The 68649-nt window shown below is 40.9% G+C and overlaps 2 protein-coding genes across 4 annotated transcripts; one reads left to right on the top strand and one right to left on the bottom strand.

Annotated features, from left to right (window-relative positions):
• The first annotated feature begins 1190 nt into the window (after positions 1-1190).
• On the top strand, positions 1191-30432 carry SCG3 (secretogranin III). 3 transcript variants are annotated; one of them, XM_074837924.1, is made up of 12 exons: positions 1191-1579; positions 2264-2316; positions 2864-2909; positions 3004-3219; positions 4286-4428; positions 5618-5779; positions 6106-6283; positions 8198-8314; positions 19877-19960; positions 20577-20705; positions 22812-22892; positions 27128-30432. In XM_074837924.1, exons 1-12 carry the CDS (start codon positions 1495-1497, stop codon positions 27244-27246), a joined length of 1413 nt encoding a protein of 470 aa, XP_074694025.1. In that variant the 5' UTR covers positions 1191-1494; the 3' UTR covers positions 27247-30432. The 3 variants fall into 3 exon arrangements, with proteins under 3 accessions (XP_074694025.1, XP_074694026.1, XP_074694027.1); XM_074837925.1 differs by having other exon boundaries at positions 22812-22880; XM_074837926.1 differs by lacking the exon at positions 5618-5779.
• A 2801-nt stretch (positions 30433-33233) lies between these two features.
• On the bottom strand, positions 33234-46499 carry LYSMD2 (LysM domain containing 2). Its single transcript, XM_074837927.1, has 3 exons — positions 46157-46499; positions 40629-40966; positions 33234-34008 (listed from the first exon to the last, which is right to left on the bottom strand). Exons 1-3 carry the CDS (start codon positions 46352-46354, stop codon positions 33957-33959), a joined length of 588 nt encoding a protein of 195 aa, XP_074694028.1. The 5' UTR covers positions 46355-46499; the 3' UTR covers positions 33234-33956.
• Between the last annotated feature and the right edge of the window lie 22150 nt (positions 46500-68649).

Consider the following 68649-nt stretch of genomic DNA (forward strand, 5'->3'; position numbering starts at 1 on the left):
ATTTTGGAAAGTTATTTTCATTGCTCTGCATCTGTGGATCACAGGCAGATTAATTTATAGAAGTGAGTCTGATGGAAACTAGAGCATCAGATTTTATCACTATTTCATCTAAATTACATGCAAAGGCTTGATTATTAAATACAGTGGTTGCTAAGAGGGAAAAGAAGATATTGCAATTTTTTAGTGCTTGTGGTCCAATTAATTATCCTTTTCCTACTCTTTTTGTATTCTTTTTAGCTTATACTATATCACACATTGATAAGGGATTGAGCAGTTCCCCTGCGTTCCTGTTTTCAGTTGTAAAAGCACTGATCCTTTTCATCTCTTCAAGCAGTTTTTAGCCCTTTTGTTTAGCAGTTAGCAAGTATTGAGATTTCTGATGTTAAAAGTGTTTTCAGCTGACCCCTGCATGTGCACATTTATGACTACAAAATGATGAGGTCTTTCTAAAGAAAAACCACTGTGATTTATCTCCCATTTTGGAAGCAGATCCTATAGTTCTGCAAAGAGCTACCGCTGCAATCCTTTGTTCTGCCATAAACCGGTGAAAATGTCTTCCTCCGATCCCTAGGGATTTGTTGATGTTCTGTGTCTGCGAGGACGAAATTTTAATTCATGAAAATGTTCGGAATTAGCTGACATGCCTATTTGTGCTGCTGCTTTTTCAAATTCTAAGTCGCAAGCTCTGCTATAATCAAACTTCTGATGTCCTCTCTTTGTAGTGAAGGGATCCCTGATGGCTGGGCCTTGCCGGTGTGATTCCGCCCCTGGAAGGGGCTCGGTGGAGGCACGGGGCTCTCCGGCCTCTGCAGGGCGCCATCTCCCCCCCGTGGCCAGCCCGCCTTTCCGCGCTGGCCTGGAGCCGAGGGTGGCCGCGCCGGGCGGGTTCCGCGGCGGCCTGTGCCCAGAGCTTGCCGGGCTGCCGCTGAGCCGCCGGTGTTGGGCTCCGGGCCGGGTCAGGCGGCCCCCGGCGGCTGCCGCAAAGCCCCTCGCCGCCCGCGGCCCCCCCCCGCCCCGGCGGCGGAGCAGCCGCGCCGCGGAGGCGGCCGCCCCTTTCCCGCGGGAGCAGGAGGGAAGGGGCTGCGGCTGCCGGGGCCGCGGGAGCGGAGCGGGGCGCGCATGCTCCGCCGGCCGCGGCCCTCCCCCCGTCTCCTCCCCTCCCGCCCCCCGCCCGGGGCCGCCCGGGGCCGGCCGCGGGGACGGGCTCGACCATTTCTGCGGGCGCGGGGACGAGGGGCCGAGCCCGCGCGGCAGCGGCTTTCCCGAGCGCGGCGGCCGGCTCTGCGCGGCGGCTTCAGCACCGCGCCGCTGGACAGCGCCCGCCGGGGCCGGGACCCCGCGGACAGGCACCCCCCGGGCAGGCACCCCCCGGGCAGGGACCCCCCGAGCAGGGACCCCCGGTCAGGCACCCCCCGAGCAGGCACCCCGCGGGCAGCCGCGCCGTCCCCGGGCCCGGCTCGCCCTCCGCGGGGGCTGGGCGGCAGCGGCGGCAGGATGTTTCTCAAGCTGGCGGTCGTGGTGCAGGTGCTGTCGCTGCTGGCAAGCCGGGTGCCTGGTTTCCCCAACCCCGGGGGCAAAGGTAAGCGCCTTCGTCAGCTCCGAGATGGGGAAAGTTTCGCGGGGCATAGATAGAGGAAAAGTAAAAACTTTCCTTCCACTTGGCTAAGAGCTATTAGATCCTAAAGAGACAATGTTCCTGGTGCAAGACGCTGGGTCACTGAAGTTGCAATCTGGTATTAAAGTGAGGAGATAGGCGCTGGTGGAGGGAAAAGCTCTGAATCTTGTTTCAGTCTTTTCCAAGCAGTGTTTCCATCCATTCCACAGCAGTTTCTGCACAAGGCGCTCTCCCTCGCTCCCCGTCTCCCCTGGTATGCTGGATGTAAGAGATTTTTAATCTCCTCGTTGTGCCAATCCGATTATTGCTATTTTAGTCAATCTCTTACAGCATTTTTCCCCCCAATTTGTTTAGGAGTTTTCTCATCAGTAAGGGGCTACTGGGTCTATGTCTGTATTTCTATTACATTTTTTGCAGAATCTCTCCCTCTGCCCCAAACAATCATGCTTTGTTTAAATGTTTGACTTTTTAATTGCATTCTTATTCTTCCAGGAACACTGATTTTTTTTACAAGAACTAGCAGTTGGCATCATACTTAAGACACCATGTTTTATGGGAGAAAACTATAAATTAAGAAAAAACTGCTGTCTCTTTGTAGTCGCATGCATCATATAACTGAGTATATATGTGTGTGTTTTTTTATTGTAGATAAAGCTATACACAACAGACAATTAAGTGTAGAAAGGCCTTTGGAGGAACAGGTAAATGAAATAAAAAATATTTACAATGTTTTCTGGCTTTTGTATTCCTATAAGATATTGAGCCTTCAGGTACCAGATCCATGAATATTCTAATGGCTTAACAAATGAGTTAAAAATAGATTTGTCAGTAAAGTAAATATTGATGGGGTTGGGTACAAAATAGAGTTTCAATAATTTTTAAGGACTGGCATATAGAGTTTTTCTGTCCAGCATTCCAAAAGCAGGTCGTTAGCAGCAACAGCTCACAGGTGTGCCACCCCTTTGTATTGACATCCTATGGGAATATAGTGGGGGCTTGGATTGAAGAAGGAAAATGTAACTGGTGTTTATCTTAAATGGAAAGTCTATCACAGCTTCTCATAATGTCCAGTTCTGATCAGAGGATGCCAAGCGCTTAATGATGTTCTATTTATTAAGGCAAACTTCTTACTAAGAGTGAAGATCAGGCATTAATGCTTCTGCTGATATTGATAAATTAAGAGATCACACATTTTAGTGTATTCCTTCTGCCTGTTTATTGTTTGTTTGTTTTATTTTTGTATATCAGATTGCTGAAGCTGAAGCAGACAAGAATAGGAAAATAGCTCCCACAGGTAAAACATCTTTCCTGGTTTCATAGCAATATTCATAATGGTATTCATAGAGGTATGAGATTTTATGTCATGTGTGCATTGATATATTTTCCAGAAAATAAGCCAGAGTTCCGGAATTATTCCTTTGCTGATGACCTGAATTTGCTAAGATCAGTAGCAGAAAGAGAGAGGAATGAAAAGGAGAGGGAGTCAATTAGAAGCTCTTTGTATGAACAGCAACTGGCCATTGATGATGCAGACTCCACCAAGAACCGCAGGCTGGTGGATGACTATGATTCCACTAAAAGTGGGCTGGATTATAAATTCCAAGGTATTCTTTAATCATCTTTTAGTGCCTTTTAGGTTAGACTTCTCTTGCAAAGTGATTGCAATCGTGAATGTTGTACTCACCACTAAACATGAGCTCTCTTTTTTACTGAAGTGCAATTTCAACTATTTCCTGTTGTGGAAGCTTGTCATATTACAAGTAGGTTTTGAAACACAATACAAAAGAATTGCTGTTGATTTTCACAGTCTTCTTCTGTGGAGGAAAATCCAACTGTGTTATTTGCATCATGTTTTTTAGCAATTTAGATTTGATGGAAGGAAAATGGGGCATTTTAAAATGAAATATAGTTATTCTGGTTTGAAAGGAAGAAGCACTTCTATATAGAGTTAAATTACATATTTTTGTTCCGAATGTTACATGCAATGTTAGATAATTCTCCTCATCACAAAGCTAAAAGAAGTTACTGAAGGCCAAAGAAAACTTGCCTTTACTACAGGAGTAGTTAATTGACTTGTAGTTTAAGTGAGTCCTCTGAGAGTTGTGAGAGGCATTTAGCTCAGGATATTTTTAATTATAGCAAAGTATGCTGATCACAGACCAAAGCTTACTCATCATATTCACTCTCCCACTGGCCACAATGATATTTGCCATAAGTAATGATTACATAATTAAAACTTCATTTGCTGAAATCCAAACGAGAAGTTAGTATGCTGTTTGTCATGATGTGTTTTGATCTAAGTGGCCATACAATGAAAGTAGATACCAGGAAGATGCATATAAGCGGATACGTGGGCAGTGTTCTCTCTTTCTTACAATTTTTCCTATGAACAGGAGAGTATGCTCCTCGCATTCATCTCTGCTCTTTCAAAGGAGCCAGTCAGAAAGACAGTTTTCAGATGTGGAAAATGGACACAAAGAACTTTTCACTGGGACTGATGTAATGGATTCCAAATCCATTCCAAATCTAAATCAAAGTATATTCCTAATGTGTCTAAAAAAGTGCAGCTTTGTTCTGAAGAGAAAAAGATGTGGACAGATGTTTTTTACAAGATGTCTAATCCATATGAGTTAGGACAGTCAGCACACAGTTAAACTGTAATCCTTTTAGATGATCCAGATGGCCTCCACCAATTAGATGGCACTCCTTTGACTGCTGAAGACATTGTTCAAAAAATTGCTGCAAGAATTTATGAGGAAAATGATAGAGGAGTGTTTGACAAGATCGTTTCAAAACTTCTAAATCTGGGGCTAGTAAGTATCTTGTTAATACTTCATTTAGCTGTTTTGTGGATTGGTTTAATGCTCTTTGAAAAAACAATTTGGATGAACACTGTGTCCAGCTAATAATGCTGAGCTGAGTAAAAATGAATGGGATTCAGGCTCTATGCAAGCTTCTTGACTCATTTGGGCACATTGGTTTGGTTCTGCAATAACACTGTTGTTCCTGTGGTGGCTTTGCAACAGAATAGGCAAAACCGCAGAATGTTTCTGATGTTGAGAAAACATTCACTGATTGTACTCCTCCCGTGTCTGCCCTCATTCTTCCTTTAATTTCTCTTCTGGTTCTCATTGAGTTCTTTTGTATCATCAATTTCTTTTGGATGTTTATGTGGAAAGGTCTGAGCTCATTCCTATCCACCTACTAATTACTGTCATCAGCAGACATCTAATGATGCTGGTTAGTTGAGGATACATTTCTCATTGTTACTGATTTTTAGTAAGACTGAGTTTGTCTTTGACCTCTGGATATCTCAATGGTTTTAGCCATTGCAGTATGAGACCCTTATATTTTAAAATACCTATCTTATCTTTTCTGCACTAGATTTTGCAATTAGCTATTGCATGCTGAATCCCACTGATTACAAAGGGAGCTATGGGACAGCTGCACAGGAGAGTTCTCGTTCAAGTGACAGCTGTTACGAAGCAAAGAGAAAACATTTCTATGATGCTGTAGAAAGCTATTTGCTTTTTTCCCTTTCTGTATTACTGTATTCTGTTGTAGTTATTCAATTGTACATAGGTATGTTGCAGAACATATATATTTATATATACACACACATATATACACATACAGGTATACCACACTTGCAGCTCCATCTTTCAAGGTGGACTCCACTGGGTTAAGCCCTATATGGGTTTGTTTTCCTATCGGAGGCTATCTGGGTGGGTGAGTGCTTTTTATGTGCACGCACATATCTGATGTGTGTTTGTTTGTGTGTATATATACATTTATATAAATATAGACATGTATATACGTCTATATGTGTACATGTATACGCACACACACACACCAGTGAAGGTATTACACCTAATTTGGCTGTGGTCAGCTTTGAAGCAAACATATTTAAAAACCTATTTACAAAGCTTGGGCTTCATATTGATGTTTAATCTAGGAAAACCACAACATTCTATAAGTACTCTGCACACATATTTTTAACAGATCACAGAGAGCCAGGCCTATACCCTGGAAGATGAAGTGGCAGAGGTTTTACAACAGCTAATTGCAAATGAAGCAAAGGATCGTGAAAAGGAGTCTGAAGATTTTGATTATCCTCCAAGCAGAGCAGACAGTGATACAAAAGAAAAGCAACAGGAAAGAATGGTAATTTCTTAGCTAATCATTTTGACTCACTTGCCAAATGGTACAAGTAGATCAATACACTGCTTTGCTTTAGGGAATAATTAGTTCAATCTGGAAACTAAAGGTGTTCTTAAAGAAATTCCATCAAATAGGAAAATGAATCGTGAGTTACTTTGAGGTTTAAGCGAGATGCCAAATTGAAATAACTTTGAGAAAAAAGTATAGGCTTCACCTCATAATTAGGAAAATGTTGGCATGAGATTATGATGTTATTTGTTGCTCTGCTAACTCTATCACCAAAAGCAATGTGCTTATAGGTTGGTTTTTTTTTTATGTCTTTTGTGGAGACACCAAGCAAAGCTGATCAAGATAGTTTCATTAATGGAGAAATTGATGATACACTGGATAACACATGGTCATCATCTAATATCTTGGAAAGAAGAAATGAGCTGCCTTCTGAAGATAATTTTGAAGACCTCCAATATTTTCCGAACTTTTATGCACTGTTAAAAAGTCTTAACTCAGGTGAGCTCATCATGTGTTTACAGGAATATTTAGGAAAAAAAATAGAAAATTAAGATTCACTCTGTTTTCTCCTACTCCTTTCCCTTCCCTTTCCCACAGCTTCCCTAGTTGCAAGGGACCATGTGCTTTAAAAATGTCCCTAAGAGGCTTAGGAGAAACTCATTTGATTAGTGAATATGGCAAAACTTTGGGAGAAACAGCACTCAGAGCTGCAAACTCTGTGACCTGGGTAGCCCTTTCCATCTTGTGCTGTATGATTCAGGAGTCCTGAATTCTCTTCATTCCCATAAGGACATGATGAAAAACTGGCAAATTGTTTTCTCCAGAGATCTTTCCAGTAACATCCGTGTCTTCTAAGCCAACAGAGATACGAGTAAGCCACAGTAGAATCCTTGCAGTGATGGTACCAGTAAATCAGTCTGAGCCTCCCAGCCTTTTCACAAACCACAGGTTTGCTGTTTATTGCAATGAAAGCTCTGCACGTCTCTTCCTATTCCGGTGCTAGACATCATTGCCTTCCAGTTATTGCAGGCAAGACTGTGGCACCTCGCCACAGCCCCTTTGTCAGCATGCTCTACCACACACCCACTCTCACTCTCTGCAGCCAGCATATCTTCTGCTCTCTCCAGCACAGTCAGCAATGACTTATTCTGTAGATTCCTTGTCCTGCAGGAGCCTTAATCTTGCTTCAGACTGTCCCCATAAAAACCTGAGCGGAGAGCTAGAATGAGGGCATATTTCGCTCAAGTCCAGTCTACAAACTTCATATTCTTCTTCCTCTTCTTTTCATTTTCCCATGGTAGTTTTGCATGCTAGCTCTTCTCCTTTTTCTACTCACAAAGCAGAAAGGCATGTTGGGTTTAACAGGTTATCAGGAAATAGAACCGGGTCACCCTGGCTGCATATCTCTGCTTTGTCTCCTGCTTTATGCTGTTCACCTGCCGGCTTGCATCAAGCTGGAGGAGAGTGGATTTGGTTGCACCCTACAGATGTGTGTTAAATTACGGGCAGCAGTCAAAACCGTGCTCAGCAGTTCTGCAAAGGGGCTGGCCCTCTGCCAAGGCTGGGAGTATGTTTCTGACTGTCCCTGTCTGACAGTGCCCCTGGCTCTGTTGGGTCCCTCAGTGACAACCTGGGGTGCAGGAAGAGCTTGTGTAACTGTGTGATGGGGGAGTTTCATGCTGCTAATGCAGAAATAGCAGTTATATTGTTCAGCAGATAAGCACGGTGGAAAAAGAAAGCTAAGAAGCAGTGATCATGAAGATAGTCAGACATACTTATGGTCAAGAAAAATGGATTTTTATAATGAAAAATCATTGTATCGTATTCTGGAGTCATGATTCTCCCAACCAAGTAATACTGTTTTCCCAGTACCTGGATCATGGCCTCATGCAGAGTAACAATCTCATTTGAGACACTTCATATTTTTGTCATTGAACCCATGGATCTTGTAGGAGAAAGGATCTCTGAGCTACCTTCCTCATACAGAGCCAGACTGGTCTGTTAAGTACTTCACAGAAAAATAAAAGAAAAAGACAGAGACTGTAGAAAATTCTGCCTGTATCTGCCTTCTGACCAGCAATTTGAACTCTGTCAAGTCACTTCATTTCAGTGTGTTTAGTGTTCTTATCTGTAAAATGGAATTACTACCATTTGCCTTCCATAACGTAGACCTTCAAGACAAAAAGCTATAAAGAACCAAACCCTGAAATTTTAAAGGATATTCAGCTGTACTTTACAGGAGCAGTTTAAAGGGAAACACATATAGGAGTTCTCTTTGCTAATCCAGCACAGCATTTTCTTTTTAGTGAGTAGGTCATTTTTTATGCATGTAGTTTGTGCAGAGTTTTCAGAACTGAGTTTTTCTGAGTTGCCTGAAGTCTTTGACTAGTTTTGCTTTATCTCCTCACACAGAGACGGAGGCAAAAGAGAAGGAGACCTTGATAACTATCATGAAAACCCTGATTGATTTTGTGAAGATGATGGTTAAATATGGAACAATCACACCAGAAGAAGGAGTTTCCTATCTGGGTGAGAGTACATACTTGATGCAACAGTGTTATGCTATGCTATGTTCTTACTCTGCCAGCAGTGATAATTATATTCTCATCTTCCTCGCTCTTATGAGTCCTGTTTCAGACTTGTTCATTCAAAATGTTAAAGCGCTACTTCTAAATGATTGATCATTCATTACAGCAATGTTGAATTCCATACTGCTTTAATATTTCCATCTAATGAAGGAAAGGTTATTTATCAGAAACGTGTTTAGAGGATTAATCCACTTCCACACCTGTGAAGCGCACTTGATTTCAATGGCTTTATGTCACGGGAAGATTAGTGTTTTGCTCAGTTATATTGTGGTAGATCAGGTATCTGCATTTTCCAGAAAGAATCCAGCACTTCAGCACCTTTAATCTGTCATCTGTAAGTAGCTAGAGTAGACGGGACCTAATGCTGTGGTCTTCTACCAAGTAAAACGCCTTCCGCCTATGGGAGGTGTTACATCTTGGCACAGGAGTAGATTTGCAGCACTCTTTCCTGGATCCATTTTAAAGTCTGTGGCTGTGCAGATTTTGTGAAATTGTTATAATTTCCTGAAGGAGGATTTTGGAACAGCCTGGTTTGGGTTCTTTGTTTTGTTTTGTTTTGTTTTCTTACACACCTCTCCTGGCTTTTACAAACTCTTTTATATTAGCTGTTGGTAGTTTTTCTAGTTAAAACAAGTAGAGCTACAGAAGAAAGGCTTATCTGCATAAACTCTGCACAACCCTTTTATTTTTCTGAAGTATTCCTGGTCTGGGTTAGGCTGAAAAGTTTTTGTTTAGATCAGGGCAATTTCTCAGCTTAATAAATCAGCCTGTCGCACAGATAGGACTGTCAATGATCTTTCATGACTTCTGCTGGCTTGTTTGGTATGGGCTGTTGCAGATACATGATTGATTGATGCAACTGTAACTGTATGGATTGATTATCAATTACTTGGCTACAAAAAATCTAGTGGATCGTGATTCACATTCAGTGCATGATTGCACCTCCTCGCTAAAGAATTAATTATATCTCTGACCGAGATTATCCCTTTATTTTCTATGAGAAGTCCTCAAATTCTGGAATATTTGGACAACTTCTGCTACAGTTCAGCTCTTTATTTCTCTGGCTGCCTGTACATTTAGAGAAAGATGCACGTAAAGAAATGGTTGATTACAAGCGCAGTGGTTTCAGTGTCATTCTACAAATGAAGATAATATGGCTTGAGCAGATATTGCCCTCACTGATAGTGTTGTGCCAAAACTTAATAAGCTAAATTCATCCCTGACGCAAGACCACTCAGATAATGGAATTACACTAGGGATGCGTTTTTCCTGCTAAAATTCAGGGCAGTTGTTCACATTGGCTTTACTTTGAGTAAATAAATACTGTAACCCTGGAAACAAATTGCCATGATGACATAGTACAGAGGGCAGGGATTAGGTTAAGAGTTTCAGAGGTCTGATTTAGTCTGGATTTAAAGTAAGACTATCAACTGATGCATCCAGACTCTGCCTTGCAGATGAGTGATTTATGCAGAGATGGATTTTGTACTCCACCAAAGCAACTTACTGTAGTGGAAAAAGCTTTCTCATAGGTCTCAAGTTGGTTCTGTGGTATTCTTTTTTTAGATTTGCTGTTGAGATGTGACTTTAAAGCTGACCTTCATTTATTGAGCTAATATTCTCAAATATTCAAGAGCAAGCACAGGAGAATCTTAGCTTCTTGCAGTATCCATAAGCATGGCAGCAATTTTATTGCCACCCTTACTCCACTAAAAGTTAGAACATAATATGCCCAGTAATACTTGAATTAATACTGTGTTTCTTGGTGCAGTTTGGGTTAGGGGATAGATGCCCAGCTGTGTTTGTTTATAGCAGATAAAGGAATCAGTATGAATGTTGGTCAGAGAGAAGAAACAGTTTTTTAAAATGGCAGCTTTTAATTGTTCCCTCAGTCCAAAATCAGTGAGCAGATCCCATGCTAGTTGGTGGAAAATATCTACTGGGTCCGTGCAGATGGATTATATCCTTTCTCTGTTTTACTACAGTAGGAAACTGCCTAAATTACTTTTCTCCGCTCTATGGCTGAAGCCATGCGTAAACTATGTCCCTCAATTATACATTCAAAATAATAAATCATTTACTGAATCAAGTCACAAGCTTTTGTGCCTCTTGCACAGATGCAGAGACTGTGAATTTGAATGCATATACCAGTAACAGCTGGTTTGGGATTTGAAAACCACAGCATTATGTCATCATCATTGTATCCTACTCTAGGGGAAAGTATCTTGCTGCTGCGGTGAATGATGTTATTAGGTTTAGCTTTAAGTTACAAAGGATCTAGCTGCAGTGTGGTGCAAGAAACACACATGCACGCACATACAAATGCAAGGAAGAGGAAGTTCATGTTTTATACACATATTCAATATTATGTAATACATATTTAAAAGCTTTCCATATGCTAAATATAATCTGTGACACAGAACCCGGAAAGCCAAAAGCAATGTATTCATATAAATCAAAGAGGAGAAAAAGTACTGCCTATCTTTTATGGTATGTATTCAGAAAGTATATCTCTGAAAGCATCAAAGAAAGGCTGTAACTGATATAAAATGTGCATTCAGCTGAAACGCATCATATTGATAATTGCCCTGCTGTGGCAAAATGCCACGATTTTCTATCACTCTTTCTTAACTCTGAATGCTGTATTTTGGTGTACTGGGAGCAAATTCTTCTGTGGAGTGAAAGCCTCGTGATATGTTTCTAGCCTGTTCAATGGCTTTCAGAAATCTTTCTAGAAAGCCTATCTGCCCTCTGAAGATTGAAAGCTGCTTTAAAATAATTTTTGTAATTAAAAGAGTAGACAAACGTTGTTGGTACAGAAAGCATAAAGTAATTAATCATATGACACAGGATCACAGTTACAGAGGTGGATCTGGATCCAACTGTGGTATCAACCTATCCACCTATGGGTGGGTCGTCAGCACCCAGCAAATGCTGCCCAAACAGCTGAACGATTCTTGCTTGCCTCAGCCTGCTAGAGGAACAGGCTGTTCTTCCTGAACAGGTTGAGTATTGGGAAGGACTTAGGACAGTTACTGAAACAACGATTGCTGTTGGCAAAGGTGCAGTGACAGAGTGGAATGAAAGAGTTGGAATCTCTCCACATAATGACCAGTGGAAAGCAGCAAGAAGCTTTCAGAGAAGTTATGACTGATTCAGCATAAAATGTTTCATTATTCATGGCATTCATACTGTTTCTGTTGCATAAATAGCTGATACTGAATTTTCCGTGCAGAACTGAAGGGACTATATCCTTATGGTGCTGAGTGCTTCAAGAGTAAAAGTGCTGTTCGAGCCAATAGCAAAACTGACTTTGATTTCAGCAGAGCAGAATAAGGAATTCATTGCATAGATACTTACACTGTTTGAATACTAGTTTGTGAATAATGTCATATTTTCCTTCATTTTCCTTCTGCCTGTTGAGTCGTTTCATGGTGGAGATTCAGTCTGATAGCTTTTCTGTCAGAGCCATCTATCACAGACCAGATAAATATTAAGGAAAAGCTTCATCTACACCACACAAAGAAGAATTTTCTGTGTGCTCAGTGACTTTTCCTGTGTATGCCAGGCTATCTAGCTAATTTTAAAATGAAAGCATATCAGTCCACAACCATCCTGGTAAAAGCTCTACTTATAGTAATTATGTAAAGTTAACTATGGTTTTGTAATACATTTATTTTAATAATATTGTTGTCAGCTTAGAAGCAGGAACAAATGGTTTCTGCCAGTTTGTTCGGATACATTTGTAAGTCATCTCCCACTAATAAGACCAAAATAATGAGTGATTTTTAGGACTGTTCTAGGAAATATTTGTAATTGGAGCCTAGTGGACCATAACAAAAATAGAGCTTTCAAAGATGATCGCCAGACTCTTAAGAGGCACCACTGTGTATGTATGAATACTTTTTACACAGTACATTGATTATATTCTCCTGCTGTATGCTGCTTACAAGATAGATCTGTAGCAAATTTATCCACTGCCACCCCAGCCAAATGAAAGTTGCGTTATCCAATGAAGTGTTACCCTAGAAATGTAATGTAGTTATGTGCACATTGTATTCTTGTGTGGAGTTCTCTTTTACTAGTACCGAGAGCACAAACTTTTGCCATCAGTACTTCTCTATCTCACAGATATATAGAAGCTTCACTCTGATACTGTACATATGATACGTATTTTATCACATCTTATGGTTGAGGTTAGTCGTTTTGTTTTCAGCTTCTAAACCAGCACTTCTGTATCTTCCACAACCAAACAATGTTGAAGAAGAGAAAGGGGCAAAGGAGTGGGAGGAAAACTAAGTTTAAGCACTCTGTAGCTTTGTTCTTTCTGAGGGGGATCCCACTTTTTACCTCCTTGTAGTAGAGCGTTTAGCTTACTGGAGCCACAGTGCACAACACACAGCCCGTAGCAGACTGGTTGGGGAGCAAACCCCCCTTTAATAAGGAGGGAAATAGAGAAATTGCTCCAGCTCATCAGTATGCAGTGTTTGAGTCACAGCTGCCTCCCTCCATAGACCAAACCAAAGCCACCTCTCACACCGCCTCCCCTTAGCTCTGACTCACTGTCAGAATCCACACTCTCCCCCGTGACTGAGTAGGAGATTGTGTTGGTTAGAAATGGACATGAACAGATGTCTCTATGTTTACCTCTTCTACCCCCTCATCATTTGTTCTCCATGGACAATTGGAAAGTAGAGCAAACTGCAGGGCGCACTAGCAATAGGGGGATGGATGGCTTATTGGTGAACTATTGCCAAGGTATACGTACGCTCATTAGTTCGGTCCTTTTCTAAAGTTACTGTTGGGATATTGTTTTACTATAATACCTCTTTTAGACAGACTGAGGCTGCATGAAAAAAAAATCCAGAGGAAATAGAAGAGGCAGAAAGTCCCCAGTGTTGATTTTTAACATGTCCCCGCCTCTCCCTGCAAAGAAATATGGAATACCTGTTCTGTCTCTCGCGTTCACGCCTGGTACCCTCCACAGCTCCACTTCTGATGAAGGCAAAGCTTTGCAATTTCCCCGACGTGGGCCAGTGCATCGTAGACACAATCTGGCCTTTTCTTGGGAGAAGAGGACTCGTTTGAATACTGTGACTAATCCCTGAAGTTCTCATCAGCACAGATGCTGCAGGCCAAAGGTCTGATCCTGGTATTTGTTTAGTTAGGCTAGAACAGGCATAGGGCCAAGAGTGAGAGGCAAAGAGCAGATCACAGCACAGCCTGGCATCATCCTTCCCCTACTCACTGTCTCCAGAAGCAGATGCTCCCTGATGCAGACTGTGTGATTTCAAAGGCGTGAGGGAAAGTGTGGATAAACCAGTGCCGGAGGCTGCAAGTGATATATGGACAGTGTCATGTGGACCTTTTGTTCTTTCCTTCATTTTGGCCTGGGAGATGAAGGGCACTGACAGTATTTCATACAGGAATTATTCATGCATAATACCTTCTTTTTCTTTTTTAATGTCCTTTTTTTCCAAGAGCTCTTTGTTGCTACTGTGGGTTTTCATCATAAACATTAAAATCTTTAATCGATTTTCCCTATCTGAATTTCCTTTGGTGATTTTCCTTGCCCAGTATTACTTTATCATATGACTGAGGCATACAGCTGCCAGTGGGAGTTATTTAATTTCAGGCAGCTCTTTTCTCTGCTATTTATTTTGTATCTGATGAACTAAGGTGACACAGATGCCAGTATACTGTACTGCTCTTAGGAAGATTAAGGACTCTCACATATCTGAAAAGTACAAATCAGGGACACCTCAGATGGGGGCAGTGGGCCAAATACAGAGGAGCAGCTGTGATGGTGTAAAGTACAAGTGAATAGTTAAAACCAAGATGAATTTGCATGGAGGTAAGATAGAAGGACGTGGGGACAGAGAGTGTGCAAAGGTCCCAGACAAGACTGGAATCTAGGAAGTATGTCAGTCGCAGACCCCACTGCAACTTCATAGCTTTTCTTTCTGTAGCCTCATCCCATATCTCATCCATGTCTGTCCCATGCTACTTCTGCATTAGCACAAACACATGAATGTTTTTTTGTCCCACCTGCTTAGATCTTATCTCCTATTTTACCCCATTCAGACTCTTGCTGCATAGAAAAAAAAATGGGTAGTTACAGTGTGAAAAGTTCTTTAAAACCAGGACCATTACACATTACAGTAAAATGGGTGACAATATATGTGAGAGCATAGTATTTCCAGTATTGATAGGATCTAAATTTTCTCAGATTTTCTGGGGGGAGAGATCCAGTAGTTTTAGTATTACTTTTTCCTACCATATTACATGACTATCAAATCATGTGTACAAGAACCAAAATATATTGCAGTTCATTCCTTTGCTTATCACTACATACCCTTTAAATCTGCAGCTATTTCTTGCAAATATATTGCCTCTTCTTCCATTTCCCTTCACTGGCTCCTCTATGCTTTCCCAGCCGGATACTTTGTAAGAAATCTCCATCTCCTTGTAACATCTCTTTTGACAAGTATATTGCTTAGTTCCTGAAGATCTAGGTGTTGCATCCTACCAAGTGGTTTGTGTTTCTAAAGAAAGGAGGGCAATGCTTTTATTTTTTCTCACTGTATTTAATAGCTACATAAAAAACCCCTTACTTTCTGCATTCAGTATCTCTCTGTTGACAGCTGAGCACTGAGACCGTAAGTTATGATTTGAGATGAAGGTGTGGGTGCAGGGTAAAGAGGGTGTCACTGAACTTTCAAAACTAAGCTCCATCCCACTCCTGCAGTAGAGGCGGCTGTGTGCTGCTTCAGTCCCAAACCGTCATGCTTGTAAAGTGCATGCTATCAAAATACTTAAAATGTGTGCACAGGCCACATAGCAACTTCAAGATGGGAAAGGATTAGGAAAGGACTGCACTACACAGCTCTAGGAGACCTAGAGTAATGCAAAGGAAATGCCTGTAGAATACTGAAAGGATAAATCTGAGAAATAGTCTGTGAGGTAGGGAATTTAATAAGGACAATAAAGGAGGCTTGGTCAGAGCTTTGTTCACCTCAAAACACATATATTTAATTGTGTTTTACTTTTTTATTTGCTTTTAATCTGAATGCCAAGTAATACTGGTGCTGGTTTTATTTCAAATCACTGACCATCTTGCCTGTAATCCATTTACAAGTGATGCCACTACCTGGGGCTTGTCAACTGACATGTCATTCCTCATGGCAGCATTAGGCCTCAGACACACCATCATGATGAATCAGTCAAACAGGAAGATTCAGAAAGAAAATGCCATATCTTGACATGTAAGGCAGGGTGGATTTGCAAGGCTGAGACCCATCTGTAATTCCATAATGGAGGGATTTCTCTTGTTCGTCTCAGTTTAAGAGTTTATAGGACATATGCACAATACATATATGAGCTGACTAAAAGTCAAGCTCTGCTTTTGGCTACATTGGTGAAAATACGGTGGGTGTTGACAGTTCTTGGACCTGCACTCATGCAAACTAAAAGGAGGATTTGGCCAAAGAATTAATCAGGTACACTATTCCCCACAGAATAGTCACAAGCAAATGCTGAGATGTCCTGAGTTTTGTCACAGATGGAAAAAGACCTTAGAAACTCTTAAGGATCATCTGCTGCTGGAGACAGAAGAGCCCTGGGAGAACTGTGCTTTTTTAATGCCTGAAATATGTGCATCTTGTACAAGCAGTCATCAGCACAAAGCTTTCCGGCTGAAGCTACTGTAGCGTATGAACTCATTAAGTAAACCGATTTTTTAGCTATCATTAAGACTGATTTCAGGTACCAAGATCATCCCTTTTCCTCCTTTAATAAACATGGCCTTTCTATGCTGTATGAAAACAGAACAGCAAAGCAGGTCTTTCTGTGGAAGTTTAATGATGTAAAATCTCAGCTTCAGTCAATTTGATGAGGATAGAATGTGAAACTGCCTCCCAGGTGCAAGCCAATTATGCAGATGGAAAAAACCCTTTGCAGGAAAATTTGCAAGAGTCCAGAAAACACCATGAATCTGTCTGTAGAGAAGGGTCCATTCCAGGCTCCCATTACTAATTCCATTAAATATTCAGATGGGTACATTAGTTTCCGCCTCTCTAATAAGAACAAAGTAACTTAATTTGTGTTATTTTTTCACATAGAATCTTTTTCCATGGGTTTAAAGGGTGTTACCGCAGTGCATTCTCCCAGAGTAAAGATAAGCATTCTGCTTTTATGCGATTCAGATTTTTGGATGCCCAATTCGAAGGACTTCAGAGTTTCAAAAGTGCTGGGAATTTGCATTTTCAGATGCAATTAATAGTATCTATCGGTGCCTGCAGAAACTAGGCCTAGGACATCTCAGAATGCCTACTCAAAATAGGAGCCCTCCTGCAGCATGAATGCCTCAGTGAGTCATCCCAGATCAAAGAGCAAGTTAGAAAGCGAGGCAAGGCAGAAACCAGATCTTCTGACTCCTGATGTCTGGTTCGAGTGATGAGATTATATTGCTCCGCGGAAAGCTGGCTGCCAGAGGAGTGACCTATTTTACCAACGTAGGTCACTTCCATTAGCCCAGTAGTTATTGTTCTGTTGTTTTAATTAGTGCCATTTCAAATAAGTGGCCAGCTCTGCAGAAAGGTCAGTACCTTTCTAAACTCTTCCTCTGTAAAAATTACGTTGCTAGGGAAACGATACCAGAAAAGTAATCAATTCTTGTTAGACCTCCAAATACGACATGCAGTTGCTTAGCTGCTGGCCAGGCACATCTCACTTGAGAAGATGACTCACTCCATCAGTGTAACTCAGAGCAAACATTGTTCAGCCCTGGCCTAGCCACATATGACAAGTACAAACATGTTTTGAAACAATACCAGCTGTTAAAGACATTAATTCTGAAGGGGGAAAAGGGCAATAATATTCTCTCAATGATATATATGTAGGTACACCAGATGATCCCCATAAACATGAGCAGGCTTACATATTAACTCCTCTCTGTCGTGCAGAAAATAACGGCTGCTTATGAAATCTTGAGATTCATGTTGATGTGCCATCCAGCTAGCAAGATAGCTTCAGTATCTCTCCTGTAAAATGCAGTCCTTATTAAAAGGCCTGTCATATAAATTTGTCCATATCTTTACTGACAAAATAAAGCTCCGAAAATGGAATATCATATTCAGTCTGGCTTCAGTCGCAAAGCTTGGATCATTAGTGGTCAGCATTGCCATATTATGCTTCATATACAGATGTAGCTGTTCAATGCATATGGCTGGAAAATAATGCATATTACCATGTTACTGTACTTGACAAAGTAGTAATAAATATTGTTTATTACTCGTATACTGAACTCAAATGACATTGTTAGCCAAATCAAAAGACTCAGACAAACTGTAGAATTCCTGATAGGATTTATAGAAGTAACTGAATAATGGAGGAGTATAAATCCTATTGCCTTCAGTAGCATATGCTGTATGTGGATATGTGAACAACTTTTAAACACTACAGTCTATCAACATAACAAAACCATTTGGAAATATTATCAGTATGCAGACATTTAAATCTAAAAATGTCTAAGCAGGTTATAAATCCATCTTGTGGTGGAGTCTTTGTTCTCCGCTAATGCAAGCTTACTGCAGCAGTGCCTAAATGCAGACACTTTTAAGACAGAACATGAAAGGCACTTATGAATCAATGCACTTACATATGTGTGGCATTTTAAACATTTAAATGCTCCTATTTATTTTAAAATAACATGTTTACACTTAAAATTAAGACTAATTTAATAGATTTTGCTGCATTAAGGTCTCAAATCAGCAACATTTTTGCATTTGCATGAATTAGTGAAGGAGAATAATCTATTCACTTGAATTTACAAAGGGTTTTTAAGTTCTTAGCTGTAAAATCTTATCCTAAAAACTGTGCCTCTTGCAACAGAGAAATCCTTATATTCCTGCTGGAATACTAGTATGGTACTGTTTCAGGATAAAAAATAGTATCTTAAGCTCGGCTGAAAGGAATGTTTACAGTCCTTTCAATAAGCTTTGGATCAAGTGATTAGTGAGGCATCAGTACCACCACTGTAATTTCAACTGGTTTCTTTCTTCATCAGTATGTCTGATCCAGCTTGTAACCCAGCCCAGACCTGTTTAGTTTAGGGCATATGGCAAGGTCAGAAATCACATTAAAAGGACATGTACAAAATGAAAATAGTTTTCACAAAAAAACCTTAATGTAATGTAGAATTGACAGGGTGCAATCAGGCAGGGTGCCAACAAAAGCTGCTTATATTTTAATTCTATGTAAATAACAAAATATAGAGGACTTGGGCAGACAGGATTATGTGATTTCTCATCAGATGGTAGGCAGAATTGCTTATGGTGATCTGCCACGAAGAGAAATGTGCTTGCTAAAAAGTTAATCCTTAGCTTTCAGTGCTGAGTATCTTTCTGATGGAAAAAGATGCTCCTGGCTGATGGAAAAAATGTTGGCCTTACACAGAAGATATGATCTAAAACATTGACTAGCCCTATAATATCTATTCTGCCACAGTTACTACATCTCATACTGAATATTTTAGCTGTTTATGTAAAGGGAATATTGACAATTCAAAACCAAGTCTCTCAAAAATACCCCACCAACTAGCTGGCGTCTATCAAATTTTGGATCCATGTTTAACTGATCCTTTAAAGAGAGCTGATAAAGGGAAACAAAATTCAACACCATGTCCATAATACGACTGAGGGAAAACAGCAGGCTGTATGATGTATTTGTGAATGTCTATTAAGTATTGTATCAAAAGGACTTTTTTTTTCCCCACATAAGCATACAATGTTTATATCTGAAACATCCATCTTGATGAAAAAATGCTTTTACTTTCAAATCAGATGAGTTCAGCCCTGAAGTTTGCATAGAAAAACATTTTCTAGACTTCTAAAGCTGTATACATGGCCATGGCTGTCTACTGGGTTTTCAGGTAAATGCTTGACTTCAGCAACTTTAAAAAAAATTTGTTCTAATCAGTTCAATTTACATATTTAAATATTACATATTTATTTCATCTAAATACGATTTATAACCTTTTATTAGACTTCTTTTCCAGTGAAACCATATAAAATCCAGACAGATAAGCAGTTTCGCATAATATTTTCCCACCAGGATGAAGCACGTATTTCACAGTCTTGTATATATTCATCAGAATAAATTGCTACAGATACTGTTATCTATATTTTGTGACTAATGTGGCTTAAATAATCAGAATATATATGCACACATTTACTGTCTTTATGAATATTGGCTCTATTAGGTACACCTATTGTCATGGTTTAGTTGGGGTTTTTTAATAAGATTGATCAAAGTTCCATAGAACTATTTGTTTGTTCTTTTAATGTTGGCTCTGCATCAATTCTTCAGGGGCATGAGGTGAAGACTGTTCTTTTAGATTTGTACTTACCATTCAAACTGGTGTTGCAGAGAGTATAGTATAGATTTGGCATCATAACTGTTGAAGAATAACTGGGGTTTGGTTTTGTTTTGCCTTGATTTCTAGAAAACTTAGATACAATGATAGCTGAGCAGACAAAGAAGAAACTTGAGAACCCTTCCACTCAAACCAGAACAAAGCTACCAGCAGGTATTTATTCTACAATTTTCTCTCCTGGAATAACACATTTTTTTAATCTATTCAGCTAGTGTGCTAATGGCTTTAGAAGCCAGAGTGCTAGTTGACTATACAGTCCCTCAAGGACCCGTAGCCACAGTTCGGATGTCTAAACACACAACAGGAGAGGAATTTTTATTTAGTTGTCCAGTCTTTGTCTTTGAGAAGTATATATTCACTGTCCTTTTCTTCAGTCAGTCTAGAAATTACACATATACAAAAGCAAGCTGTATCAATGCTTTTTAAGACTCAAATAATAAAAAAATCATTCTATGATGACTTTGGATCTAGTGAATGGAAATTTCCTGTCATTTTTCTCTGCACAGAGGGATGTGCCTTTATGAACTATCTATTACTGCATTTTAGTCACCTGTATTCAGCTACTGTTTATAAGAGCAGAAACAGGCATTCCTGTTTCCAGAGGTCTGGGGTAGAGATGACCTTTAGAAACCACTTTGAGCCAAACACCAATAAGGTTTTTCCTCAATCATCAGTCAAAATGTTTTACTTCCTAAAGATTGTATTGATGTGATTTAGAAGAGCTTTTGGTACATTTGATACAAAATTGCTCTTACTGTTATTTCTTTAGACAAGAGTAGTGAAGAAGCAGACAGTACAAAGGAAGAAGCAGCTAAAATGGAAAAGGAATATGAAATTTCAAAGGATTCTACAAAAATTGAAGAACAAAATGCAGCAGGAAACAGTGAAGAGCCCAGAGGTACAAAATAGACATTGCTTTTGCTACATATGTACACTCCAAGTGATTGGAATCTTTTCCTGTCTTTGGTATTTTTTTCCATTGTGTTAGCATAAATATCTTCAGTTTATAGTTACTGGGAGTCAGCACACAACAGCTTGATTCGGAAGTGTACTTATTTGCTTACTTTTAAATACATGAAACTATATTTCTTGCTGAGTAAAGCCATAATCTTTCACCGAATTCATAGCCCCTTTTGAGGGGCAAAATGCATTTTGACACAGTAGCGCAGAGAGATTTTGCTTCTTGGCATCTGTGGCTTTTCAGTGAAATCAGATCATCAGGATATTCAATATTCTGAGTGAGCCCACTGATTTCTCTAGTTTGTGTTAGAAGGAGCTGGTACCGAAAGGTACTTAAAAGTTCTGCAAAGCGAAGCAATTTGCATTACTCACTGCCAGAGGTTAAGGGTCATCAGCAATTAACCTGTTTTACATAACTTGAAAATTTATTACAGTAAGTTAGTGTCTCAATAAGCAAACTTAGCTCAGTAGTACTTTTATTATCCTAGTTGCCTCAGCATGACACATAATGCCACATGCTACTTTAGACTGTACTAGCTGAAATTGCTCCGTTCATGGGGTGCAAATCAGCTGCTATATCTCAAAACAAATCTGCAGGGGACAGAGTACCTCCTTACAGTGCCGAACTTTTGAAGGAGGATGTTTGTTGGTGCAGAAACCTTTCAGTGGGTCCTTATTGATAAGGATCCAGCGTGAGCATCTATGTTTTGTAGACAGTTGGCTAAAAGAATTGCTTATAATCTGTTTTGCCCTGGTGCTGTTTTATGCTCGTACTTTTTTGGATGCATGTGTTTTCACTGCAACATGCTCAGTTATGAATTGCAATAATCAAGGCTACAGCAGGTTGTAGATCGTTGGTCACCTGGTTCAGTCCTGTGGGCAATGCAGACATAGAAACTATTAGCCACTCACAGATAGGAGGTGGCATTTTTTCCAGCAGTGGTTATTTGAGCATAGAAGAGGAAAATAGCTCAAGATGGCTGTCTAATTTCACAGTAAAGAAAAACTCTCTCAATAGCTGAGCGACGTGGTAAATAATGTGTTTTGCTTGTCTACTGAAGGTTTATCTGCTCAGTTTGGTTCAGGTCATTTTCCTTTACCTTCAGAAAAATGTTCAGCCCAATAGCTTTTTAGAAATTTAGATTGGATCAGTATTTAATTCTTTATCTCATCATGCAATTCCCTTTGCTCTTTCACAGAGTAACTTACTATAAAGCAAACTCTGCACTCCCAGCTCGAAAATGATGGTATATCTAATACTGTATCCACTTACTAATGGGACTAGACATGCACAGTTGGCAGTAGTAGCCTTCTACATGCTAATCAGACTAGGGGTTTTTTGTGACAAATGTAAGAACATTACATCAATAAAGCTCCAGCCAAGCTAAGAATTCAAGATCCATTAGCTGAAATATTTCCTTAGGGACCTTATTAGGTAATCCTTGAACTAATTCTGTCCTGTGTGCTTTCTGGTCCAAAATTATCCATCACTTTAAAATTTCAGCTATAACAAGGGGTATTATGGTAATGTTAATACATCCTTCTCCTCAGTAAATATAAGTAGCCATATTTCAACTTGCCTTTCCAAAATATCACAATCTTAGATTTGCCGTATGCTGTTAGTACTACTGTATGGAGGAGTTTTCTGACACTTTGTGTATGAGCAGATGCACAAAGCTTTTGGTCTAATTTAAGTCATTTCTTGCTGTCTTAACAGCTTCATCTTCGCTGAACAATTGTTATGATCAAAAAGCTACAAATTGTCTTTAATCTATGCATGCAGTATCTGCAGATACCACCAAAAGTTATGTATACAGATCAAAAAAGCCATGATCCTCAGTTTGTGGATGACTAATCTTGCACAGGCAAAACCTGCTAGCCATCTGTGGGAATTTTGCCTGACTAAGGTTGACAGGACTCAGCTTTTAAACAGAAACTAAGAATAGTTTTAATCTGCCTTCGCTGTGACCAACTTCACCCAGTTAAGCAAACTGCATCAATCATTGATGTAAGTGCCTGATTTCTCTCTCATCCTTTCCTCTAGGGAAAGCTGAGGCATATCTGGAAGCAATCAGGAAGAACATAGAATGGCTAAAAAACCACAACAAACAAGGTAACCAAGAAGGTATGAAGTAAAAAAGCCTTAACATTGGGGTGGGCACCATATGCATTACAAAGCATGTAATTTATATTGTATTGTATAACTTCGCATTATGTTGTAAGTTAAATAATAGTAATGTGAAATTGTGCTTGTCTAGATTATAGTGATAATTAGTGGTGTTAGATTTAACTAATACAGATTATGTAAAAGTTAAATCAATGAATGAAAATAGTAAACGATGGCAAATTCCTGTAAACTGACTTGAACATCCATTGGGCACAAAACACACAGTGACTAACCAGCTCGACGTTAGCCCTGTGCTGTCCAGATAGTCATGGTGGGCAACAGTACATCAGTTTTGTCTAGTACTTCATTTCTTGGTTCAACATATCTTTTAATTATGATTTTATACATGAGGTAAGTGCATTTTAAATGACTGGATGTGTCTAGAAAAGCTCAGTGCATCTGGCTAGCACTGTGCATGCCAGCACAAACAGCAGTGAGTTTTGTTTCATAACCATAAATAGTTAAGACACAAACTTATGTCACTAGCACTGTAATATATTGGATTACAGCCCAAATCAACTCTAATGACTTGTAGCTCTCACACACAAAGCTGTGTAGAGGGGGAGCAGTGACTGAAGCAGCTGCGCAGGGTATGCTTGCCAGCTGCCCCACTACTTGACTGTTCCTTGAAGGCGGGGCTGTGTGAGAGCTGTAGCAAGGGAGCTAACAGCAGCAGGACTTCTAGCTTATTTTTCACAGATCTTTATTTATCCATATCATTTTTGCCCTCAAGGTCTTACATAAAACCAGTCTCCTATCCCTTGTCTCTGCCATCAGCTGCTCTGTAGGTGAAGGTCCCTAGCTGAGGGGTCCATCCATGGGGTACGGCTGGCACCTGCTGAGAACGATCCTTCTTGCACCAGCCAAGCAGAGGGGGATCTGAGATGAGATTAGCCCTGGGTAATCTAGCCACCCTCTCTGTGAGCTGAAGTGCATATGAATTACATTTCAGAGATGAGTGCATGCCTACAGCCCAACACATTCATTTTCCTATGCAGAAACTCTGTAATAGAAAAGACTTTTTAAAAAATTTTTCCATCTCTAAAATCATTTCCACACAATGGCAGCGATGGCAATTAGCAGCAGGCATACATATTTGCTCAAGAGTTTTCCTGCCAATTCTAATAAATGTTTCTGATTATCAATGTACTCATTATAGTAATTAGATCTCAGTCATGCATGATTACTTCTTTGTATCACAATACTGACTGGGCAGCCCCTCACTCCTCTTCATAGTAACATTTCCTCTGCACTGCTACAGTCTGAAAATGGCTGTGACTGCAGATCAATAGTATTTTATATGCCTGTGAATGCATTAAGATGCACACTTTCTGCGTAGATGGATTTTCATTTGCACTAAAATATCTTTATTGTCCTCTGGCAATGGAAATGGGCCTTAAAGTGAGTGTAAGTTACAACAGAATTAGCATAGCGTTCTTACTCTTCAGATACATTATCTTTATTGTGCCTTTCCATACTTTTTATTTTTGTAAAATGCTAATTCAGTTCTCCTGGGATGATGTTAAAGGAAGTGCAGGCAGGGTAAGCTTATCTAACCATGAATGCATTGCACTGAGTTTCTTCAGTACAAGATTAGGGGTTATTGATGTGCTCATCAATCATTTCTCCACTTCCAGCTAGCACCTGAGAGACAGCAGAAAAGTGATTCACAAATTTGTGAATGGCCAGTCTCTTCCACCCCTATTCATGGATTGTTTTACTCACTGAATATACTTGAAGAGGTTTAGGTTTTCTTCAGGCAAATGTTTGTAGATCCTTAACTTTGTATGAATTTCAGTAGAAATTATTATCGATTCAATGACTAATGACCCTGGAAATGTAAATTTGCATTTTTCCAGTTTAAAAATATCGATTGCCTGTTAAGGAGGTGAGTAAACTTGAGTGGACTGGATGATTTAAAGGGAACCATGTCAAAAGCCTAGATTTTGGCCTGATTGGCTTTTGTGTCCAAAGTTTGTTTTGCAGATATTCAATCTATAGGCTCTGTGGGCCTCTCCTTAGTAATCTCCCAGACCTGGCTTGATCTTTGAAACCAATGCCCTTTAAGACCAGCTGCTCTCCTGTGTAAATTAACATCACTCCCACCAATAGACGTCAGCTGCTGGGTGTTCTATTGCATTTAGTCTCCAAAGAACATAACTGTGAGTCATTTCACTAATACATGCAAATAGCATGTTCGGATTTTTCAGAAAATACTTAGGTAGTTTATAGTTTCATAACACTAACAGTAGCCATTTAGGAATGAAGGTAAATTCTATGATTAATTGCAATGGCAAATAGCTTGATTTGAGTATGCAAATATGACCTCACTTAATTTACTGTAGCAGTTTCATTGCTCAGTGTAATGCTGCAGCTGTTGTGGTGAATATAAACCAAAGCTGATTTTTCTAATTACTTGTCCAATTTAATAGGTTGCAAATAAGTATTAGAAATTAACAGTTATCAATTTCTAGGAAAAAAAAACCAAATTAAATTGCCATGAGATATACAAATTAGCCAGAATTGAACAATATCTTAATGGTTGTAATCCCATACGCAGTGTTTAATACTTAAACCTTCACATCTCCACGTAATGATCTTAGAGTTGTATTATTCTAGAAGAAAAATAAGCTCAGGAATTTTAATGTGAATAATATGGATATTATATTAATTTAGTATTTGTTCTTCCATTCATTTCCATTCCATGGTACCTTTCACTGGAGACTCTCATTCTGTCAACATGAACGAAATCTCCCAACCTTATTTTTAAACTGCTGGGTACTATTTGTCCCTCTTACTCAGACAGGATGGAGAGACAAACAAGTTACATTCTCTCAAGTAATGTCAGTAACAGCCCAGACGTGAAATCCTGGCCTCAGTACAGCAAATGGCAAAGTGCCTGTTAACTCAGATATGGAGAGGACACCTCTGCAGAAGTGGGAGTTTTGAATATCAATTTTCTGTATTACTTGCTTGAAATTGCCTTATACTGTTATAAAAATGATCGCAAGCATTAATTTGCTTCTTAATGTCTTTCTATTTTTATGCAATTTTGGTCACTCAGCCATAAAAAGACAGAAAGTCATTATTGTCGGTTTTGTTGAGAATGTACAGTTTGAAAGAAGGTCCTTCCATTTATTGTTGTATGATGATATACATTGGACTACATTACAAAATTGGTATTAATATATTCTGAAGGTTCTCTCTCTGGAATAAGTAATTTATACTGGAATATTCAGGATGTATCTGCTTTTGTGAAAGATACTAATTCATTTAACTTCTATGAACCCTTAAGACACTGTTTTCCAGACTACTAACTTGTCATTCTAACAAATTAAGCTTTACATTCTATGCAGTAGACTATGTAACTGAAACTTGTATTGTGTTTATGTCTGAATATACTGGATCTGTTGCCAGAGTTATGACTACACAATAGGTTGGTTACCTTTTTATGTTACTTGAAAGATTGCTCTACAACGGAATTATTTTCATGGAAGATAGTGCTATTTTCCAGCATAGGAAATGTCTGTTTAATGCATGTGGTGTGAATCATGCTGCATAGATGCAGCCATCTATCAGAAAAGGAGAGAGGGTCTTTCAGCACTGTATTGCAGATTGACATGCAAAGGTTGTCAAAGACTACTTTGACACTATCACTGTCATAAAGACGACTCACTGCAGTATTGTTCATGTCAGGATATTATGTTCTGTATCAAGGTAAAGAGTTGTATTATTTCGATTTATTTTCAGGAAGTTGTTTTCTTGAATTTTCCCTACAGGTGTTTGTAGTAAGTGGGAATTTTACTGGGATTTCAATAGGAAACAGTCCATTTAATGCTATCTTTTGAATCCATGACAGTTGTGAAAATAGGGTTTTAACAACAGCTTTTGCCATGCAGACTAGAACACCAAATCTCTTGACCCGAAAATATTCTTACTTCAGCATTTGCCAGCAATCAATCAAGAGCAAGAGATGATTATTCCTCTTGAATACTAAAAGCACCATGAAATGTAAAAAGACTTCGTGAAGGTGTTGGTTTTTTTTAAATTCATTTTGCAAGTTGCACTTGTAGTGAATTCTCTTCGTGTTGGATAAAATGCATTTGTTGGATAAACTTTACAATGACATTCTTTCTTAGGTGAAGCAGTATAATGGCAATGACTCATTGTGCGAATGAATTCTTATTTTTCAGACTATGATCTTTCAAAGCTGAGAGATTTCATTGATCAGCAAGCTGATGCTTATGTGGACAAGGGCATCCTGGACAAGGAAGAGGCTGATGTAATTAAACGCATATATAGCAGCCTGTAAAAAGCTAGTGGCTGCCAAACATGTAGAAAACTAGTATAGCTTCCCTCACTCCTGGCTCAACGACTTATGATCTGTTAATTTGAGGATATCACTAGAAATGCTCTGTTTACATTGTACTGACAACTTTCTAGGCAGAAATGAAGAGCTGTAGTGCTCTACACTGACTGCATACTCACAAATCCACCCTAAACGCCAAATTCTGACACTGAATTTCTATTTGATAGGGTAAATATTTATGTAATGTTCTCTTTGATTTATTATTTGTGTTTGGTTTACTTTTGTAGATAAGCCAATCATTCTGTTGGAAAGTTCCTTTAATGCTACATCTTTTTGCTCTCACTCCACTAGCTTTCTATAGATGCAACTATGTAAAGGGCATTATTAGAAAATAGTTCATAGTTCTCTAAATAAAATATTTGAAAATAATTTACCTATTAAAGTTTTCCTTAATATGATTTCATATAGAGAAATCTTGTTTTTAAATCCTAATGCCTTTTTTCCCTTGACCCTTTTTTATTTCTTTATGTAGTATCCTATAACTTGAACTATAGTGTCTTTAGCTAACTGATAAATCTTTGACACTACAACTGCCTTCCATATTACAGAGCTGTATTCTTCCCATTGTTGCTTCATTCAGCATGTATAAACATTCTCTCTGGTGCACCATTTGATGATTGTGCATGCATAATTAGTTGAATTCCTGATGTGAGTAGCCTGATAAGTGTAAATAGCCATTACTTTCTTTAAAGGGGGAAAAAAAAAAGGAAAGTGATTCAACTCATTTTGCATGGGAAGGGGAGTTTGCAACTAGAGGTGTTTTTAGGAACATGGACCCTGCTTTTCAGAAAGACTTAACCTATCATATCTCCAGCATCTCTGAATATCAAGGCTGTGGTGTGTTTACTGACTTCTGATCTGTGTTGAGCAGTATTATTTGGAAAACTATTTTTTGGGCATATATATGCTATCACTAGCCAAGAATTTGGTACCTCCTAAAGAATGAAAAACGAAACCGAAAATGTTGACCTCATTCTTCAACTTACAGAGTTTCTGAAGAATGGTTTATAAGATCTTTTATATTTAAGTGAATGGATAAGTTTATGCATGAAGAACTCATAAAGCAAGATCAAAGGTAAAAAAGTTTTTAGAAAAGCAAATTTTAAACTGAGTTCCAGAAGATGTAAATCCTGAGACTTATCCCCTGCAGCAGTCATTTGTCTAAATGAACTCCAGGAAAGCCCTGTTCTCTTTAGTTACAGGTTCTTCATTGATAATGGGGGTTATCCCTGCTCTGATTTTTTTAAAAAGCTCATGACATTTCTGAGATTGATACAGTCAAAAAATGTTAGCTGATGCAGAGGTCAGCATCTGCCTGCCAATGAAGGAAGATGCTGACTTGCAGCACTGCCTGCACAGCACAAAGTTCTGTAAATGTTAAATTGGCAGGTCGTTTCCTTCCTCACTTTCTCAGCACAGTTGGAGATTAAGGGGGAGGTTTGAGCAATGTTTCTTAGCCAGCTGAGGTATAAACTTTGGAATTCCTGCAAAACATAAATTATCAACTGAACATTATCAACAGAACCTTATTGGTAACAAATATTAAATGAATGTGATAGCAGTGAGGTGTAACAGCATATCTATTTGAAAACTGATGATACATAAGCCAATGAATGCTTTCTAGCATACAAAAAGTACTGCTCATACACATCCTGATACGGATCATTGAACTGCAGTATCAGTCACTAATGGTGGTATTTATTTTAAGATTAAAAACTGTATCCAGAAATGTAGTCAATGTAACCTTCCTGTTTGAAAAATAGTCCCTTAGAAACACTGCAGGTAATTAGGAAAAATGAATTCCTGTTATTTTGAATCAGTGTATTTGTTCTCATATAAACCCTCTAATCTTTTTTTTTATTATTATTATTATTATTTGCCAATATTCCCAAAGAACAGAATTTCTTCTCGTCCCTATAGATCTCAGTTATTTTCTGCAACAGCTTGTGACTTACTTTCTTATGTGACTATCACACTGGAAAAGTGGATTTTTGGATTTATGAAAGAAATCAGGAGAAAGGTAAGCATAGAGCTTTACAGTTGGGGAAGTGATAGTGATCTAAGATCTGCACTTAAAAAACAAAAAGGACAAGCTTTCCTTCCCCAACGGTTACTTTAAAAAAAAGCAAACTTTCTTCTGCCAATATAATGGGTAATACAATATTTTTAATTTTCATTGGAAGTTAGGTTCTTACTTTGGCCTCTCAGGAGTCTCTGCGGGAGTCTGGTACTACTGGAAAGATGTCATCAACTAGCCACCTGTGACTACGAACAGTCTGTGTCCACAGAAAGGCTAGTACAGTATTTTTTAACCTCTCAGTTTTGCAAATTTTGTAACATCAACAAAGCATAGATGACATCATTTAGGAAAAAAAAGTCCAAACAAGGGGTATGACCTGATTCTAGTTCGGAGTATGCATGTCCTTGGACCTGTCCTGTGCTTACCCTGCTGCTGTGCATCACTTGGGGTACATACACAGACCAATCAGACCAGCCTGATGACTAGCTGAGAACAGAGCAAGCCCTCTGAGGGGCAGCTGAGCAACCTCACCTACGTTCTTCACACTAGAGTCACTCCCCATCCTGACCAAGCCTATTAAACTTGGTATTTGAATGCTTCAAATACTGGTTTCATTGCTGGTACATCAAATGAACATCTATCGGTAAATCACACCTTTCAGAACTAGACAGTAAAAACACAGCCAGCCTGATGAATCACGCGGCATTTCTGAAAGGCTATGACTTATGCTAAATAAAAGCAAACTGAGTGACGCAAGTTTCAACCTGCGCTACAGATCAGTCCTTAGTTTGAAGGGAACACTTGGAGCACGTTAGCACTGGACATCTGCTGCTAGTGTGTTTAGTACATAATTAGTAAATCATATTCTGCCAGTGCTTTCCTTTTTCCTGGTGAGAAACACCGGTTTTTTCAACACTTGCACATCTCTGGTTCTAAATTGACAAAAATCAGTTTCTATGTTGTTTGTATTTCTGCTGGATCCTTCAGAAATCCTTCACTCCCTAAATTATCACTGAAAATGTAACAACATATATGGTATTCACCTTTGGAGCTTTTTTATTAGATTCTTGTTTCTGATACTGTACTTTATTAAACACTTTACTACAAGCTACAGTAGTACAAGGCTGCTTTTGTGTGTCAAAGAGAATGCATCTTTTCTATCCACTGCCCAGCTTTTTGAGGATGTCCGGCACCACGGAGCAATAGGAGTTCATCACGTCTGCGGGAAGGAGGATGCCCCGCTCTGGGAATGTTCCATGCAACTACAGCACCTGATGGCTGAGTTAACTGGGCTTACAGGGGTTTAGTAGCCTCCAGCCACGTTACAAATGAGTCCCAAAGGAAGACTTTTTAGTAGTTATGTCCCACATTTCATTTAAAAAAGATCCTAGTTCAAGCCTGCTCGGGTTTTGACTTTTCAAGCTTTGACGGAAGAAATATGTAAAAACAAAACCACAAATATGCAGGTTTTCCACCACAGAACAGGTGCAAACCATGGAATTTTATCCGCACTCTGTGCTTCACTTCAGCCCAAAATTGCCCTATTCCAGCCCTGAACCACACCTTGTAGGACTGGTATAAATATATAAACAAAGAATGAAGTTACAAGTGTAGGAAGAATAAAGGTAGAGTGAGAAGCAAAATATACAGGATAATATATAAACAATATATAAAATGTACAGGGAAAACTGTCATTTTATTGAGTAATAATATGACAATGTAAAACATTAGTTATTTCGGAGTCTTAAGAACCCCTTTTTTCCAGAGTAGGAAAACTCCATCTTGAATGATGCTGAATCTATTACAGATCCTATTCCCAGGCACCATTTTCGGTCACCTGCTCGGTTTCCCTCGGGGTTGAGCCGACGCAGGGCACAGCGGGTGCCTGCCAGAGGTGTGTGCGACCGGCCACCCCACACGAGGGCTGCAGCCCAGCCACGCAGCTCACAGGACCTCACGCCAATGAAGGGGTGCCATAAAAATTGGCATTTGGTTCCTGTCTTTGTCCTAGGAATTATGAAACAACACATCTATCTACCTGAAAACCAGAACAGGCATTAATTAAATGCAACAAAATCTAACATTTTGCCCACGCTGCAAGAGGCTGCCAGGGCAAAGAACCCCGTTGGATCAGCACTCAGGCAAAAGCCAGGTTGGCAGCAGCTGTGAGACCCAGGTGGCCTGGAGGCTCGTCAGGCCCCACAGCCTGATGGGAGGCCTGGGGGCCATAAGGAGCTGCCTCCCCCCAGGGCAGGGGCTGCTGCAGGTTTTGGTGAAGAGGACTGGAAGTGCTAAAGAAGGTGGAGTGGAAGAAAAAGGGCCCCCCAGCTGAGCAGTGTGCCCTTGGGGCACTGTGTGGAGTGTGTGTCACAGGCAAGGAGCGGAGACCTGCTCTGGGGCTGTGGCCAGCAAGGTAAGGCCTCTTGCAGGCAGCCTTTGTTGTGGTTAATGGTGGTGTTGAAATTGTCTCTGTGGGAAGATGGTTGTGTGGAACAGATGGGCTAGGTGTCTCTGATGGGTTATGCTAACGGTGCTGAGTGCTGGTGCAGTGGGATTTCCAGAGGTGCTGCAGGTCAATCAGGGTGCTGCTGGCCTGAGCTGTGGTGCTGGGCTGAATTCTGCCTGTGTCTGAGGAGAAGGGTGTGCAGTGGTAGGTCTCTGCCCAACTGTCTACAGGCTGGTACAGCTGCTTCTTCCTTTGCGTTTCTGTGTGCCTTTCTCAGTCAGGAAAAGTAGATGGAAATGGTGTCACTGATCTTTTGTGGCTTGTCCTGAAGGCCCTCCAGCCCTGGAGCACAGCAGCGCTCTGTGGGAGGATGGAGCGAAACGTGGCTCTGGCAGGAGCGGGGTCAGCCTCGTGTGACTGCCAGGAGGTGTGCTGGCTGTGCAAGGGGAGCTCTGCTTCTGACCTGCTCAGCAAAGCACCCTGCTCCTGCTCGTGCTGGATAGGTGAGGGTATTAAAACAGCAGGTCTGTGGTAGAAAAGAATTAAAATTTTCTGTAGGATTATAAAATAGAACTGGGCTTGAAGTTAGGGTCACCTTTGGAAAAGTAGTTTATACTGGCTCTGGTAATGTCCTACTGAAATTAACTGACAACAATAGAAATTACTATCCTGTAAGGAACAGAATACAAATCCCAATTTAAGAAAGATACAAGACTTAAAACTAATTCACCAGTCTCTTCAAGAAAAATCAATGCTTCCTTTTATTCTCTCCAAGCTTTCCCTGTCCTTGCTAATTTGTGTGCTGCCGCAGACCTCCTCTTTAGGACCGGAGCTAGAGATGATTTGAATGAGCCTGGCGGGTCTAAGCTTCTGCAAGCTCTAGGGAAATAACAATTCCTGTCTAGCTTTGAATTTTTATTTCTAGTTTTAGTAAATTAATGTAACTTTCTATATTGCATCCCTCTTAACATACTGCAGAAGGTTTTTGCTTTAAGGGAGCAATAAACTATAAGCTGGTATGTAGCAAACAGCATCTGTCACAGTGGGGATCCAGCAATTCTTTACTGACAAGAGTTTTGCGAAGTTTACTGAATACTTGAGGAAAAACTAGGATGGCTAATGAGAATTTGCTAACACGTGAACTTCAAGGCCAAGTGAATGCAGTCTGCACCCTGCCTTCCTGAGCTTCAGGTGGGGTCCACTTGCAGGCTTGAATACTGGCACCTCTTCTCAGAAGAGTGAAGGCTTGCCACTGTGGCTCTTATTAAGCTTAATCCAGTCTTCTTGACCACACAACTAGATCAAATAGTTCTTATAGGTCTTGTTTAGGAAGGTGAGCTATATGGTAAAGGTTAAGGACATTATTTGCCCTGAAATTAGCATTTAATAGCTCATGGGACTAGACAAACCATTCTTCACAAAAACCAGACTAGAACCAAGCTAACTTCATTACGAACAGACACGTTGGTATTTTTGTATTTATTAAATTAAAACCACACAAAATATAACTGCACACAAGAACACACATCTGATATTTCAATGCCGTATCTCACAAAGAAAAATCTCTTGCTGTAACTCTTCCCTTTTAATAGCAGAAATCCATTTTGCAAACAGTTGTCTAACCATAAAGGCTTTAACTAATCAAAACAAGCTGAATTCCCCTTTCTAGGAATACATCATAACCACACAGACACACACACAGAGTTCAGAGGCAAGTTCTGCAGCCCTGAAGTAGACAAAACTTCCACAGCAAACTTGCCTGTCTGCAGAATAAGTCAATTTCTGTTATTTTCATAGTTTGTCATTTACAAGCAAACTTATTTAATATTTTTGAATACTTAAAACAAATTTCATTTAACAAGTATTTACAAAATCTTTACTAAAGATCAACATCCTGCATAAAGGTGACCTCAAGGATATATTGTTGCTACCATGCTACAGTTTGCACAGAAGGGGTATAAAGGCCATTGCTAGTTTTGGAAGGCTTAAACCCTTTGTTGATATAGCATAAGGACATTAACCTATGGAAGGCAGAAGAGGTCATAATTTCAGTGCAATTACCCATTCATGACTTGTTTTAAGTACATCAAGACGATGAGTCCAAAAGACTTGGGTTTTGAATTATTGACCATTTAGTTCTTTAAGAACTGATTTCATGGAAAGTTTTCAGGCCACCACATCTGTCTTCTACTGGTGATACGAAGAAGTTGCATAGGGACCTTCCTCATTCTCCTCCTCTCTAAAAAGAAAATGATCATAACCATCAGACCAGGAACATACCATGTTGCAACAGTAATGCAGACAAACAGTTCTCCTAAATGGATCAAAATAGGTAAGACTGGCATTGCCCAACAGGAATACTACTTGCAGTATACTACTGTTCATTACACATCTCTGGAGTTCTCATTATGTTGTTTCAGGAACAGAATGCTGAAAACAACTAAAGCTGTGTAAGCTCAACAGCATCAGAATGTATTTACAGTTTAATGAACTATTCTTGACACTACAGTGCCAAATCAATAAGAAATACTGTAAAGGATAAACAAGCGGAGGGTGTGCTGGAGTTCCAGTACTGTTGCTTTCCACTTTTTTTCTTAAAAAAGCAAGCTCAGTTGTAGGTTTGTTTCAGCCTTTTGAATGTCAGGGGGTACAGATGGACCAAATGAGGCAAGAACAGGAGCAGTCCATCATAGCTGTAGCTGGACCTGTGTCTTGATGCTGCAAGGATATTCTTTGAGTGGGCTCCTTGGGCTCCAGGTATACTTCCTGGTCATCGATCAATATTGAGACTGATCACTTGGATTTTCTGACAAGTTAATAGTTACCCACAAGTGCTATTGTTAATGCAATGACTGGATAAACCAAAGTAGTGTTGCTATTAAAAAAATCCTCAGGCAGAATCAGTCTGCCTACTGTTTACTTAACAATATTGCCTTTAAAAAAAAAAAAGTGCGTATGTAAACCTATTGCAGTGCAGCATCCAGTACTAATTCAAGCATGCCAGGTTCTCCAAAGATGATTGTTTTCTACTACTGTAGCTTCAAAATTATGTTCCTGAGAGCCTGTTCTTAAAGCTGCTGCCAATTTTAGTGTTTTGGTGAGAACAAAAAGACTTAACAGTTGCTACACTCTGAGCTGCAAAGGATTTTCAGTTACTTTTAATACTATATACGCCTCCATACAAAGGTACAGTTATTCAAATAGTCCAATAATGGTATAAGGTAAAAACTATATATTTCAACAGTATTCCAAACCCCAATCATGCAGTCTTTTCCCTACTAACTTCTAAACGTGATTATTTATCTACAATTTAAATTTCATGTAAGACCCCCAGAATAGAGTCAGAGGAAAGAACCCTACAAGCTGACCAAGCAGCTGAGTAACTTGCACTCATTTTCCCAGCCCTTCCCTGTTCTTGGGCAGTCCAGCAAAATAATCTTCTTAAGCCAAAGACATAATATTTCTTCTGTCTTGAAGCAATCTTGTCAAAAAAGTAAAACCTCCAAAAAAAACAGGTTTTGGATAAAGCTGGTAGTTATTGCAGGGATGTGTGGTTACAGTAGTACAAAAAACAGATTTTTAGCCTTTCTTACACATACTACATCTATTTACATTAGTGATGCTACAGACCCAGTACCAAGCATGATTCTTAAGAGATACAGATGATCTGTGTATATTTAAGTAGTACCTTTTCTTATATCATCAATTCAGCATTGCAACACTGCCACGGAATACTATAATTTGCAGATGCTGTTCATAATACCTGCCAACAATTCATGTGTAGTTGAATAAGCACTAAAGCACTTTTGATCTATAAATTGTCTCAAGACAATACATCTTAAAACTTTTTTCAGAATTGAAACCTAATCAACATACTAAGCTTTTAAGACTGGGCTGCAGGACTGTAAAATTCAACCTAACTACTTGGCTGAAGCTAAATATTTCAAAAAGTATATTCTGAAGCTCTGATGTATGCCCTTCTGGGGCAATGGGTGCCTAGCCACATCTGCCAGAACAGAGTTGCAAACAGCAATCTCCAGATAGTTTGAGGATGAAGAACTACTATATTTTCAGAGCTTAGACTGTCCAGGAGGGGAGAAGCTTGCTTCCTATGCTCTACACTGAAAACTACTTTGTACTACTTAGTCTTATGTTTCCCCTTTTAGGAGAATTAAATGTGGCAGAGTTACAACAAAAAGATCGTCCTTCTAATCAGAGGCTGGCAGAACTGGCCTTTCAGTCTTTTTTTTTTCTTGAAAGCCTTAATATAGGAATAACATCCATTATGACATGGCAACAGCCAAACACTGCACTGAAATTAGCTGCAGGTGATTATGGTGGATAGTAGGGGTGAATATGGAGAACTGAAGAGTTGAAATAGTGATATTAGCAGGTCTTCAGACATCAAAGTAACAAAACAGCTAGTCTAAGCTGTGGTCTCTACTTCTCTTGTGAAATATGCACTTGGACTATGGGCTTTTACTTGGCAGTTATCAGTAGGGAGCAGAAGACTGGCCCTTGAGTCACAGCCACCTTTGAGGGGTTTCTGTATGTGGTGGGACTTGAGAACCACATAGTAGCTCACTATGCTTGAACCTAAGCAAAGCAGTGACTGGCTGTAATGTGCAAAACAGATTTCTGACCAAGGCTCAGGCGTGCTGTAGCTGGAAGTAAGGGTTGGTAAGAACAGATTCTGACCAAGGCTGTAGTACTAGGCTATGTGATGAGGTCTACAGAGCATCACTCCAAACCAAGGTAATGGCCAGAAAATATTACTAATGTAGATCTTCAGACTGTACATAGCAAGTACAAGTCTGTTCTGATGGCTTAAAACCAAGTCAAGCTTTGTACGAAATAATTACATAGTAATAGCTCTAGCCCATGGCCCACAAGCAACAACATGGTACTGTGTATATGTTTAATGACCAAACAATTTTCTTCACTTTAAGATGCTTAAAATAGCAAAGTAGTAAATCACTGCAACATCCTCCTTCAGGTGAAGGGAAATGAACAGCAGAGCATTACAGTGCTTCGTAGTGCTGTCTCTTCCTGTTGGCTGTTGCCACTTTGCTCTGCAGGTTACAAGAGCTGAAAGACATCTACTGCAAGCTATTGTATGCATCAGGCCACAATAAAAAATGCTAATAAGCACTTCTGTAAGACCAAGCGCACCTGAGTGTCAACAAGTAAACTCAAATCCAACGCTTGGATGCTTATAGAATCCATAATTAAACAAGGCAGCAATCTGAGTTTGTGAGTTAATAGCTTTTGAAAGTCTCAAAACAGGATTCTCCACAGGCAGCCTCCTTTACTGAGGTATCTGTTTTCTTAGCTGATAGCCAATGATGGTGAACAATTATTGGGCAAATTAACTCAATTATCAGTTTCGAATGCTTCAACACTCTACTCTTTCCTAGGTTCGGGTCAAGGCAACTGAGCAGATGACAATATATGGTTCTGTTCCAGTGCTGCACACCAGTTAATTATATTGGCTCGTATAAGCAATAGCAATTAGAGTGGCTTTATTCAGTTACAAGGTTTTCAAAATGAGTCACTATAGGCAAATGCAGAAAGATGTGACCTGATCCAGAAGCACAGTATATGGCCCTAGTGTTCTAGCCTACCACAGTACCACCCTACAATACTAGGGGCTCTGTAAAGACCTGGCATTAGACCTCTGGTGTTCAACTATCTGATACAAAAAGTACTACTAAACTTAACTTCAGTTTGGCATCCTGAAACATGCATAACAGCATTTTGGGCAAGATAAAGCACGACCATATTTTCTCAAACTATTACAAGTTGCTTCTGCGTGTGGATAAAACTAATAATGCATATTCTTCCCTAATATGCAAATACATGAGTTAGCAACATATGCTACAAACAACTATATTAATACTTTTGCATTTCTTTTAGCCTGTTATAAAAATCTTGCTCAAAACAAAACCAGGTCTTATTGCCTTAAGCTGCTCACCTAGAGCTACATCTTGAATATGCCTGATTGGAGAATTCATTAACCAATGATTTCTTGCTCAATGAAACTCTCTAGTAAAAGTAGTATTACATGCAGATCTAGCCATATGCTGACATAAACTCCAACAGTGAAAGGCAGCTGGCACAAACTGTACAAACATTCCATAATCTTTAATGCTCATCTACCTGCATGGCTATTAAAGTTTAGTATCTAGTCTAAATCTGCGCCCATGTGCTCCTCAATTTTTCTACCTAACAGCAAGAGGCTCTAGCTGGGAAGAAGCTGACTTTAGAGATTAATATACTTTATTCCTTTGAGAGCAAGACTTATGATTAAACAATGTAATTCACCTTAAGCTGTCTTTGTAGCACAAAACAGTTTCTGACTATGAAACTGCCTGTACCGTTTGATCAGAATCAGTGCATGTATGTGCATGCATTTTTGGCAGCTTTAAGGGAGACCAAAGTGTGATTCTCTCCATCTGTCAAATCAGGCTCATGGGTATGGTGAGAAGTTATGACTCTTCAAGTTCCAGAACTGATAGTCTGCTTCTGCTTGCAGTCTTCTTAGTCCCAATGTCTGTTTTGGTGGTAGTAGATGTAACTCTAGGTGTTCCTTTCTTACTCTCAAAAAAGCACTTAAGTACACTGCAGTGTTGGTGCATGTCATTCTAAACAGGCCTTGACAAGCAATCTGAATACCCAGATTAGCTGGAAACAGCACTCTTAATTTCATAAATGGCTTTCACTCTAAGAATTGGAGATTTGCATATTCATGAGGCTGGTTTACTGTCATGATGGCTTTCCAAGGCCTCCTGCTCCAAGCAAGGGACAAGAAATGTATAGGTAGGAGAGAGAACAGGTGCCTCCTGGGGAGCTGCTGGAGCACAGTAATGTTGCCACCTTCCAGCGTGGGCCCAGAAATACCACTGATGGTACATAGCTGAAAAGTACCTCCAGGGCTTTTGGTAATGGTCTCCCTCTACTCCTGCTCTCTGCAAGGAGTAAACATTTACTTTGGTCCTTTGGCACTGCCTGTCAGACTGTACAGGGGTGAACACAGTTGGAGAAAACAAGGCAAGGATGGCTTTTGTGAGCCATGACTGAAAGCCAGAGGTGGTGCGGTGGAAGGTGACATTATGAAGATTTTATCAGACATCCAGGAAGCTTTTCTCTTCAGAAGCTCAGGGTAACATCCTGCTCAGCAGATAGCCTGCAGCTCTGTACTCCATGCTTCCTGTAGCATCATGACCATTAAAAATCTGTGCTCTGTGTATAATTAACAAAATCTGAACAGGAGGTGGGGAAGTAACTCATCCTTCTGTATCCATTACTCCTTGGGAGGAAACTTGGTACCAGGCCCTTATTTCCCAAACTGTAACTTAAGCAATATAGGACATGGATATTAGTAGTAGCAGTGTACTACTTGTGTAGTGTCACTATATTGGCTCTGCTCATGGTGCAGCAAGGTCTGAGGGAATTTCCTTCTGTAAATTAGCATGTTGTTTTGTTGAGGGGATGTTAAAATAACTGCCTTCCTCTGGCAGGGACTGCGGTTTCCTGTCACCCAGTTTAACGGTTGGGTCAACACCTCTGTGTTAGATATGTATCTAACAGTCAGCTCAAAACAATAACTGCAAGTGTGTTAAGAAGATGTGAAAGCGTTCCAGTCTTCCCTGAGACTGTAACTCTAAACCAGTGTCCTTCTGGCAATGGGGAGTTGTATGTGGAGTGCAATAGGTAATGAATTATCTTAAACTGTCTTATGGGGTATTTCTCCAAATGAGGCTTGTCCAATTGCTAAATGCAATATACTGCTCTCCCTCAAATTTTTGCCTATTGAACAAAGCTTTTAAGTTGCTGAAATAACCCCTTAACTTCTTAAAGAAATTATGGGACTCTCTGTTCAATAGATTTTGTCCTGAAAGATTATCATCTTAACATGAAAAATATTTACTTGCACTCTAAAAATTAGAGTATGTGAAGTGAACCAGGATGACAGAAGAAGTTTTGCATTAAATTTGCAAAAGTACATATCTGCAGGCATAACCAGTCTTCAGCTCTCTGGTAAGAGACGCAGTACCAGTCCCCTGGCAGTCGTACCTTTTATTGTCATGAGAAAGGCCACCTCAGCATCACCCCCTGAGGCAATTTCTGCAGAGAATAAACTGGCCAGACAACCAGCCCAAGAGACTGCTTGTGAACAAGCTGAGGAACCTTGTCCCAAGGACATGGGAAAACACTACTGAAGTCTATTCTTGCTCTGAGTCTCTCTGTACTCTCCATGGGATGCCTACATATGTGAGGGGATAACCACTGTGGCAGAGAGGTCAAAAGGTACTGCTTTTTCTATGTAAAGTGTGTGGGAGCTCCCGGCTGTAGAAGAAATACTGAAAAAAAATAGAAGTCTACATAGGTGGATCCACAAAGGGGGGGACTGCATAGGGAGATAGGACAGCTTAACTGAAACTGCAACATGGAGAATATTTAGACAATTATGAGGCAATCTGGGACAGAAGAAAAATGCAGTCATGCCTCGTCGCACAGCAAATCAGCTTCTGCATCGGCATTGGTTTAATACTCTACTGAAAACTATGGGTTTGCTTAAATACTTGCCTACTTACACAGCAAGACATCTTGGAGAATACTGGCCTTCTAGCTTTCATGGAACATTACTGCTGTTCTAGAAAGAACGTATTGTGAGGCAGCCTTTATAACTGCCATATCAAGGCATCTGCTAATGGTGTGCTCTGAATCTGGTACATGACTTACTGTTGACAAATTAAAACTACAGATGCTGTCTGAGAACCCACAAAGAGGGTTTGGCTTGGACTAAAAAGCCTTCAGGATGAGATAAAGATGCTTAATACTAAAAGCGGCATTTACCTGACATTGTCATCTTTTAGTTTTCTGGCTGCTTGTTTGGACAACTTAATCTGCAAGTCCAACCTTTGTAGGAAATCTTTGGCAGATAGTTCTTCTGGTGCAGTGGGCTGATTGTCAGGCTCTTGAGGACTGGGAGAAGAACTACTTTCTTCCTGAACTGTCACTAGTCCTTCATCACAAGAAGGGGAGCTGTCAACAGTTTCATTCTCAGGAGACTCCAGTGAATTAAGTCCATTGAACAGTAATGGTTTGTCTGATATAACAGGAATATTCAGGGTTTTCCTCAGAAATATACAGTCATTAGTGAACAGTTTATTTGCCCTCTTTATTTGTTCCATCTGAAAAAGATAGGAAAAATGTAAGTTATTAGGTTTTGGCAAAGTATAAGGTACTACCTTTCTGCAGTAATACAGTAACCCTTAGTTACAATAAATCTATACTTTCTTTGCAGCAACAATGACTTCAGGAAAGGATTTTTTTTTTTGCATTCAAAGTGATTTCAGAGTGTATGTTCTGTCTTAGCCTTGCTAACTCAAAACCTTCTTCCTTTCATGTGGACTTGGCTTCAAAATATTGGTCTTTCTAAAATCTTGCACTACCTAAGATGCTTTTCTTGAACAGTCTTCCAATCTCTATACAGGCTTACATGAACAACTTTCAAAGAATAAAAATTCTATTTCAAAAGTGCTGCTGATTTGGATTTCTGTTAGAGTAAGGCTCAGAACTGCTAGCACCTGTGTAGGTGAACTCTCTAGTAAAAAGCATGCATAATACAGACAAGGGGTGATAAAGTTACCTTGAGCATTCTAGGACATGCTAGTTATGAACAGTGAGCACCACAAGTCTTGGAAGAGCAGTGTATGCCTCATCTATAGTATTTTCCCCTAGCTGATATGACAAATTCAGACTTCAGATGAAGTCCTGATTTTCAGTGAGATGTCAGGTAATGAAAAGAATGGGGAAATCAAACACTTTGTAATGCAGCTGCATAGACTAGTGGCTGCATTTGTCTGGTAAACCAAATCTCCACCATGATCAACAGCAACCTCATGTATGTAATAATGCATTGTAACAGCCACCACAACTGTTAAATACTTTTAATGCAACTTTTACCTGAAGTGCTACTTACAACCTACTCATCAGTCCAGACAATCTCATGACAGAAGCAAGATGACCCCATCTTAGTATACTAATGCATAAAGCCCCACTTGTTCTGTGAAGCTATTAGAAATTCCACTGCTTTACAGGCAAAGAAAAGCTCCCAGTAAATATTTATACTATCTCCCTACTAAGAGTATTGTTTAAGTTATTACTGATCAAAATTTCACTTCCAAGTCAGTAACAGTTAAACTAGTTTCCTATTTCTCAATTGCAAGCTTTAAAAAAAGCACAAAATCCATAACTATGATTATGTGACTTTAAGTTTTAGTTATAATGTGACCTCATGATTTCATTAGGAAAAGTCCTAAGTGAAAGATAGATGACCATTCTGGTCCCCTGCTGATTGCAATAAGCAATAATCACTACGGTACTGCAATGATGCATGCACTTTACAAAAAACCTGCTTGAAAACAAGTATAAAGAGAACTGAAAATACCTCTTGCCTGCATCAGAAGTGTTATTCATTTTTATTAAACTAAATGGAGCTAAACTGAGTAAGAATAAAGACTGTAAGTCTTGTAATAATAGGAGTCTTACCGCTAGCAGAATCACCCAGAAAAAGCTGAATGCTCTAAGCACTAGCCACTCACTACTTCAAAGCCTGAAGTATCTTCAGTTCAGCGCTCGGATAATGAAAAAATTGCTCTACCATCTTATGCCTGTCAGTCTTAAACCCTTTAAAACTTTGCTCTGATGCTACTTGGAGCTCTTCCCAATTGCAAAAGAAAAGATCATTGTTAACGGATAATAACTGGATTAACATGCCTGGGCATTTCTTACACTTAACACACTAGCAGGGGAAACTGTCTAAACCCAAGGGAAAACAGTAGAGATATTAGTCTTTCTTTTCTGTGCAGATGTCAGACTGTGTGGCCATGTGCAGAACCAGAATAAACTTCTGCACTGTGTGGTAAGAGTATCTGCTGTGGTGCCACTATAGATCTGGTGTCATGTATGGATGCATTTGCTTGGGTCCTGGAAGCCTGATGAAACCTTTCTCCATAAAAATAAATAGGAGATTCTGCCTAAAAAGGCTAGGTGTCTGGGAGAGTGAGAGTAGTGAAAATGGTGCAGTAAAGCTCAGCAGTAAGTTATTTCTATCCATTAAATACACAAAAATGGTATTTTCTACTTAAAGACAACCCCAACTTGTTGCTGCAGATAGCTAAGATGATGGAATGACTGGATTTAATAATCACTTTCAAAAGCTGAATAACTAATATCCAGTGTCAGATAGTAAGCTACTACTTCAAGTAAAAGAAGCTCATTACTCTTCCAGTTCTTGAAGCCTGGAAACTATTTTTAGTGAGCCTTACGCAGTATATGGTGCATCTCTAAGTTCTCTCCCAAGCTGAGCACCATCTGAAGGGCATGAAGGAAGTTTCACCTGACTTAGTAATGAGACCTGTGTCGGCCATCAGATGTTAGTTGAAATGTCAATTGTCAAAATGTCTAAAAGTTGTCTATCTTGATGGCTATCAAAAAATGTTTAAAATGCTAGCTGGAGCTTTTCTCTAAAAATACAATACAAAAGCTGAAAACTGAGATCTCTACTACAGGGGAGTTGGAAGGTGATGTTTCAACAGCTGATAAATAATGCACTGTACTGCTGTTCTCTATCCTACTTCACTGTAACTCTACCTCTGGTTATTTTTTCCTAAAATACCTTTTAAATACCATCTTGTGGCATTTGGAAGACTGCACCTCTGCACTGAGTAACAATGAAATGGGAAACACTTGGCTCTAAAAAAGAACATCTCTCAGCCTTGAGCAGGTTACTTGATATGTGTAATATATGCTGCTTCCTCTAAAACTCAGTATGACTCCATACATTCATAGGTGTATGGAGAGCAGGATTTAACACTAGTTTTTGTAGTGCTAGGAGAACAGAACTAATGTCTGTTAGCTACAGACCTATAATAGTGACAGCATATGCTAAAAGCCTTTGCTCTTAATACTTCAACTGAAGCTGCACTAATGCATCAAAACCACTTCTACTGACGATGAACAAATAGTTCTCTTCCTTCTCCCCTCAAAAGGGATGGCATACCTTTGATGGAAAACAGCACTCCAACTGAGCCACAACTATGATACTGAACATCAATTCCCAGTGTTCATCTACCCGTGTTTAAAGGAAGATCTAATGAACACAAGCCATACAAGATTAATAAACAGTACGTGGGGGAGAGGGGTGAAGGGCAGAGGACGAGGCCAAATAAAGCACATTGATCTCCCTCTCTCTTCCCCCCCCACTCCCCAATATTTTCATCCATCTTAAACTGCCTATGCTATGTCATGCCAAGGCAGGCACTGGACAGGATGTCTCTTGCTGCAAAGTAACTCCCAGTGAGGAAAACCACTGGGGTAAACTTCTAAAAACAGTAATACTGGAGGCAATGGCAGCCAAAGATAATTCTGATGTTCCCATTAGAGCAACTCTCACTTCTTAGCCAAGTATACAGGAAGCAAATGTAATGACTCTTTAGAGGAAGTCAGTCCTTGTCATTGTGTGAACATGTAAGATTATTCATTTTGCTAAAAGCAAACATGTTTGCATACATTCCTACCCTGGGCTGAAACCCATTAAAGCAGAAACACAATGGCTGATTTCAGCTAACTTGTCATTGCTCTTAGGTTAAACTGACATGAAATGTCCCTTTCTCAACTGAAGTCTATAATGATGCAGCCCTGGTTTCTTAAGCAGAATACCAGCAACACTAAATCAAATAACAAAAGAGATGTTTAAGAAATTCAGCATTTATACTTTAAATGCATCATTAGTGCAACAAAAGCTTATTAAACTCACACTGTGAACAAAGTTTATGGTTCATAAATTAAACCTATTTTTTCAGACTGTACAGGTTTGATCCACAACATCACTTTAGCTGAAAGGCAGTTGTAAAGTGTTTATAAATGCCTTTTTTCTAGAAAACTATTTTAGTAATCTGTTCATATTTTTCACTTAATGCAGCAAGCAAATACAGTTCTGAATGAAGAACAACATAGCTAAATCATTCAGACTTTGACATCACTTTCCATAACTGATAAAAATAAAAATTCAAACAAATTCACTGAGCTGCTAGGTCACTTTGCCCCTACTGTAGTGAGCAAAACTTTGTTTTAATGTGGACCAATGTAAATCCAAAATGCCATTAGTCCCGTTGTCAACAAGACTTGGTAAAAGTGGCTTAATCTTTCCTAAGGCATGAGGAATAGACTTTGAACCCTTCTCACAGCAAAGGCTGAATGCTGCTGAAGTTGGTGGAAGGCTTTACTAGATCTTTTGGAACCAGAGAAAGAAAGGAAACGGATTCCTGTCAGAACTATGAATTGGGGACTGCATTGTAACTCTTCTAGAAAGAGCCCAACTGGAAGGTGTTCTCTGCAGCTGATGTGAAAGTGATGCTGTGTACTAGCACCATGCTGCTGGCTATGCTCACCAGCTGCTTGGCCCCAAGCCATTTTACATGTTGGGATTACTGAAGCTGCATATAGATATGTCGCTTGGCAGCTTGCTGGGCCCCAAATAAGCTGGAATGAAGGTGGGGTAGGTGAGCTCTGTCTTGTGGGGAATGGCAGTGTGTTAGGGCCTGCTGGCCGCCATTGTTGGGCCCTGCATGTCTTAGGCTGGCATAAGCCTTTCAAGATTTTCCACAGAAGTCAATTTTCCTCTCCATAGGGAGAGCAGAAAAGCAGCAACACTTCCCAGTTACAAATCATCTCTAGGCTGGTAAGTAGATGACAATGGAAGAATTTTTAGCCATGAAGCTACTGGAAAAAATTCTTTCTTCTTGTCATAGCCTATGTGTCAATCTCAAACCAGTGATTCAAGATAAGTTTAATTACATTGCTTTTTTCATCTGAAGTGAGTGTGGTGGTGAATTGTCATATGAGCACAGGCTTACTTGGGGGGAGCAAGTACATCTCCCTTCTTAGAGGCCACCGGCCAGTCCTGCCAACCCAGCAGTAGTCAGGTTCAAGCCCGTGTTGCACAAGGCCGTGTGTCCTGTCTCGGGCAGTGAGAACTTCAGCCATTTACCATCAGAACCGGGCGCTGACCCCTCCGAGCATAAGATTCAGCATTTCAAACACCAAAACTAAACCCACCCTGTCCGCGGTAAGAACTGAATTTTCTGCCCGCTATGGGTAGGCAGTGCCCTGTGGAACAACTTCATACTGTCATCTCTCGGCCGTTCTCCACTTCCAGTGCCTCTTGCCCCTGGCTCCGTTACTTTCCGGGCCTAACAACGGGAGCCAACCGCGGCCACCAGCCCCGCAGCCCGCGGGGCTGAGCCCCTTCCCCGGCTCGCCCCGCCGCCTTGCTGGCTCCCCGGGTCGGCAGGCCGCGGCGGCGGCGCTCGCCTTACCGTGACGCCGTACTTGAGGGCGATGCCCTGCAGCGTGTCCCCGGCGCTGAGCCGGTGCTCCACGTAGCGCTCGGCCAGCGGCGCCGCCACGCTCGCCGTGCTGCCGTACGAGCGGGCCTTGGTACGGGCCAGCCGCTGCGACAGCTCTGCCTCCGACTCCGGCCCGCCCGGCGGCTCCTCCCGCAGCGACTCGGCCATGCTCCCGCCGCGCCTCAGCGACCGCGGCTCCCCGCCGGCTCCGCCGCCGCCCCCCCGGGCATGGCGCGCCGCCCCCGCCCCCTCAGGCGCCGCCCGTCCGCCCGGTGGCGGCAGCGGCGGAGGCCCCGGCTTGGCTCGCGGCGGACCCGCCGCGCATGCGCCACCACCGGCAGCGGAAAGGCCGCGTGCGCGGGGGCAGCGCGCGTGCGCACTGGCGGCCCGACGCCGCGGCTGCGCAGTGGCGGGCCCGCGCGCCTGAGGGGGCGGGGCCGGGCGGGGGCCTTTGGCGAGTGGGCGAGCGGACAAAGGGCTCGTGTTTTCTAGAAAAAAATCACCGGGCGGAGCCGTTCTCGCTTTCCACGCGCCGTGACGTGGCCTCTGCACTGCTCTGCAGAGGCTCCCCCCGGCGCGGCAGTGCGCCTGCGACCCGAGGAGCACAGAGAGTGGGGAGACCGGCAAGGCGGCGGTGTCCCTTGCCAAGGGAAGGGCTTGAGTCCCAAAGTCTTCACTGCTCTAGTAGAAACTTGTGATTGCTCTTTTAGCAGTTAGGAAGGAGCAAGCGCAGAGCGCTGTTGAGACTTCAACCCATTTGTCAGCTGGAGTCTCGGTAGCGCGCAGTTTGTCACTGAGACTGGGAAGCAAAGAGTGTAAAAAGCAATGACTTATGGCATAAGGGCACGGATGTAAAAGTGTAGTGATTATGCCAAATTTATTAGAACAGTAAGAAGCAGGAAAGATAGAGATCTCGAGGTGCTGGAGTGAGTGCAGAGGAGGGCAACAAGGCTGGGGAAGGGCCTGGAGAATAAATCCTGTGAGGAGCGATTGAAGGAGCTGGGACTGTTTAGTGTGAGGAGGAGAAGGTGAGGGAAGACCTCATCACTCTCTACAACTACCTGAAAGGACATTGTAGAGAGGTTGGTGCTGGTCTCTTCTCACAGGTGATTAGTGACAGAACAAGGGGGAATGGCTTTAAACTGCAACAGGGGATGTTTAGACTGGACATTAGGAAAAAATTTTCCCAGAAAGAGTGATCAGACAGTGGAATAGGCTGCCAAGGGAGGGGGTGGAGTCACTATCCCTGGGTGTGTTTAAGGGTCGTTTGGATGAGATGTTGGGGGATATGGTGTAGGGGAGAACTTTGTAGAGTTGGGCTGATGGTTGGACTCGATGATCCCGAGGGTCTTTTCCAACCTGAATGATTCTGTGATTTTATGAAAACTCATTTAAGGAAAAAAAAAAAAGTAGATTTCCTGACTAATAACTTACATCTTGGAATATCCATGTTATTTTAAAATAAATGTAATAACTGTTTTAAGTGAGTGCTTCTTGCCAAGAGACCTGTGTATAGGCTTTCTTTGAAAGCTGAACCATTATTACTGAACTGGAGCTTTTTAAGAAAAACTGTGGTACGTGTAGATGGTGCACATGAATGCATTCTCTACAGGCACAGTATGCACCAAAATACCAAGAAGTGCCCAAGGCAGCCTGCTCTGGGTGACTGTGCTTGAGCAGGGGTATTGGACAAGATGCCCACCAAAGGTCGCTTCCAACCTCAACCACACTGGGGTTCTGGGAAGCGGTGTATGCGTAACAAACTTCTGGTGTGGTATGACCTTTATTCTGGGAAGTCCTAGAAAGACAGACCTCTAGCTTAAATTTAAGCAGAAAAGACATACATGTGATAACCTCGGCATTCCTCAGTACAGTATGCATTCACATAATTATTTGGAAAACTGAAATGCATCAAGTGACATTTAATTGTGGTTTTTAGATTGATTATGTTCTGTGGGTGGCTCATGGAGTCTCTTTAAGGAATACAGTACAAAAATCAAGGCAGATCTGACAAATGTTTCGAATTGCACTACCAGTTTCCAGACATAAGTTAGGAAAATATAAAAGCTGCCCTGCAAGATGCATGAGTTACTGATAAGAACCACCCATCAGCACCCCACCATCACATGAGAGAAGCCAATGTGACAGTCCTAGAGTGTCCGAACAGAGGAACTGTAGGCAATGGGTAGGCAGATCTGGGCATTACAAGAGATTATACAAATTGATGGCAAGAAAAGGTTCGCTTTATTTTCACTGCAGTCTGCAATACATTTGGGAAGTTGGAGACTCCCCCAGGGACGTCCAATTGAGTTTATACCAGCTATAGAAGGAGAGCACCAAATTGTGACATCTCTGTGCTTTCAATTCCTTGTGGAACTTGAGCTGCTGAGCTGCATCAGCAATTCAGCCATGACCCACCTAGCAGAAGAGCTGAGCTGTGGGTCAGCATTTATTAAAAATGTCTACTGTGTGTGCAGTGTGGAGTCATGGCTCAGCTTCAGCCTCTTAAGGCTGATCAATGGAAATTACAAACATCTGGATGCCTGCCTAGAGCTGGAATTACTCAGACCAGTTACTTCAGCTAAAGTGGCTTTCAGTAAAGGGGAGCTGCAGTTCAATAAAGTGGAAGTGGTGTTTAACATTACTGATACAATGAACTGAGCATGCAATATCAATTAGTTTGCAAATGTGTTTGACAGGTGGACTAATATTAGTATTATTCCCTCTGATGTTATCTTAAACTCTATTTATATGCGGTGTGTGCAATACACTTTAAATCAGCTGTCACAACTCTGAGAACAGCAGAAGTATTCCTTGCATTAGTATGAAGATACCACAGATATTTTAATGTTGAAAGCTTTATTTCAGTAATAAACCTTTTCAAGGATATGTATGAGTTTTTTCTTCTGGAGTTGCTGGATTGCCTTTTCTTTGCATCAGCAATTTGTGGAGATGTTTGTTTCTTACCCCAAAATCCATATTATAGCCAGAGGAACGTTTGGATCTGGGATGTTGCCAAGATACTTAATCTGATTAGCAGTCTGCTTTTTCTCTACATAAAGTGAATACCCTCTAAAAATCTGAGCCAGAGCTTAAATTGGGTAACCCATTTTTACCTGCATTTTTAATATGCATTCAGAATGAGTTACAGAAGAAACTGTGTCTTGCTAATGAGACTTCATTTTTGTGGAAGAAGATTGTGTTAGCAGTGTGAGAATGTGGTGTCCATGCTACTGAAATATTTTCATGGAGTGGTCTATGATCTTGTGAAAGCTAAGGGAAATACAATCTTGCCTAGGGTTTCTTGGCTTTAAGCTTAAGACAAGAGGCCCTGAGAGGCTGTTTGCTGTCGGACCCTTGTCTGACCTTGGTGGAGGTGGGAGCTCACTTGCTTCACAGTGTCATACTAACCAGGGCTTGGGTCAGCACTGTAGTGCAAATTGGCATTGTGCCTGCACTGCCTGCTTGCTGGGTTTCCCCGTGACTGACTCCAGACAAGCGAACACGCTCCTCTGGCAGGCTGCAGGAAGGAACAGTTTGCACTGGTTACCTGCCCCTAAAGGTGTGAGCATTCAATGTAGGGATGTCAAACTTGCCACATTAGAAAGGGTCCCTGCTATAGCTTTGGGATTCTAACTTCCCCAAAGCAATATTCTCCCTCCTGATCTCTGAATCAGCAGCTTATTGACATACGTGGGTATTTCCCGACAGGCAGGTGCTATATGGCGTTTAGTCTTAATTTATTGCTTTACTGTCAATTAGCTTTAATTTATTGCTTTACTGCCTCATCATGACATTTTCTGTTCAGCAAGGAAGTCTCTTGGCACTACTGACTCTACTTCCTTCCTCCTTGTTCTCTTCTGTCTCTCCTGTTTCCTCATTACTGCTCCTGTGATTTCTTTCCCCACAGTAACTTCCAGTTCCAAGGAGCTGTACTTGCCCAAACCTGTTTCTTGCATTAAAATCAGTAATTCTTTAGGTAATGCTATCATTGAAGTCACATAACTGGGGTCTGGACTTGACACTGTCCTCAGACTTATATGGGACAGAGGAGTTCACTCCTCTGAGTCATTGTTCCAAGGCTGGCTGCAGATGTCACTACATCTGCTGCTCATTTTGCGTTTGGGAGGTTATTGCTGCAACTATAGCAGCTAGAAACATACTTTTTAAAATGAAAGCTCGAATTTTGGAGACCTCAATTAAGCACTATGGAGTGCCTGCCTGACGTAAGGGTCCCTTAGAGCTGAGTCTGAAGAGGGAAGATCCCTTTCTGCATTTTTTTTTCTCAGGGACATGTTCAGACCTAGGTAATACTAGCTTTGCATTCTTATATAAAATCCTCGTACAGGAATTGGATAAGGTCAGAAAAGATGTATGGGAGCTAATACTACAATATTTACTCATGAAGCAGTAGTTAAAGGTAGTTCTAGTGAATCATTCAGTTCAGGAACTCTCACTGCCTCTCCTGTCTTTCCGAATTTGTTCTGAGGTTAAGAGTTTTCAGTAGAGCTTCATAACGCATTTTCTAAATAACCAACAGTATGTAAGCCTATGCAGACCCCTGACTTCCAGTTAGTACTGGATACTTAGCTGCCATTTTATCATTGAAAATTATCCATATCTAGATCAGTAAGTCCACAGTGGTCTTGATTTATTTTAAATATTATATAGGTTAACAGACTAAAGTCATCAATCTTCTAAAATAGAGATAAGTATCAACTGAGTCTAGTGAAAAGGGCCCATATGATTTAATGGCAAAGTAGAGAAGAGAATGCCTTCTACCTAGGTAATCATTCTGTTAATGATCAGATACTCATCAGCTACTTTGTCAGTAAAGAAACCCAAAATTGCTTAGTAAAGGATTAAATGAAACAGCGAGCATTTCCTAACTTCCATGTTTATGATGATGTAAGCCAGGGATATTACCATTTATAATAGTTGTACTGATGTAGGACAGGGATGTTTTAATTTCAGGAACAATAAAAAACTATCCTTGTGGGCTCTATGTGTGGGCAGATTCACAGTAATTAGGACAGAATAGACAAAAAGAAGGCTACCCCCTGGTAATGAGCGGTGTATCAAGCTATGCCATCCACCTCTGCTCATGTTGCAACCTCTGACAGAAAAAACAAGATGTAATGTAGGACAAAGATCAGAGACAAATCCTGCCTTTTAAGCATAATAGCCCTGGGTTCTGCAATTAATTGCAGCAAGGAGAAAGGGTCTTGCATGAATTTCAAAAGGAAAGTAGGTTTGTCTCAACTGATGCACATTACTTAAGCTGTGCACATATTCCTCATCAAAATAAGCCCATTATGTAGCAGTAGCAGCTGTGAGCCATTATTAATATTTAACACTCTTAGCAAGGGTTACTATGGGTTTCTGTAATAAGGTTACAAGATGGTGTTGCAATATCATGTGCTGTGAGTTTGCATTCTCAGAGCTTTTTGACTTCGTATAAAGTGCCAGTGAAGTTTTGTTTATTCCCCTTCCCTACTATTTGCAGAGGCTTAATATCTTTCTAAGATGCACTGTAGTGTGGGATTATCCATTCTTCATTGCCTCTATCTTTATTTATACATCACATTTACTTAGCAATGTGAGTGTTGCAAGTCCCATGCTGGTAGGAGCAGTCTTGCACAGGAAAGGATGCAAGTGGTTTGGGTCCCGTGGCGAGGGCTGGTTTGTGCTATCACAGATGTGTTCTGTTTCCTCCAGCCATGTGGTTTTTGGTTTAATCTGCTGGAGATACCAGTCAGCCTCTTCTTCCTAACAACATCTTTTGACTGATACTTGTTTTCTACCTGTGCATGCTGAAAGGGCAGGTAGTTCTTGGGCAATTCATAGTTGTTTCCACTGAAAATGGGTGGGCTGAACATGCAAGATGGAATCACCGTGTTTTGCACATCTGCATCTGCGAAGGGACTGTCCATGGCTGTATTAGATATCGGGTCATGGGGCCAGCAGGCAGTACCCAGCACAGCACAGGGGACTTGGCAGGCAGGGAGTTGCTGCTGACACTGCTTTGGAGGAGTGTGGGACAAGCTGCCCAGAGGCTCTTCAGGGACAGCCTCTGGCCTTCAGGCTCTCTTTTTTGCTCAGATATTTTTTTAGCCTTTTTATTGTTTGTCAACTTTTCCTTTAGGTCATAAATTCCTTGAAATCAAACTGTTTACAGCTCTGATATAATAAGTTATCAGACAGTGAAGCCAACAGTAAAGAAGGAGGAACTTTTGGAGCAGCAGCATATATATCCATTAACCACATAAACTACATAAAATGCTGTTCTACACTAAGAAGCAGTTGTTAGGAAGGTGCCCTGGGACAGTATCTGCTGTCCTTTAGTGACTTCTGGGTTAAATGTATTAAGTTTATAACTAAAATGTCAGGCTATAGCCTTCCTTAAATTCATGCCTTGCTGATGATGTAAGCCACCTCAAATTACGTCTAGCAGACGGATACATGTTGACTAACTTCATAATGTGTCAATAGCATGGTCCCTTTTACACTGTTTACTCAGCATATTAGTGACAGGAGATACTGGCAACGTATGTTTTACCTCCCAAGATGGCTTAGATTTGCAGGTGGTGATGCCTTATGTTGCTTGTCTGTTGTTAGCCATGTAAACCCTTCTGCAAGACAACAGCGGCACGTCATGCTCGTTTTGGAAGGGGAGGAGTGCAGAGAGAGATGCCAAAAGTAAAGTCCTGAAAACATGGAGGTAAATATAAGTGAAGAACAGACCACTTTTTGAGTGATTTCTTTATCATCTGACCTCCTGATACCATGTTTGATTACAGTTTCCAGAATGAAATTAATGTCAAAATCAGTTCTTGCATATTGCATTGGAATATTAGTCATTGCAGAATACTTCTGAGTTTAAACATGTTTTTAATTTAGCTTCTGTACGCTTCTATTCACACTGCCTCACCTGTCCGTGTTAACTGCTGCTTCCTATAAGCTGCTTCTGTTCACATGCACCTGCACCCCAGCTAAGGCCTCTATATGCAGGATCCTCACCATTATCCTACTCTGCCATCACTGCTGAGCCTTCTGGTGCCAAGTCAACAATAATGTCTTCTTCCCCTGCTGAATTCAAATTCAGTGCAATTAACCCCTGCTTTAGCCTCTTTTAATTAAAAAAAGTAATGAATGCAATAAATCTGGATGTAATATGATTGTTAATGGCACCTCCACTGATGTGTAAAGCCAACAATGAGCATAAGAAAGACAGCTCTGTCATGTAAGAGAGCTGTGCACAGTAGCCAGAGGGATGGTAATAAGGAAATGTCTTCACCCCATTACTTCCCTGGGTGGCTTTTTCACTCTCAGCATTTTTGGCTGGAGAATATTTTATTGGAAAATCTGTAAACAGGTGTTTCACCACTAAAATGGTTTATTCATACAGATATTAAAAAAAATCAATATTAATTTGTCAGTGTTTTTTCTTTAAAGTGTCATGCACCTCACTTTGCCAAAGTAGTTCCAGTCACAGCTCTGTCTGGAGCCAAAGGGAACTTTCTTAATTAAGTGAAAGAATCACAGAGGAAAAGGCTGGTTTACTTATATGTTATTACAATTCCTTTTTTAAGTTTATTTTTACCAACAGTTTTGTATAACCTATTCTAACAGGTCAAGAATAACTTGATTATTTTTATACATGCCTTTAGATTTGTTTTACCTCAGGAAGACTTTAAAAAAAATCAAACAGCCCTTTTAACCCTTCCCTCAATCTTAGGGTTCAGTACAACAGCAATCAACTAGTGATTTCACCTTTATCAAAGTGTTCTTCAAACTGTGTCATCAGGGAATCCAAAGAAGCTGTCCAGAAATTCCCCAAGAACATGAATGAAGACAGCAGGCATGCAAAAATCCAGATCAGAATATCAAGCTTTTAATCTCCATGTGCTACCTACTAAACTGTACTTATTCTTCCTTATGCCAGCTCATTGATCCTATTTCTCTTAACTGTTCATCCTACATCTCCATCTTTTTGTTGCCCTTTTTCCTTCTTCAGGTTGGATCTGGCTTGAGCTATCAAGTTGAAGTAGTCTAAGACAGAATCTGAACTGTCAGTAGACTTGGGCTGTCCTCTAGACTCCAGTTTGCTTCAATCCATGGAGTCACTTAGGTGATTAAGAGTGTAACTTTGAAATTCAAGCTGTAGATCTTCAGCTGCCTGCAGATACCCCAGCAGCCCATTTGACAGAAGAGCTTGGAGAAGCATACAGATGCTTGCTCTTGCAATGTATGCTTGCAGGGTATACGTGAGACTGGAGGAAAAAGAGCTTAGAGCAGTGGTTGAAAATAAGGGAGAAGGGGTTCTGTTTGTGTGTATTTTCCTTCAAAGGAAAACAAAGCTTAACACTTGCCTTGGAAAGAGCAACTCAAGTTAGGTTTTTGCTGTGAGTCACTTGCAAGATTACATGTCTTCATTGAGTGCAGAGGATGCCTCAGAATGCAGCTTCCCCAGGCCTGAAGGTGGTGGCCCTTGTGATGCTCCTCTGAGAACAGCCTGTCACTGGTAAGAAGGATAAGAAGACAAAACAGTGACAAGGGTGTATTTGAAGCTGTGTAGCACATTTTTATTCCAAGAGCACTCTCTTTGCCTTCCAGGATGTTTACTAGTGTATACGTTCTTCCTGTGGGAATATTTTAATTTGGCCTAATTGGCCTTGTAGCTCATGTTGTCATTGTGTCCAAAACTGGAGTATGTTTTCGGCCTGTGACTATTTTTAGCAAGTGTAATTAGGGCACTAAACCAGCAGCATTCATGCTTTTTATTACAAGCTTCTCTCTTTGGGCACTGAGGAGGTGGCCTTAGAAATATTACAGTGGCGTTACTGGAAGTGCAAAGGTGATGATGGATCAAGTGGGTCATGGTTTCGTATCCTGACAGTTTCTGGGTGCTGTTCTGTAGCTTTTAAAGTCACAACTGTGAACAACTTTTTATGATCTGTGAGAAGACAGTTGGCTTATATGAATGAAAACTAAATTTTTCTCTTGCCCAGGTGAATTGTTTTCACTGGGGAGGAGTGTGGGCGCATCTGCCTTTCGTTCCAGGAGCTAAGACATATGCAATCTCAAGTGGCCGTACAGTCTCTGCTCTTATTTATCTGGTATTGACCTCTTATTCCTTCATTGCTTGCACTTCAGGACTCTGCTCATGTTGCCACCCTGTTTATATAGATACAGAAAGGTTTGAGATCAACCTGCAAACAAAATCTTCATGGTGAGCTAAAAGAAGTCTGGCAGTTTGGTGGCCTTCGTTTTAGTTCCCATGGTTTTTTACTGAAATGCTGCCCTCGAGTGGCGAACAGCTGATTGATCCCAGCTGGAGATGGAGCTGTTACTCCTGCTTGGCTGGTGCCCTGCGTGCCCCTTTCGGGGAGTAAATGTTCCGGGTGCCCAGGTAGCCCCCCAGCACACCGAGGCTCAGCTGAAGCCAGCTGCTCAGCCGGCTCTGGGCAGTAACCGAGGCAAAGTTTTCAAGTGATGTTACAGCACAGCAGCTTGAACTCCCTGGCAGCAGGACTCCAACAGTGTCTTCAGCTTTTACAAGAAAATGGAGAACTGTAGTTCTGAAGGAAATGTAATGATTTGAGGTGCTACGCTGACCATAAGCCCTCTAAATTTCATTTATATAAATGCTTCTTCCAGTAACTCCATCCATTGCGCTGTTTCTGGACTGTAGTTCATGGTTTCAACGCAGAAACTCTATCCTTATAGAAGAGTGTTTTTCTGTGACAGGGTAAAGATCTCTGAGCTTGTCTAAGCAGTACTTCCACTGTGCTCTCTGGGTGTCCCCACAGTGTTTCATAACTCCCTTTCTGTTATTCTGATTAGGCTCAAGTTAGTCACTGACAATGTGATGCTTACGGAAGGAATGTCATGTAGCAAAGGGCCTGTATGAAGGTAGCTTCTGAACAAGCTCCAGAGCACCCCAACGGTTTATGAAGTCAGAATACACGATGAAGAGTTAATAAAGGGATAAAGGTGGCTTGTGGGAAAGCAACTTGAGGCATTACTGCTTTCAGTTTTATACTATGCCTCTCTGCCAGAGGTTACAGTCTTTATGGCAGTTTTGCTAGAAGCATAAGGATGCTGGCTTCTCAGTGAGTAAGTTATAGTTTAGAGCACTGATTTAACTCAGAGATGCTTGTTTTTCTGGGCCACTGAAAAGTGTGTCAGTGTGTGACTTGTTTTGCCTGCAAGTTAAAAAGCAAAAACAAAAATGAGAAAGGGTTTTTATGTGAAGGGAGTTATATCTGTTGGGAGGACTTTGTTTTTAGTATTCCCAGGGTATTTGAAGAATACCTCATGTTTCCATGCTTCATTGTAGACCAATTGTCCAAAGGGATATATAATCCTACCTGTATGTTATTAACTCTTCTGGCAAGTACCAAGTGTGTCCTATTGGAAATATTCTCATGTTTTCATCTTTTCTGAAAGACAGAGGATAGTACCTTTCTTATGTACTATAAAATTCTATCATCCTGCACAATGTGCAAATACCATACTTTCTTTCTGCATTAAGACATCTAATTAGGGATAGGTTAAGCTTGTTCAAGCATCAGTATGGTTTGTGGAGTCAGATATAAGTGAGTATGTAAGGTCATTATAATTACAATAGCTTCTTCCTCCTCAAAGAATTTCAGTTGCAGAATCCCTTCCAGGGAGTCCTTCAGGACTGGTTATTTAAGTGCCTGAGTCTTCCCTACTTCCCTATTCCTTCTGAACCTAATTAGGTGCCAGTCTGATTAATTTTTTTTCAGCTAGTTTCTCCCCCTCACTGCTCAGCCCTCATTCTGTGAAGTACTTGCTTCAATGGCCAGCTAATTCTTGCTCAGTGTCCTTTGGGTGATTAGTCTTTGCAATAGTTGTCCCTATGTGTGTATGAATATGTGTCATATATGAGTATATGAAGGCCTCTGAGAGCCTCTGTGTGAAATATCTGTGTCAAATATTGCCAGTAAAATAATCTCCTTGATGATTTGGCTCAGCTGAAGACTGCCTGTACTGAAGAGCTCTCAGAAATGATTTACATCTCTCTTTCTAGTTGCTGAGAGCTCCTTAATTAAGACTCTGATACTGGCCATAAAATGTGATTTTTATTTATTTATTTATTTATTTTCAAATGATCATATTGGCACTTGATGTGCTTTCACCCAGCGCTATCTGAAGTCCCACCAAAACAGAGTAAAGTATGGTAAGACTGTCTAGGGCAGTATTACCACAGGCAAGAATAGAGAAGGGGAATGCCCAGAATATTACTGTAGTAAACCAGGTACAGAGAATCATGGAATGGTTTGGGTTGGCAGGGACCTTAAAGATCATCTAGTTCCAACCCCCCTGCCCCAGGCAGGGACACCTTCCACTAGCCCAGTTGCTCAAAGCCCCATCCCACCTGGCCTTGAACCCTGCCAGGGAGGGGGCAGCCACAGCTTCTCTGGGCAACCTGTGCCAGTGCCTCACCACCCTCACAGGGAAGAATTTCTTCCTTGCATCTAATCTGAATCTACTGTCCTTCAGTTTAAAACTGTAACCCCTCTTCTTATCCCTACACTCCCTGATAAAGAGTCCCTCCCCATCTTTCCTGTAGCCCCCTTTAAGTACTGGAAGGCTGCTAGAAGGTCTCCTCGGAGCCTTCTCTTCTCCAGGCTGAACAACCCCAACTCTCTCAGCCTGTCCTCACAGGGGAGGTGCTCCAGCCCCCTGAGCATCCTTGTGGCAGATCTATGTCTGTCTTATGTTGGGTTCCCCAGAGCTGGACGCAGTATTCCAGGTGGGGTCTCAGGAGAGTGGAGTAGAGGGGGAAAATCCCCTCCCTCGACCCGCTGGCCACACTTCTCTTGATGCAGCCCAGGATACTGGTGGCTTTCTGGGCTGTGAGCGCACACTGCTGGCTCACAGTCAGTTTTCCATCCACTAATACCCCCAAGTCCTTCTCCTCAGGGCTGCTCTCAATCCACTCATCACCCAGCCTGTATTTGTGCTTGGGATTGCCCCGACCCATGGGCAGGACCTTGCACTTGGCCTTGTTGAACTTCATGAGGATTGCACAGGCCCACCTGTCCAGCCTGTCCAGGTTCCTCTAGTTTATGCTCTGAATTGGCAAACACAAATGCCAGACTTGCAAACAGATGTTACAGACAGCTAATTCTAGAGCAGAAGTTAGTAAGTTGGAGTCCTTGAAGCAGTGATTATCTCTAATATTAAACTAGTTATAGATGAAATGCTAAATCTCAATGACTAGTCTGTATGTATATGGAGGTTTGGATAATGGAAGTAGTTCCTGGAAGCAGTTAATTTTCAGTGGACTTGCAACTGAAGGTACTTAGCCAGCCAGAGCTGCAATGAGAGGCAGATTCTCTTTCAGCTAGACTGTACTTAGTTATGTTAATAATATATATTACATATAATTTGATGCATTTAATTTTGATATATTAACAGCTTACAATAAATGTGAATGAATCATATGTATCAAAATGGAAAGCCAATATATGAAACAAAAAAATTTAAAGAAAATAATTTGCTGTCACTGTGAAAATGAAGCTGTAATAGCATACTATCACCCTACAACTTTCAGTTATATCTGCTCACAGATGTGTTTTGGTGGGCAGGTAATCTATATAATGCCATGATAATCTTACAGTAACAATGCTGATTTATGCCCAGACACCCATGAGTATATCAGATTGGGGTTTTTACACTGAAACAATGGGTGCAAACAAAAGCAGTAAAATATACACTGGCATAGAGTAATAAATAGGAACAATAGATTAATATGATCAGTTGGAAAGAAATAGATGATTAGTAGTTTCATTAGGATTCATATTTAAATTGCCTGGTTCTTCTGTAAAAGAAATGAAATCAAAGAAAATAAAATGTTTTGCTTGGTGGGTGAGGTGAATTGCGGATTTTTCTATGACAGTTTTCTATAGCAATTACTCTTTTCTACAGGGTTTAGGTGCAGTATGGTGGCAGAAGATCATGTGAGATGGTGAAACCTGAATTGGAATAGGGACCCATTGATTTGTTTGCTGCTTACATCAAATAATCTTTGCTTGCCTTGAATTTCAAATTTGGTCATGCGTAGCATCATCTGTGCTAGTGTCTTGTGTCCTTAAAAAGATAACTTGAAAGGAAATGGAGCAAAATAGAGGACATTAGTAAAATAGGAATGCTTGTTCCCTCCAATTCAATGCAGAAGAACATTTTTCCTTCCCTTTCCTGGCTGAAATCCTCAATATACTTTTGGCATTAGTTTCCAAGCACAGTCCAGCATCCATTTGTTACTGCGCAGCGAATCTGTATATGATACTAACTAGACATGGCAGCTCTTTTCTAAAATAGACTGTTCCAATCTGTCACTTCATTCTTTGGCACCAGGGATTTTCATTTTCCTGAGATGAACTCCACTGCTGGCCATCCAACCTGACAGAGTGGAAGAATTGTGGAACAAACTGCTGCCATCAGCTAATTCACCTGAACAGAGCAGTGTGTGAGACCTACCTTGTCCTGTGAGTGTCCTGTCATTCGCAGCAGCTGAACAAATATTTTCAAGATGGCAAGTGAGCCAATGGGAGGAATTACCTGGAAGAGCCCAAACATTTTATGCAAACACCTGTACTGTTCTTAGTCATACAAGTTTGCTGGAACTTGCTTCACATCTTCTTTCCTGTTAAGCATTTCTTTCTAGCTGCTCTGAATCATTTCCTAAGTCCATGTTGCATGAAGAGCCTGAAAAGGTATCTTCAGTTACTCAGAATCAGTCTTCCACTGTTTTCTGGTGAGCATCCCTGGCAGGTTTGTTTCATTAGGAAGTAATAATGGAATTAATTAGCATTTAGTATCAAGGTTGACCTTCTTGTAAAATTATATAAAATTCCCGAGGCCTACCTGTTTGTTACACTGGTTACAGCTGCCAGAATGCTTTTCTTCATCAAAAAATGCAGACTGATCATGAACGTAGCATCACTAAGTAATGCCTTCCCTCACTGTATGCATTGTTTGGTATCTTGCTTCTAGAAGAGCATGCCACATAAAGGAAAGAGAAGGTGAAGGAGGTGGAGCAAAGGGTAAAGGAATCCATCAGAAGAGCAGAGTGGTCAGGAGATGTGTCTTGACTTTGCATGTACAAAACATGAAGCTTAACTCTGCAGCTCCGTAGCTGGGAACAAAAGCTCAAAGGCTTCAAGTACATGTCAGGAGCAGAGTCAGAGCAGTGCTCTGGACCCAGAGTCTCTGTAAAGCTGTCTCTGTGCCTCTCAAATGACTTTGTGTAAGGAGAAAAAAATTTTTAAATGGTTATTGTCATGATTTGATCCTTGTCTTGCATGGAACCTGAGGGATTAGAATGGGTATGCAGACCCTTTTGTTGCCTCTGTCCTCTTCTGAGCATAATGTGAGATAATGTGACTCTGCAAAAACTGCTGACTAGGCTTTTTTCCTCCTCACCCCATGTCCATATTTTTAGTCATATAGATTAAACTTGGCAAGCTGACCGCCAGTATTTAATGCATGAATTGAGAAACAAGTAGTACCGAATATATTAATCTCTTAAGTGTTGTGACCTACTTGCCATCTGCTTTCATTAATTACTGTTTTAATTGTCTGTCAGGGTAAAAGGTTAATTTTCCTTCATTAAAAGTAGCATTTCATACTATCAGTATATTTCTGCTCACTCATATGACTGATTAATATGAAATGTAAATTGAGTACAAAATATACAAGAAAGAAAGAACTTTTTTTAAAAAGTAGAATATTACATAATTAATTGCTCTTATGGTTAAGGGAGAGGTCTGTTCATGTAATCAGTTCAAGTTAGTGCTGAGAAATACATGAAATCTAAGAAAAGAGAGGTCTGCTAAAGTCATCCTTCTTACAGAAGGATATGACCGTGGATATCAAGTGGCTCTGTGGGCATAATTTTTGTGAAGTTGCAGGGTTTTTCACCTCCTATCAAGTGCACTTGCTCATCTCAGTGACTATTTGTACAAATGGCTCAAACAGCATGGTAACTCTCATAGTAAACAATTATATGCCTCCTAGGGCAATAATGAGTGCCTTAAAATTAGCAAGCAGAAGGATAGTGTTCAGCAGTAGTTCTGAGATGCTGGCTCTGAATTAGATACTAAAATTGGATTCTCATTTCACAGCTTTGAATAGGAAAAAACTGGGTTTGAACAAGAACTAGGTTTTTTGTTTTAACTGGCAAAATTATCTTCCTTGAAGGAAAAGGTGGTGTGAACTACACTTCAGCTAGCTTGGTTATTCAAAGATTCTTCAGCCTGTTTTACTGAAGTAAAATTAATAAATGTGTTTAATCGTCCTGTGAATTGGGATCATTATTTTAGTATAGTCATAAGTACAAAGGAAAATGTTAATCACTGAGATTGGATTATGCAGTGACCTTTTAAATCCATGGTGTTTGCAGCTATTAGACTTGCTTCAAAGTAGGAGTTGGAAAGCACTTTCAGTAGTGGACCTTTTGGAAATGGTTTAAATGTTTCTCTCAACACACACACACACACCCCCACCCCCAACAATTATTAAAGAAATGCTACATTCCAGTTATTGACTTTTGAATTCTTTGTGTAACCCACACCATGAATACCCATAATGTGCTCCAGTGCCTCAGTGTCCAGAAAAAACAGCAGTTTTCAGCTTTTGTTTATAAACTCATAAACTTTTATTTCTTGATTAAAAGGACTTGATGTCTGGTATTTACATTAAATCTGAAGGTGGAAACAAGAAACCCAAATTTTTTCAGGCAGATCTTTCTCCCCAGTAGGGCTGCAGCTGCTTAGGAGTTGTAGTTCAGTGGCTGTGATGGTACTGGTCCCCTGTATGGGATTTCTGTGGGGAAGGCACCTGCAAACAAAGAAGGGTTTCTGTGGAGAGCAGGAGGTGAGGAGTCCTTGCTCTGCTGCGGAGACTGCGTGAGGTCCCTGGGCAGTCAGTCGTGCCTGGGCCGGTCCTGTCTGACCGCAGGGGCCTTAAGAGGTACCTGGGCTTGAGGTCACCAGAGAGAGCAGCATACACGAAGGTAAATGCAAGCTGGACTTCTGTACATTAGGTGCAGTGGAGCCAGCCATGCATTTCTAATTTTGAACTCTAAAATAGAAATAATAAAACTGCTGGTTTAGTTTCTAATCTTTTTGCAATGATAACTATTCTTTTGCTAGATATTTGGGCTCTGCATGGCACACTCCCATTCAGCTGAGGCTGCTAGGCTCTGTAAAATATAAATAGCTGTTACAAATGCACATGCAATCTTTAGAGCTAGTTTTGTAGCTTTTAATTGACCTGAGTGATTATCTAAGCTACAATGAGAGCACTACCTGAGCTGTTCCAGTGCAGGGCTTAGACTCATCTTCTTAAAAGCCTCTTTATGAATCATAACTCTTTCTGTCCTTGAATAACTTAAAGTCTAACAGCATTGCAAATCTTAAGATTAACAGTCCAAACCTCTTAATGATGGTTGGTTTTGACGCACATCTGAAGAAGTAGGTACCATTACTCATCCTCACTTGGACTACATCCCTAGGTCCATTTTGTAACATCCTGTATAGTTCTGTTCCTTCATCACCAACTCCTGACCTGGCTCTGTAAACAGACAGGCTTCTGTTGTTGAATGTTAAATCTGGCAAACAAGTAAATCAAGTAGAATGTGTGTTCAGACCTGACATTTCAAAGGTGAAGCCTATGAGGATTAGACTAGGATTGAATTTATTTTTCCAAAAGAGATTGCTCCAAAACCTATTTCTCTGCAGTGGACAACATCGTGCCATACTGGTAATTCAGTCACTTTTCTAACTACATTCACTAATCAGGAATTCTCTTACCAAGTGTTTTTGCTTGCAAGGACCTCTGCTCATCGTCTCTATTGCCAACATATCTGTGCACAAAATCTACCTTAGCTTCACTGGGAGTCTATAAAGTTTCATTTTCAGGTATCAGCTATTACATTAGTATATCCATGTTGGTCTTCTGTGATGTCTGTGTTCTCTCAGGCTCTCTAGTCCTTCTCATAAACCCAGATCTTGGCTGAGTAGCACCATTTCCTTATAGTGACCTCTATCTCCCTCAGTCTTCCCTGCATGTGGCATTGTTTAGGATGGTTAAATCTGGTCTGGGGATGAGGCTGCTGTTGTTTCAACTGTGCCATTACACAGAGCAGCATAGATGCTCCTTGTAGCTGGATGGCAGTTACTGTGTACACTGAATTTCAGGAGACTCAGGCCAGTCTATCACCATGAATGGCATCGGTTTATACCTATCTTTGTATTTTGTCTCCTAACAAGAGCATGAGCTTTGATTAGTCTGTGGTCTGACATATAACCAATCTTTCAAGTCAGTCTGAACTGGGTTCAAATTAAAATCCTGGTTCTTCTCCTGATTTGCATATGTAAATGGATGAGATCAAAACAACAGAAGCTCAGTGTTCTTTATTACAACTGGACTGGTCATTTTGAGAAATAAGTATGATCATCTCTGTGTCATCCTGGTAACAATACTCATAAATAGGTTAGTTCTACCTTGTTAATGTCAAACCCCACTGTGTCTCAGTTATGAACTACAGGACAAGAAAATGTCCTCTCATTGGAGAGAACATTTTCTTAGTCATGTTTTTCATCTGTACCCAGACAGGTTATTTTCTATACCTCTCATTCAAGAGAAAGTGATGTTCTGGTGAAAGAATGTGTCCCTGCTCCTCCCTAAGCCAAAATAAGTCCTCAGCTCTTTAGACTATCCTCAGGAATTTCTTCTGGGCAGTTCAGTCATTTGGCCCTAGTAAGGCAAGTTCAACAGGAACCCTGAACCTTGGGCAAGTGTTTTCTGGGAGACAGAATCAGTGGCATTTGAGGAGTGGGGTAGAGGGGGAAGTCCAGGTGCTGAATTACATCACTCAGTGCAGAGATTAAAATAGGGAGCTCTTCACAAGTCAGAGCTTTTAGCTAAAGGCTTTGCTGTATCTAGAGAAGTCTTTTGTGCTATCTACATTAAGGGAAAAGCACTTCAGACTTCAAACCTTGAAGTCGTATTGTAAAGTCTTGAAAGAACAGAGCTGTGGTTGTTTGCCCTACACTGCAGATCCTTTCTTGCTGTGGATGTCAGGCAATTAGGGGGACAATGCTGGTCTCATTCTCCTGCTTCTTATTGCATACCTTGTCTGTATTTGCAGTACCACTTATTTTTAAACCTATTTTATCCATGTAAAGCAGAGATCAACTTGAGTGCTTTTAGTTAAAGGGAAAATGGACATTCTCAATGCAGTGCCATTTTCTGCTGCTAGCAGCAGAAAAATGGTTGAGAGCAGCAGTTGCACTACCTGGAAAGGTAGTGCAAAGAGTTAGTGAGCAGATCTGGGCTCTGTAATATGACTAGAAACTTCTTTTGGTGATGTTTCTGAAGGTGGGATGAGCATCAGTGACCATATGCATATAGTTGTGGTGTATGTAATGACGTTCTGATTAAGAACAGATGAATCCATCTTTCAACTGTTAGAAATAGTCATCACTGAGGAGCCAGTCCTAAAAACCTGGAATGGTAACTGTGCAAAGGCCACGTACTCAGGGAATGGTGGTGTTGCTCCACTGAAGAACCGGGTACAGCTGAACAGTTCTGAATACTTACAATGGGTATAGGCTGTTCTGGCTATGCGATGAGTTTTAAAATGCTCAAATCAGACCTGTGGGAGTGCTGGTTTTCACACCTGAAAAAGCAAATTGCTTCACGTTTAAATTTTAATTTTTTTCTGAGTATTTTATTGTTGTCTTTGCACACTTAGTTATTTACTCTATAGAACTCACAGGCTGGTCTGTTACTCCAGGCTGTGAATTTCAGTTCCTCATCATTACAAGTGGATTTTTACAGTACCTGTTGTATACCTTGTCCCAAGGTGATTTTTCTTTATTAAAAAATTACTTTTAGCATCCACTCTGGATTCATGTGTTCCCATAGTGCATGCTGTGACTGGAATTTCCTTTGTTATAAGGTGATTCAAAGTGTCATTGCTAACGTTTACAAGCATGTAGAGGGTTAGCCTTTCTTGGTTTTGATTTTTTGCATCCCTCTTTCTTGAATGATCACTTGTATAGACTTTCACCTAATACTGAAACAGCAAAAAACCCCAACGTTTCCGACTGTGTCTTCAGTTTTGAGCTCTGTACTATAGTGAATTCTAGCCCGTGATCTTTGGATTCCTGAAGGTTAGTGGCCTACTGTCCCTCTATCAGAAGACGCAAAATTATTTGTGGTAGGTCTCAGTCATTCCACGGGGAGTAGAGTGGACAACCCCTGACCTCTTCTTTCCATGATCAGTGATATAACTGAGGACATGCTTGGGAGCTTCTGATTCCAAGTATATCTTTTCCTTCCTTGCTCTGATGCTGAAGGGACTTTCTGAATGTTGGAGGCTGAGAGGTGCTGGCACTGAATCTCAGATCTTTTGGTGATGAGCACACAGGCTCTTGGCATATCTACTTGGTGTCCATCACCTTGGCGCTGCCCTTCTTGAGGCAGTGGTCCCACCAGCAGCTGTACCTGGCCCCGCTTCATCAGTGCTCCTTGAAGCTCAGGGTTTTCTCCCATGTGCCATTTGGACTGGCTGTAGCCTCTGCTGTTTGCTGCCTGTTTGCAGTTTCAGTGGCTTGCCTAGGAAGTGTGGTAAATACTACGACTGTGGGAGAAAGGAAGGAGCGAGAATCAGGCCATTAATTAAAGGCTGCCTGGTCTGGTTAAAGCACAGTTGCCATGGCAGCACTGCCCCTGGATGCTTCAGCCTGAGTCACGCTCCTCCTGCTCCCCTCTGCTGTGCTGGGGTGCGTGGCATCGTGCGGAGAGGGTGACGCTGCTCTCGCTCCCACCCAGACAGTGAGCAAAGGCTTCAGTGACTCACAGCAGAGATCAGAGGGGAAGGAGAAGTATTACTGCAGCCCCAATGAGCTCCACTGGAAAACAAATGCGTGACTAGTGGATAAATCTTCATTGACAGGGTAGTGCGTCAGGCTTTGTAGGAGCTGCTACAGGAAACATCAAGGGGACTTCTATTTTTAACATTTTATTGGGTGAATGGGAAAAAAGTATTGAATGTATCTGTGCCTCAGTTTCCACCTCTGTAGTGTGTGAAGGGTATGTATGGTACTTGCTGTTTGAGTAATTTTAAATGTTTGCACCAAAACTGTTTGGCAAAATGCAGTAAACTATGATTTTATTATTGACTTGAGGGTGGTGCAAAGATTGGAATGTCTCTTGTACCAGTCCAAGGGGGAGCGCAATTGATAGCCACCCCTTCTAAAGCAGGTATTACAAAGGGCTTGTTTTTTAAGTGTAATGTTGACATTGGAGGGGATGTTCTGAGGATCAGTTACCTGAGAGGTAGCCATTAAAGCCCAGTTTAGAGAAATGTATAAAGATGCATCACCTCCAAAGTATTTATTTTTTATGCGCTTTATGTATTCCTCAGCTTTGCAAAAATCTCGGTGCATTTACAGTGAGACCCACACATTCAGCCCAAGTCTCTTCCTGCATCCTCTCCCTCTTCAGTTAACCATAAGTAACTTGTTTGTTGTCCTGTGACTTCTCTGTTACTGAAGGCAAACCTGCTGTCTTCTGTGTCCCTGGCAAAGCAGCTGCCAGTACTAACCTATCCAAAGCCGCAGAGGGAGAGTGGGAACTGTACCATGCAGGGCACGCCACTGAATGCCAGCACTTGTTTCAGAGCTTGCTCTCTCATTCCTGCTGCTTGTAAAACTTGCTGAGGGTAATGTCATCACTTGCCGTTGCAGTAAGTCCGTGTTAGTTAATATTAGGTGACTGTGGTGTTTCCAGCACAGTACATGTGTGTTCCCTGTTAAAACCCAGTGGACTAAACCCTATTTTGTGATGATGTGCAGTAATTTGCTGCTTGCTTGGGCTTTTCTTCACAGTGTAGGAAAATGTTCCTGTCCTGTGCAGCAGATAAGAGAGGATTTCCAAATATAGCTCGGCCTAGGAGCAGTGTTTATTCTAAACTCCTACAAGGTAGATGCAGCCTGCTTAGGCACCATCAGCACACTGCAGGTCCTGGGCATGCTCTGAGTGAAAGCAGTTAAAAGATGCTTGTTAACTTCAATGCTGATGAGGTTAAACTCTGGTTGTGCAGTGCCAGATTCCTCAGAGCTGGGATGAGAGTTTTACTGCATGTACCCTTTGTGGTATCTAAATTTTTTTGTCGGTGAATTTCTCTTTAAGTTCAGAGCAGCTTTATTCAGGGAAAGAGATTCAAAGGGTCATCCAGAGGGCTGATTAGCTTGGCACTGGTTTAAACATTTTTCAAGTAAATTAGCCTGCTGAGGTCTCCTTTGTTAAGTTCCAAGCAGAGCGAATGATTGGGCTTAATGTGCACATCCGGAAAAGGATCCAGAAAGTTGGTGCCAACGCTTTTTTAGTATCTCTGGCAGATCTTGCGTGCCAAACTGATCATGTGTCCAGAGGTAAACATAATCGCCAGCTCTGAGCTGATACCCCTCCACCCCAGCTGAGCTGATAGAGACCTCAGGCTTTTCACTTCCTCTGTAGCAGGTGGATTTTACTTTCAGCACATAGAAATACCTGCATACGTTTTGCCTAATTCATTGCTGCCATTGCATCACTTATTCTCTCTGGAATAAAGTTCTAGTGTCAACTTTTTTCTTTTATTCTAGGTGATGCAAGTATTTGGCCTGATTAAATTATAGGTGGGGTACTGGCACGCAATTTAAGGATATCAGATACACAAGAGGCCAGACTAGGGTAGCCCCATAGTCCCTCTTACAGAAAGAATGAGACCCAATAGGATCATTATTATAAAGCAACAAGAAGTTACAGAGCACCAGGAGCTGACAGTAAGTCATGGGCAAAGCTGTGACATGTACCACCAGGGTGATGCAGTACTCACGTGGCCTTTGCGATAGCTTATCTGACACTGACATGAGTGGCATGGCTGGATGCTACAATGACTGTGCATCAGTGGAAAAACAATAAGCAAAACCTTTTGCAAGTCTCCTCCTCAGCACACAGACTTCCTTGGATATTCTTGCAGTGATTCATTCCGACTCCAAGCTAGCAAGTGAGTCCTTCACAGGACCAGCAGGTACTTCTGCTGGTGTCTCTGGGGATTGCTGCTCTTCTGAGTACTGGCTGCATGCAGGTTTGAGTCCCAGCTGACTTCAGGGCATGCAGGATCATGCCCCTTCTCCTTGGAAATGGTCTGTTTTCCATTGTACAAATACTAAAAGTAACTTGTTCTGACTTGTTCCTTTAATTATGGAGTCAGTTTGAAAGCTTCAGAAGAGTGAAGGGAAATAAAGTTTTTAATTGGATTTTCTCATTAGTACAAAAATGAAATTGGAAATAACTAGAAGATGTTAAGTACAACTGTCTCATTTAATGAAAAATGTATACCAAATGGAAGCAAATGCATTTTTATTTAAATG

The sequence above is a fragment of the Strix aluco genome, chromosome 12 (assembly GCF_031877795.1).
Source record: "Strix aluco isolate bStrAlu1 chromosome 12, bStrAlu1.hap1, whole genome shotgun sequence".
Taxonomy (NCBI): Eukaryota; Metazoa; Chordata; class Aves; order Strigiformes; family Strigidae; genus Strix; species Strix aluco.

Bases quoted from the DNA above. Each gene is read 5' to 3' on its own strand.
- SCG3 (XM_074837924.1), top strand. From the start codon at position 1,495: ATGTTTCTCAAGCTGGCGGTCGTGGTGCAGGTGCTGTCGCTGCTGGCA. The intron at 2,317-2,863 runs GTAAATGAAATA...TTTGTATATCAG, and splicing joins AAAGGCCTTTGGAGGAACAG to ATTGCTGAAGCTGAAGCAGA. The intron at 19,961-20,576 runs GTATTTATTCTA...TTATTTCTTTAG, and splicing joins CAGAACAAAGCTACCAGCAG to ACAAGAGTAGTGAAGAAGCA.
- LYSMD2 (XM_074837927.1), bottom strand. From the start codon at position 46,354: ATGGCCGAGTCGCTGCGGGAGGAGCCGCCGGGCGGGCCGGAGTCGGAG. The intron at 40,967-46,156 runs GTAAGGCGAGCG...TATCTTTTTCAG, and splicing joins CCCTCAAGTACGGCGTCACG to ATGGAACAAATAAAGAGGGC. The intron at 34,009-40,628 runs GTAAATGCCGCT...TTTTCTTTTTAG, and splicing joins CTAAAAGATGACAATGTCAG to AGAGGAGGAGAATGAGGAAG.